Source organism: Lycium barbarum, chromosome 1, assembly GCF_019175385.1.
Source record: "Lycium barbarum isolate Lr01 chromosome 1, ASM1917538v2, whole genome shotgun sequence".
NCBI lineage: Eukaryota > Viridiplantae > Streptophyta > Magnoliopsida > Solanales > Solanaceae > Lycium > Lycium barbarum.
In genome coordinates, this window is record NC_083337.1 from 137357564 (window position 1) to 137429652 (window position 72089).

The following is a 72089-nucleotide window of genomic DNA, read 5'->3' on the forward strand; positions in this document are numbered from 1 at the left end:
CCACTCACCTACACCATTTTGTTGGGGCGAATAAGCACAAGACCTTTGATGAATAATACCTATACTCTTAAACATTGTACTACTCAAATCATTCACGAATTCTGCACCATTGTCATTTTTGCAAACTTTGACAGTTTTACTAAATTGAGTTTTTACAAAAGACAAGAAATACTATAATATGACAAACACATCATATTTCAATTTCAACAAATATATCAAAGTCGTCCTACAGTAATCATCAACTATTGTTAAGAAATACTTGAAACCATCAACAGTAGGAACTTTATAAGGACCCCAAACATCCATGTGTATGATTTCAAAGCATTTAATACTTCTTATACTACTTATAGGAAATGGATTTCTAGTTTGTTTAACACAAGGACATACAATGCATTATTGACTACATCAGTAATATTGTTCTTTGCATTAGGTAGTAATTTGCACAAAACAAATGAAGACACATGTCCAAATCCCATGCCACAGATTGATCTCCGATTGATTATATTCCAGACTTGTTTTAGCAGCTAGAATTACACCATGTGTATGATCTTCAGGTGATTGATTCAGTAAATATAGTCCCTCCTCTTGTTTACCAATCTCCTTCACCTTCCCACTTGAGATGTCAGGACCCAATTTCACAAGTCACGCGGGCACCTACCTATCCCGCTGTCACGACCCAACCAGAGGGCCATGACAGGCACCCGGAGCTAACACACGGAGCACCTCTAAACATACATCTCATTAACATTTCTGGGTGGACTATAAAGATAGCTCATGGATACCATAATCTGTAAGGACATATATCATTGAACTTTTTATAAATATTCCTCTTTTAAAGCTTTCATCTCTTCTAGTGCTATAAGTTCTTTTTAATAACCCTGATTGTCCCTTATATTTATTCCTGGTCAGCTTGCAGGCCCTTCTTACTCCTCCTGTTACCTTTTAGAGTACGTTACTGCATATTTAGTTGTAACTAAAATTTCTCCGATGTGAGTGATTCGAATCATTGCCCAGAACACAACGTATCGCGTTGAAGAAACTTATTCTCTTTGATTCGCTAAACCTTCCTCATCTTGTCATGCCTCCCTTTCCACATTTGTCTCATAATATACTTGCATTTAGTCCGTTCTCACTTTTCTTTAGCACATTCTTGATATATCGGTTCATCTCGAATTTTGGCTCCTTCAAGCCAGTACATCTCCCTCTTTTGAACTTGGGAATATTGTAGTTCATCTTAAAACTGAATTTGTTCTTTCTACTTTTTAAAGGATGTACTCATATACCATTACCATTCGAGTATTAACTGCCTTTGGTAGTCATCTGGCCGACCTTAGCGATCCTTCAACTCCTCTATTCCATATAATGTCGGAGTTCTTTTCATCGAATGGTTTAACTTATTTCCTTTTTGCTAACTGGATTTTTGTACTAAGTCAAATGTTTACACATATCGGATATAATTCAGATGCTTTCTTTATTGATCGCCTCTTCCTTTCATAATTAACAGTCCCTTAGGCTCATGAATCAATGATGACACCGGAATTCGTTAGACTCCTTATGGAGTGCCCAACCTCCAGCCCTAATCTTCCTTCATAACTATCTTTTTACTAATATCCTTGAGATTCTTCTTGCTCTTAGTTCCCAATTCCGATTTATATCTATACTATACCATTAGAAGTTGATACTCTCTACCATGCATTCCCACGACTCATCCTTTCATTAGCTTAGCTCATATTGTCCCATAGTTCTCTTAACTACTTGTTTGAATCATAGACATGCATCATAGTCTTTCTAATATTCTGCTGGTTCCTGTTCTTATCATGAAATCTCCACGAAGCACACCATTTTCCTTCTCCTTGCGTCAAGTCCTCATCTTCCCTTATGATACTACAAATTGTTTGTATTTATACATACCCCCGTACATTTATCTTATTTCCTTTATGATCAAATTTCTGTACTCATTATCAAGACTCTTATCCCATGTTACCGATGTTTTGTCTCTTGGCCAGACTTGTTAGCTTATTATCCTTCCTCTTGTCCTTGATGGCTACACAACTTCCTTTGCTAGTTCATTAATCCACTTTTCTTACTTTTTCCCTTAGGGTCTTTCTTAACTTCCCTTGCTGATAAAGTGCTCTTCCCCACTTGCCATTTTACAGCATTAGCCTTGGAATTCGTAGAATACTCTATTAGAAATACGAATCTTTTCTATTCCAAGATCGCCTTTTGTGAGAGGGGGGGGATTTTCCGCTTCCTGAGTGAATGTATCAACATGGCTTCATATTTATCCTCTCGGATGTACCTTAAGAGTCAAAAATCCCTTGACACTTTTCATAAGATCTGGTTATTCCCTCTCGGGTTATCCATGTCCATCGTTATTATACTTCAAACCTGTTTGTCAAGATCTGTTTCGGAATCTTCACATTCGTCTTTTATTCCATATTGCCACACTCTATCCTTCCTGCTTACTTACATTAGAAATTTATCCGGATGGCTCTTCGCCACTACCGTCACCTGAACCCTTTTCTTGGAAACCTTACTTGACCCTTACTAGCAACATACTTCCCTTGCTTACCCTTCTCCTCTTCTCATGACATCATAATATTCTTGCTCTTATATACACATATTCTTCTGCTCCCCAATATTATTACATCATGATTATCCTACTTTAACATTCGGAGAAAACAATATCAACCAGCCCTGTAGCATTTTCTACCTTAACTTAAATACCCAGCTCAATCAGTACCTTTAACATATCGTAAGATCGGTCATAAGGGCACGCATAATATTTAATGTGACCACTCATGAGTTATCGTTTACGTCTCTTATTAATACCTCACTTACGAAATATCCCAATATTATTTAACATTGTCCTGTTTCCTTTGTAATCGTATCTCTACTTCAAGTCCATTGTCTTATGCTATCAATGTCTACCTTTTGGCCAACCTTACTAATTAATTAGACTTCCTCTTATCATCGATGGTCACATAACTTCCTTTAACCAATTCATTAACGTATTTTCTCTTACTTTCATCCTCAAGGTCCTTCTTGATTTCCTTTGCTCTTAAAGTACTCTTTTACCTTTGCCATTTTATAGTATGTGCCTAGAAATCTGTAGAACATTCCACTATAAGTACAAACCCGTCATCAACCCATCCTGATCTTATGTATATATAAATTTCTAGAGTAAAACTTTCCCCTACTGGTTAACTTCCTTTTCCATATCAATACCTCATTACCATCTCTTACTCGTCAATCTATAAGTTGTAATACTACATTTGAGTTCTTAATGTCAACTTTTCCTATATCTTCAATAAATCTCAATTCTCGGAATCTCGAATGCAACTCATTCCAGTTCCTTTAATTACTAATCATTTTTCCACTCTAGGGCTCTTCCCTTAAATTAAAATCATTCTAAAACTTCTCTTTGAAAGCGTCTCATAATGGTTCATTCAATCATGACTTACCAAACATCCGATTGTCACATTTTCCCTTCATCCTTTCTCTATAGCCTAGATATTCAAACAATTCAATTTGTAAAATATCTTGGCAGAGTTTCCTCTATACTTCTTACTGCCTCATTCCTGCACACAGCCCAGAAAATACATCCAATGTCTCACATGGCGATCACAATACCCGTAACATTTACCTCAGGTTCTTATATCAAAGTCTATCAATATTAATAAGACAGGAACATACTTTCCGGAGTAACAACTTCAATTCTCCTCATAGCGGGATAATCACCTGTTTATCCATGATCAAAACATTGAGGGTTAGAATCAGAGACATCACATCCTATAATTTAGCTCTACGGCACGATCTAAGATGAGAAAGAAAGGTCAATCATTCCTAAATGCCCTGCAGCCTCTTGTTTATAAGTGTGGCGCGCTTCACACCCATAAACAAGGCTCTACTGGACACGGATCGTAGACACTCCCTAGGACGAACTGCTCTGATACCACTTTTGTCCTGACCCAACCAGAGGGCCATGACGGGCACCAGGAGCTAACACACCGAGCACCTCTAAACATACATCTCATAAACATTTATGGGTGGACCATAAAGATAGCTCATGCATACCATAATCTGTAAGGACATATATCACAACATAAAGACACATCTCTATATAATCTTCAACAATTATGTCCATCATAACTAGCCGACAAGGCTACGAAAATATTATACAGCAATATGAATCGGTAGGGTTATGAAACTTCTAACTGTACATACATGTCTACGAGCCTCTACATAGAATACAAGTGACCATGAAGACCGATACCCATAGACTGCAGCTCCGAAGTAAGTGGGGTGCTCATGAGAATCCGCTGATAAATCACCTACGGGTCAAATCCGTGTATCTGTCTACCTGCGGGCATGAACGCAGCATCCACAAGAAAGGACATCAGTACGAACAATGTACTGAGTATGTAAGGCATGAATAACAACATAATAAGAAATATAGAACATAACATGAGATAAAGATAACCTATACATCCGATTTCCTCATAAGGCGGATACCATGCATGCTTAGCTTTCTTTTAAGAAAAACATTCCTCATATATATATAAATAATAGTGTTGCGGAACGTGTAGCCCGATCCATATATCATATCATCATTATATATAAATAAATAAATATATATATATATATATATATATATATATATATATATATATATATATATATATATATATATATTGTCGCGGAACGAATGGCCCGATCCATTTATCTATGTATCCCGCGTCCGGAACGATATCATAATATACCAACTGATCAAGTGGTTATGCGTATATAACGCCTCACCTTTCCCCATATGCCCTATATACATATATAATATAAGTAGCATGCATGAGAGCCCAAATAAAAGCTACGACTCTATCAGAGTGACATAAGGTCGGTAACTTGCGATTTATATTATGGAACAATCATCATCGCTATATCTCACCTTGAAGGAATAATTATTATAAGGTGAGATCAACAACAATGAATACAATCGAGAAAATCATGAAATAAGCTCAATAATCTCATAACAGCATTAAAATCATAAGCTTGGAATTTCTAGAATTAGAATCATCATCATCATGTTCATCATATAAAACATCTCATCTTTAGTATCATAAGAAACTTTTAAGAATCATGAACTTCTAACTTTTGGAAGTAACAAGGTTATGGAAACACATATGGAATCATAACATAGGAATCATGCCTTTTGAAAGAAAGGGACTAGCCTTAACATAACTTTTCGGTCGCCTTAACTTTAACTATTTAACGCTTATCCTCCCAAGATCGTAAATCTACATTCAAGAGAATTCATATTATCGTTAGGCTTATCGTCATATGCTTGTCTTAAGCCCTCAAATTAATTCTTTTTAAAATCTACCGAAATTCGGGCAGTATCTCCCCTGTTTAAATCCCTAGCCCGAAATCACAATCCCAACAAAATAACAACAATAGCAATACTAATATCCACCACATCATCATCAATACCAAAATATTCCATAAAACATCCCACACGATGTTTTTCAACATATAACAATATACACTTCTCTTCCCAATCAAGGAGCATAATCTCATCAACACACCAACAACATTAGATACCATACATATACATGTAAATTAGCCCAACCACACGGCCATAACATGCTCAAAACAGTCCATAAATACAACAACTACAACACAACACTTTATGACCTTTCCTCCATAACTATTTTCAATTTTAAGACTTGCTAAACCTTCAAATCAACTCAACATAAGAGATAGGATGAAGAAAATACCTTATACTTGAAGAACTTTAGCCACACCAACTTTCTTAAAGACCAAACTCACCACAACATCAAGTAGAAGCAAGAACAATCACCTTTCATGGACTAGTTTGGTGTAATCTTGTTAAATCCTTAATTTAATGGGCTATAAAAGTTTAGGGATGTGTTAGCAGTTTTCTAGGACTCATGCGAATGTAAAATGATGAAAAAATAGGGTTGATAGGGTTTTTATACCCCTTTAAAGTCGGTTCCACCGACTTTCCCAAGTGGGACCTGCGAAAGCCATTTGGCAGTTTGAGGGCTTATCTTTACATGACCATAACTCCTTACTCCAATGGTGTTTTAACTAGCGGTTTGTTGCGTTGGATACTAGACTCGACGAACTTCATTTTAGGCTTAACACCTTAAAAACCCTAATATACCTATAGATATACCCCTCCAAAGTTGACCCAAAATTCTGTCCAAAATTCTGCCAACTTTTTTCCAAATTTTTGACAAACTTACTTTCTTCGATTTTCTTGGTCCCGGAATCTTCCAAAACTCTCCATACGTGATATTTATCATTAATCATACTTGATAATGGTCATGTCCTTTGGTTTCAAGGTTGTCCTTCCCGGTTACGACTTACGAGATCGTAAATCATCCTTTACTTCATTGTTACGAACTTCTCATGGCTTGTACCTTCTAAAACTTCATGGGATGTCTCTAATACTTCATTAATACGGTGAAGTACGTGGCCTACTCGTGCTCTAAAAATGCGAGGTGTAACACCCACCTCGGTAGGCGAAACCTTAACCCAACATTCACAAACACATTATATAATAATAAATGCGGAAGAAGATAAAGTAACGTAGTGTGACATATGAATATATAATAAATGCGGAAGTAAATCAAAAACCACCCCGGGATTTGGTTTGGTAATACAAGAGCATCTAACTAAAATCTATAAGTCTGGAAGTAATAATAATACATCAATAGTCTCAATAATGTCTCCGAATAGCAAGGTAAGACATAATAGAAGAAAAGTCTTCGGGTAGTGAAGCGTCCACATGCTCAGCCCAAAAGACTCAAAGCAGCAGCCTCAAACTCTCAGCCACGAGGGGTAGACGTCGATCCCACCTGATACTCTGCATTCATAAAATAATGCAGCAAGTGCAAGCTAGTACAAACAACACGTACGTGTAGGTATCATAGGCCGACTAAGATTAGCTAACATATACCAAGACAATAAAGTAAGACAAACAGGTAAATCAACAAGGTATAAGTCAACACGAGCCAGTAACCAAGTACTAGTCAGCACCTATGTTATAGCATCTAAACCCAACTGTGCCAAGTCTCAGTGCATTCAATCCGAACCAGTATATCACAATCGTATCACAACAATATCATAAGAAGAGAAGGTACAATGCAATGCAATAATGTATGAAGTATGGATGCTATGCATATGCACCGATACACATGTACTCCGATGATGGAACATCACATCTCAGCAGCACAACCCATGAGGGACCCACAAAGTCCATGTACCAATCCTCACGATTCTGGGAAAGACCTCGGCAATCGCTACCAGCACTCATACCTCGATTTCGGGATAAACATCGGAGATCGGTCCTCACGTCACTCTCATCCAACTGAGCCCAGCTCGTAACAGTGTTTCGTTGTATATCATCAATGTATTAACAGTATATCATGAAGGATGAGAATGTGTGCAATGTATGAGTTCAATGTTAATAACTAAATCAATCTCAACAATACCATACATGGGCACACCAACAATAATAATAAAAAGGCTACATAATAAGCCACAATAGTATCACAATCCTCGTCTCAAACAGCAACCAGTGAGGTGTTATAATATCATCATCACTATATATCACTAAACACCAATACCCACTATCTCCACGTGGCAACGATCCAACAACAAATAGAACAAGATAAGTCACAACACAACGGGGTGGATAGCCCCAAATAATATAAGGAGGCCCAACCTAAGGCAATATTTAACCCAACTTTATACCTGAAGGTTTACACGCATTCTCCAACAATATCGTCAAAATATATGCTTCGCTAATCGAAGTCTCACCATAGGGTAAACCGTAACCTATCTGGAAGGCCGAACAGCAAAGTCTCCAACAATCATACCTTAGTCTTTCCTTTCCTTTAAGAGAGATAATGGAAATCTAATCATATCTGAAATATGCAATTAGAATCAAGAAGAACATCAATCAAACCCTACTTCTATTCAAGACCCAAATCCCCAACCTATGGAGCGAGGTTTAAGAACTAGAAGGATGAAATTAGGGATCTAAAGGTCTCAACATGAGATTAAGCTCTAGGTGATCAATTCCCATCAATTACAAGATAGAAGGACCAACAATTTACTTAAATTCGGATTCTAGGCAAAACCCCCAAATTTGGATATAAACCCTAACTTCTAATTCCATAATTTAGCCACTAATTAGGAAGAAATCATGCAATAATAGATTCTAATCATCTATTCCATGCTTAATAAAGCTAACCCAATCAATAATTCAAGATTACAAAGCCTAGAAAGAAGAACTCATTGAGCCCTTTTTTAAATCTTAAACTCTTAGTGAACTAGCATGATAATGGAATCCTAACAAATGGAATAGCAAGGAAGATAGAAGGACTTACCACAAAGATATTTCCCCAAGAATCACCTTGAAATGCTCCCAAAAACTCTAAATTCAAAATAATAAAGAATAAGGGACTTAGGGCTTTACATTTAATGAATGTATCTACCCGATGCCCACTCCTGCGACAACGACACAGCTGTGACGGTCCCACTTCGATGCTCACTCAAACCGCTGTGGTGGTCAGCTACTAAATGCACTAGCCGCTTCTGCGGCATGGCAACTGCTATAGCGGTTCCGCTGCTGCGGTACTGGTGCCCCCATAGCGGGCACTAGACACCAGAATTCCCCCAAGTTTCACAATCTCAACTTGAAATCATGATTATCACCCGAGACCATCTGCTCACATACCATATATGCAGACATACAAAAAATATCTCTACAAACACGTTCATGGCCTCAAAATTTCCAATAGAGGTCTCGTTGACCGAGTAAACCCCCGATACCTCAAATCCAATTTCCTAACCAAAGTCCTAAAATGCACTCTAGTGCATGGAAACCGAACCAAATATACGAACAAGTTTTAAAAGACCATCCGGACCGCTCGGAATCGATGGATTTCTGAAAAGATCCGTTAACCCAAAAGTCAACTTCGAGTCAACTCTTTTTTGCTTTAAGCCCAAATTTCTCAAAAGTCGCCCAAATCATATCCAAACACCTCGGGAAGCATGTCAACGATTCCTTCGGGTCAAATGTGAGCTAAACAAGCTAAGACAAGGGTGAAAAGTACCGAAAAGCCTATAACGACCAAACGGGTCATTATATGAGAGATCCTGAAATATGTAGAAATTAGGATAGAATAAGGCTGCACATTTCAACTCTCTTGTAGCCTTAGACACAGACATCAAGTTATACTTAAATTGTGGTAATAGAAACACATTCTCAAGTGTACTTATAGATGATATAGAACTAGAACTAGTATGAGTGACCATAGATATGTCCTTATTTGGTAAATAAACTGGTTTTGGATTCTTATTTTAACAACAGTAGACTTATCTAACACTTCTACATTGGATAACATATGATTAGTAGCCCCAGTGTCTATAAGCCACTGTACTAATTTAGCTAAATAAGAATTTTTTATGCCTGTAACCTTACCAGTTGCTAGGCTATCAAATCCTACATTGTTTGCACTTGCTAAGAAACAACTACTCTTATTAAGCATTTGTAGGATCTGATCATATTGTTCCTTGGTGAACACACAAGCTCCAGGCTAGTTTCCATTTGACAGCTGTGGCATTTTTCCTTGATTTAATATCCCTTGGAAAAGACTAATAGCATTACCAGTAACAAGACCTTCATTGCCTTGATTAATTGAATTGTGATTCTGTGAATGGTCAGAAATTGATGCATTATATGCTGCAATATGTGTTATAGATCCTCCTTGACCATGGCCTAAGCAAAACTTCCTTTTATTGTAGCTATGTGGACATCCAACTGTCTTGTAACAGGTTTCTCTTATGTGCCCCTTTATTTTACACACATCACACCACAAGTTATAATTTCTGTTGTATTTCTAACCAGTTTGACTTCCATTTTAGAGTGCATGACGAAAGGTTCAACCTCATTCATGTTTTGATTTCCAATGCTATGGTATATGTTTGGTTGCTCGTAATGATTCATTGACTTCATTACACTTAATGGTCTTGCACCAAGCAACCCGGTAGACACAGAACTACTAGTTCTTTGACTTTCATCATTGATTATCATGTCATATGCCTGATTTACTGATGGTAAAGGACTCATTAGAAGTATTTGACTCCTAGGTTGTGTGTATGACTCATTTAGTCCCATCAAGAACTGGTACAGCTTCAATCTTTGTATGTACACCACAAAATCTCTTAATTTTTCACAGTTACATCCAGGAGAAGGCACAAAGAGCCTCAAAGTCATTCCACAACCCTTTAAGTCTAGTAAAGTAAACAGATACAGATGTTGTTCCTTGAGTTAACGTGGCTATATATTTATGCATACTAAATGTTCTTGAGCCATTAATTTCATCAAATCTTTCTTCCAATTCTTCCCAGACTGACTAAGCATTTACAGAATGCATGACGCCACTAATCAGATTACTAGCAACAGTGTTACGTCCCAAACAGACGTGAGTGGCACCCATACTAGTCTTATAGTGGGCAAACCAATCCCTTAACCCATTATCAAGTCAATTCTGATTACTTAAACCAATTAATAAACATTGCTCGCGAATAATGGAATAAAATGTCTGATAATAAAATAAACTAAATAGCAAGTGCGAAAATCTAGCTATTACATCCTCAAAATCTGAAAGTCACCGTACAAAGACCCTAACCAACAATGTCTAAAGAAGAAGTACTGTCTAAAAATAAACACAATGTCCGGATGAAAATAGAAATCTGGAATAAAGAAAGATCTTCAGGCGTCATGGCAGGGATAGGAGCTCACCCTCGGATCTTGATACGAACAACCTCAACTAGATGCGAGGTCTGGAAGACATCTCTAGCTCAAAATCTACACTCACAAAAAAAGTGCAACAAGTGTAGGTCAGTACAAACAACACGTACGGGTAGGTATCATAGGCCGACTAAGATTAGTATCAGGCATACATACATAAAATAAATGAAATAGGCAGACAGGCACAATAAACATGTATCACAAATAATATCCTCGAATAATCCACTTTCATAATAAGTCACTAATTATTAACAATGAAACACCAATGCTCAAGCCAAAAGAAGTAAAAATAAACAATGAAGTTCCTACTCTGTCACATATGTGTACACACATGTTAAATAGTAATATTTTCCCAAAATATCCATGTATGACTCATTCCGGAAAGAACCTCGTACCACGAGCTCACACTAGGCTACATCGCCACCCCCGTCAAATATGCCTTACAAGATGTATATGTTCCATCTCAATTATCATCAACATGGTCTCATAATCAACAATAAGGAATGACTCAAGAACACGTATCAAGTTAACATCAATGAAGTATAATCAAATAACATAAGTCACGATAAGACCCGCAAATAGTCTGCTCACTGATAGTATAATATGAAGCTATCTCAATCAATCATTGAAGGGTATATGTGAATGCCTTCCTTACAAAGCCTCAAGAATACAATTCAATTTTATCAACCTCAACAATGGGGAAATACTTCACACTATTTAATCATACAACTAACAACAATCACCTAATTCAATGTCCGAAGTCCCAGGCATGCTTTCTTCCATAGATTCTACGACATATACAATTAACTAATCAAAGTCTAGCTCAAGTAAACTGTAACCTACCTCAAACCCGAATTGGAAAAATACGCTCACTCCACAATAGCTTTTCCTTTCCTCAATGCTTCGGAATGTTCAAAGTCTAGAATTATAATTCTAAGTAAGTAAAGGATTATCAACTTAACAATAACAAATTAGGGATGACAATCCCACCAATTCTACCCTTAATCAAATGGGTTAATTATCCTTAGGGACATAATCATCCAAATGCTAGTCTCAAGCATCATATTGGTTCAATTAATGGGTTCTCTAATCATTTCAACCCTACAATTCTGTTTTTAGCCAAAGTTCCCATTTTTATTGGAACCCTAGGTCTCAACAACCAATTTCCATCATTGAATATCAAGTTCTCATGCTATATCTCTACTCTTAGATGATTAAACAATCAATAAACAACAATAAACAATACCCATTAATATTCTAGGGCTTCTTTGGTATTTGTGTTTTATCCTTCAATTCCCATTAACGGACCTTTGATTGAAACAACAATCAACTAAGAATCATTACGCGTAGAAAGTTTGTGATTAAGGCTTGCTTTGATAGAGAATAGTGTCCTAGCCTGAGAAAGTCACCTCTATGCTCTTGGAAACTGTTTTTTGGGATTATGTGAAGAGTGGGGTCGAAATAAGGTATTTAAATTGGGTTTCTGACATACTGAGTTCCGCTGCAGCGATTCCCGCTTCGCTGCACTAGTGAGCAACACCTTCGCTGCAGCGGGCATTTGGAAAACCAACCCTTCACTGCAGCGGGACTCTTCCTTGCTGCAGCAGTACCGTGGCAGCGAAAATCCTTCCACTGCAATGGTGGATTTTGGGACACTGCAGCGGTACCGTGGCAGAAGAAATCCTTCCACTGCAGTGGTGGATTTTGGGCAGTGAGCACGAAAATTTTCCACTTTTAATACTTAGTCTCTAAAAATCATTCTAAGGCCCTATGAACACAAGCCAGCAAACAACAAAGTTAAAAACATATCAAAGAGTCACTTATAAGTCACAAAACACAACGTAAAACGCACCCTAATTTATTTAGGCCCGCTCATTCCTAACCTCGAAAAAGTACTAGCAAGGGTAGAATGGTCAATCCACGCATAACGACTAAGCGGGTCATTATATCAGATACCAATTGAACAACCGTTCATCCCTGAACAGATGAGAAGGAAAGAAATAAGGGAAAAGGTACCTGACTCAGCGAAAAGATGGGGATACTTATTTCGCATATCTGACTCGATCTCTCAAGTGTCTTCCTCAACAAGACGATTCTTCCACTGGACATTAACTTTTGGGATTTCCTTTGATCTCAACTTACGCACCTCCCTATCTAATATAGCAATAGGCTCTTCCTCATAGAATAAATTCTCATCTAACAGAACCGAATCCCAACAAATAATATAGGACCCATCACCATGATACTCTTCAGTATAGAGATATGAAACACCGGGTGAACACCGGACAAACTTGGGGGTAAAGCTAACCCATACGCTATATCCCCCACACGATCAAGAATCTCAAACGGCCCAATGTATCTAGGACTAAGCTTACCTTTCTTTCGAAATCTCATCACACCCTTCATGGGTGAGACTTTCTGTCACGACCCAGCTAGGGGTCGTGACGGGTACTCGGGGCTGACCACCGAGCACCGCTCGTTCTACTACTCATCATACTCATTAAGCCTCCTTTTTCGTCCATAAACTCATAATCGTAAGAAAATCATTTTTATTAAAGAACATAAATACTTTTATATACATAAGCCATTTGGCTATCAAAAGATAATGTACACATATCTACATATATACAGTAGTGACCTTGTGAGACCATATAACCTACACATACGTATCTATGAGCCTCTACTAGAGTACTAGACATATGGACGGGACAAGACCCCGTCGTGCCCAAAATACTTATACATATATATATATACACAAAAGTATGAACCCGACTAGCACCTCCGGAATAATTGAGTGCTTCTACAAATCTGCTGATAGCTCCTAAAGGTCTGCGCCGTCTCCCTGTCTACCTGTGGGCATGAACACAGCGTCCAAAGAAAACGGACGTCAGTACGAATATTGTACTGAGTATGTAAGGCATGAATGAAACAAACATAATAGAGAAATCATAAGTCATAAGGTGACGGCAAAACCTGCGCGACCTTTAAGGATGAATACCTTTCATACATATATCACATATACATAATCGTCGTATATGAACCAACATAGCGTATACATCATCATGTCACATAATTCATCATCGTAGTACCGTAGCTTCTCATACACATAAAATATTATCCGCATTCGGCCACGTAGGGATAGACAATCTCCATATTCGACCATATGGTGGCTCGACAGTATCTGTATTCGGCCACGTAGTGGCTCGACAATATCACATACATATCTTCCGTATTCGGCCATGTAGTGGCTCGACCATATCACATGCATCATACAAGGATCAATATATCTCGACATTATCATTGCCATCGCATACATCTCATAAGCTTATCGTAACCTTTCATTAATGCACACATTTAAATTTAGAGACAATCTATGAAAATCACATCATATCCGTAGCACGAATTTTGTATAAGTATCGTATGATAGTCTTTATAATCTTTGGGCTTAAGCTCATCATTTCCATTATCATTTCTATAGCGTATCTCTTACCTTTATCTCACATGAAATCCTTTATGAACATAGACTCGTAGTTTCTCGAAACATTGGTCATAGGACATGCATTGAGGCTTATGAACAATTTATAACAATGTCGGGGTGACGTAAGGTCGAGAGCCCCCGCTTATATTATGAACGTTTATGAGTATCGTGCCTCGCCTTGAGGGAAATAGAGCATAAGGCGAGTGTTAACAAAGATAACACCATTAGCCTTATAGGAACATCATGCCACAATTTCTTGAATCGCTATACTCTAGCTCATTATCATCACCGTCATATTCATATGTAATTCAATATATTGAAGGACTCATAGGCTTCGTTTTGTAGAAGGATTATATAAGACTTGAAGGATTCATGCCTTTTGAAAGAAAAGATAAGCCTTACATACCTTTTCCTTTAGCTATTCTACCGCTTGATCGTTCCTCTTCAATATTCGCGTCTTTACCTTCAAGAGAATTCGCATCAACGTCAGTTAATCGACTATAAGAACGCGTGACTATTTTCTAGGGAAAATTGGGCAGCATTTCCTTTGTTTCTACTACTTTTCCCATGTTTCATTTCAACTACCAAACGTTCACAACAACACTCACAATATCGTATCAACAATCGTCATTTATCTGCATTTACCACATTCCACCATTTTTCTCCAATTTCTCCACATTATGGGTGTTAGCTCATCATCACATTTTCTCATACATCACACCTATTTTATAGTCTACACGTCATTTATAACATATTTATACTCCCAACTCATCAACATTCATAAATCCAACTATCATTCAACTATGGCACTATTCATATTTTATGGCCCATTTACTACACTCTTCTATAATCCAAGTGTTTCAACGTATAAATACTTCAATCATCATGAGAAAGTCATAAAACTTACCTTAGATGTAGTAGGAATGAGCCTTGAGTAGCAATACTCTTCTATGCCAAAAACCCTACTTCACTTCCTTTGCAATTTCTTGGTGTAGATGAACTTTGATGAGTTTCACACTCTTGATTTCATGGTTTTAGTGTTGTTGATCTTGATTTTCCTTTTCTTCTCTTGTGGATGAATATTAGAGAGTGTTCTAGATGTTTCTTGAAGTGTGGAGTGAAAATGAAATGAATGGAATGAAAAAGGGTCCCTTATACTTAACTTAAAATTTGATTTTTATGAACAGTAGTCGAAGTGCACACTGGCCGTAAACCCAGTTTACGGTCCGTATTCCAATTTACGGTCCATATTTCATGGTCGTATTTAAGCATGTCAAAACCAGAAAGGTATGCTGAGGATCATGGTGATTTACGATCGCAGTTTACGGGCCGTATTTCAATTTACGGTCCGTATTCCAAGTCGTATTTAACCATTTGAACATTTAGCAGAAAGTTAAAGTTTTGTAAGTTGGAAAACGACCTGGCAGTTTACGGGTCGTATACCACTTTACGGTCCGTATTTCATTTTACGACCGACTGGCCAAAATGCAAATCTGCAACTTTTTTTTTCACATTTTCAAAACCTATGATTAGTCATTGTGGAGCATAACCTATCTCTTATTACAATTGCCTTTGAGATCTTACTTAGGGTCGTCAAACGTCATTCCCTTCTTGTTCAAACATCATATACCCGTAGTCTTCGTTAGTCTATTCGTTATACATTCACGGGGAAATTTCCGAGGTGTAACACTTTCAACAATACTTGTTCCTCCACCATAAACTCAAGATCCCGGACCTTTGGATCCGCATACTCCTTCTGCCTACTCTGAGTTGCTAAGAGCTTTTCTTGAATCACTTTGACCATATCTAGAGATTCTCTCAACATATCAGTGCCCCAAGGTCTTACCTCGAACGCATCAAAGCACCCAATAGGTGATTTACACTTCCTCCCATAAAGTGCCTCAAATGGAGCCATATCAATGCTCGCATGATAACTATTATAATAAGCGAACTCCGCCAATGGTAAAAACTGGTCCCAATTACCACCGAAGTCAATCACATACGCACGAAGCATGTCCTCAAGAACCTGAATCATCCACTCGGACTGACCGTCTGTCTGGGGTGGAAAGTTGTATTAAGGTCCAACCTAGTACCCAATTCCAAATGCAGATGCTTCCAAAATCGAGATGTAAACGTCATGCCCCTATTGGATATGATAGAAATAGGAACCCCATGCAGTCTAACCTCATGAATGTAGATCTTGGCTAACTTCTCGGCATTATAAGTAAGCTGGACCGGAATAAAATGTGCAGACTTAGTCAACCGATCAACAATGACCCAGATCGAATCAAACTTACCCAAGGTCTTTAGAAGACCCACCACAAAATCCATGGCTATCCTCTCCCACTTCCATTCAGGAGTGGACATCCTCTGAAGAGCACCACCGGGCCTTTGGTGCTTGTACTTACCTGCTGACAATTTAAATATTTGGAAACATAGTCAGCTATATTACGCTTCATCCTAGCCCACTAGTAATGTTGCCTCAGATCACGGTACATTTTCGTAGTACCAGGATGAATAGAATATCTAAAGCTGTGGGCCTCCTCTAAAATCGTCTGAATCAAGTTATCCACTCGAGGAACGCACACACACATTTTAATTCTCAATACGCCCTCTTCATCGATCAAGGCCTCCTTAGCCTCACCACTCATTACCTTGTCCCAAATTTTGTATAAACCTCGATAATCACATTGTTTTGCCTTAATCTAATCTAGAGAGATGACCTCGCCTCAATAAAAGCCAACACTCTGCCAGAACCGGATAAATCAAGCCGCACCAAACTGTTAGCCAAAGCCTGAACTTCTATGGTCAACGGACACTCAAAAGTGACAAGACGAGCCAAGCTGCCCATACTAACTAACTTTCTGCTCAAGGTATCTGCCAACGTTCACCTTGCCAGGATAGTGTAAAATAGTAATATCATAATCCTTCAACGATTCCATCCATCGTTGTTGCTTAGAATTTAAATCCCACTGAGTAAACACGTGCTGCAGGCTATAATGATCAATGAATATTTCACAATGGACACCATAAAGATAGTGCCTCCAAATCTTCAATGCAAACACCACTGCTGCCAAGTCTACGTCATAAGTAGGATAATTCATTTCATGAATATTCAGTTGCCTAGAAGCATAGGCAATAACTCTCTTCCTGCATCAACACAGCGCCCAAACTTGAACGGGAAGCATCACAATAAATCACAAAATCCTTACCCTCCACGGGCAAGGCAAGAATCAGTGTTGTGGTCAACAAAGCTTTTGAAAGCCCTCTTCACACTCATCGGACCACTGAAAAGGTACCTCTTTCTGCGTCAAACGGGTCAAGTGTGATGCAATAGAAGCAAACCCCTTCACGAACCGGCGGTAGTAACTAGCTAACCCGAAGAAGTTGCAGATTTCTGTCACAGACGTGGGCCTAGCCCAATCTCTTACAGCCTCAATCTTTTTGGGATCAATCATAATTCCCTCCTTTGAAACCACATGCCCCAAGAAAGACATTGAATCCAGCAAAAATTCAAACTTGGGGAACTTAGCATACAGCTCTCTATCCCGCAACAATCCAAGGACAACCCTCAGATGTTTTTCATGATCTTCCCTACTCTTCGAATAAATCAATATATCATCAATAAATACAATAACAAAAGAATCTAACAATGGCTTAAAAATTCGGTCCATCAAATCCATAAAAGCAGTAGGGGCATTAGTGAGCCCGAAAGACATGACAAGAAACTCATAATGCCCGTATCTAGTCCGGAAAGCCGTCGTAGGGATATCCTCCACCCGAATCTTTAATTGATGGTAGCCCGATCTCAATTCAATTTTAGAGCAACACACATGCTCCCCGAAGCCGGTTAAATAGATCATCAATGCGAGCAATAGGATATTTATTCCGAATGGTGCCTTTATTTAACTGGCGGTAATCAATGCACATCCACATAGTCCCATCCTTCTTTTTCACAAAAAGCATAGGAGCGCCCCATGGAGAGACACTCGGGCGAATAAAACCCTTATTAAAACGTACCACTAATCCCTGTCCCTTAGAAAACGTACCACTAAAATTACCACCCTTTGGAGCCTTCTTCTCTGCATATTTATTGTAGTCATCCTGACAGACGCCCTCAACAGGCTTTACACGATTCACAACCTCCTGAACAGTACAACCCCTGGTTACCAGCTGAAGAGCCGATAACTGAAGGGCGGTATTCAACCCCTTCACAAATTATCTCACCCTCTCCTCCTCAGTAGGTAAAAGCTGGAGAGCATAACGAGCCAATAAGTGAAATCAGGATTCGTAAGCAACCATAGAAGAATGTCCCTGCTCAGTATTACTGAACTCATATTGCCTCCAGTCCCTAAAGCACGAGGAACATACTTCTCAAGAAAAATCTGGTAGAACTGAGTCCAAGTCAATGGAGGAAAATTCGTTGCCCTACACTCTACAAACGCCCTCCACTATAACTTGGCATTTCCCCTATGAGCTGAAAAGTCACAAACTCTACTCCGTACTTCTCAACTACCCCCATCTTATGGATCCTCTCGTGGCAATTAATAATGAACTCATAGGCATCCTCTGCCTCAGTACCAAAGAACTCTGGAGGCTTCAACTTAGTGAACCTCCAAAACAAATCATATTCGTCACCTGTCATCACCGGTCCTCCCACTGGCCTAGGAAATAACTCCGGTCCCGGGGCCTCATCCAAACGGGGAGCCACAACAGCGGCATGTTATACCCCTGGCGCCTGAACTGGAGCCTGAGCCAGACCACCTGCTCTCGCACCCTGATTACCTGCTACTGCTGGTAACACACCTGCCGCTGCTAAGCCATTCAATAAGTACAGCACTCAGACCATAACATCTGACAGCACTGGAGTAGCAATAATATCCGGCTGAGCTGGTTCTGCTGCGAACTCGGCTGCCTTATCCTTAGGGTCATAATCATCCTAATACTAGTCTCAAGCATCATATTGGTTCAATTAATGGGTTCTCTAATCAGTTCAACCCTACAATTCTGTTTTTAGCCAAAGTTCCCATTTTTATCGGAACCCTAGGTCTCAACAACCAATTTCCATCATTGAATATCAAGTTCTCATGCTATGAAGCGATAATCTATACTCTTAGATGATTAAAGAATCAATAAACAACAATAAACAATACCCATTAATATTCTAGGGTTTCTTTGGTATTTGTGTTCTACCATTCAATTCCCTTTAACGATCCTTTGGTTGAAACAAGAATCAACCGAGAATCATTACACGTAGAAAGTTAATGATTAAGGCTTACCTTTGATGGAGAATAGTGCCCTAGCCTTAGAAAGTCGCCTCTATGCTCTTGGAAACTGTTTTTGGGATTATGTGAGGAGTGGGGTCGAAATAAGGTATTTAAATCGGATTTCTGACTTACTGAGGTCTGCTGTAGCGGTCCCCGCTTCGCTACAGCAGCTAGCAACACCTTCGCTGCAGCGGGCATTTGGAAAACCAACCCTTCGCTGCAGCGGGACCCTTCCTCGCTGCAGCGGTGGATTTTGGGCTGTGAGCACAGATATTTTTCACTTTTTATACTTAGTCTCTAAAAATCATTCTAAGGCCCTATGAACACAAGCCAGCAAACAACCAAGTTAAAAACACATTACAGAGTCACTTATAAGTCACAAAACACAAAGTAAAACACACCCCAATTTATCTAGGCCCGCTCATTCCTAATCTTGAAAAAGTACTAGCAAGGGTAGAATGGCCAGTGCACGCATAACAACCAAGCGGGTCGTTACAAACATAATTCATTAACCAGGAAAGCACTATAGAATTTACTCTATCCCATTAATCTGAAAGTTCTTCTCTGAATTTTTCCTTTTTACAAGAACTATCTACTAGTCTAAATTTGTTTCTTCCTATTAAAGCTAGTCTCATAGATCTAACCCATTAGGCATAATTTTTTACTGCCTTTTAGTTGAAAAGAAATCAAAGAAATACCACTAACATTCAAAGCATGCAAATAGAGAGGATGATTGTGATCAATTATTTGATTAGAGCCAAGTACTGTTTGACTCCCAGAAGCCCCAGCTGATGTGGTGGTTGAATTGTTACCATCTGTAGCATTGTTACCATTTCCACTGACATCGATTGGTACTCAAATGATTGAGTATACATTCTATATATACACGGATGTAATCACTAGATTAGCTAACTGATCTAACTTCACAAAAGTAGTTATAACTAATTTACAGCTAATCAACTAATTAGTGGAAAGCAGTGAAATGACTAAACTGCCCTTATTGGGTTCTTTTCTGTTTTCTTTTCTTCAACACGAAATTTAGTCTGGTTCACATTAACATTGTCTTTAGGGGTTCTATAGTTTGGCTACTCTCACTAATAGAAACAGAGGTTTTTCTCACGGCGAATTAGGGGGAAATTTATTCTTTAAACATGATTTTTCCATCTCATTCTCACGAACTAGCTCACGGGGAAAATGAATGGTGGAAAACAAGTTCCCATTGAAACGCAAACTTTCTAATTTTTCTGTGTGAAAGCACTTACTATTTTTTCCTTTCTCGCTGATTTCTGTGGCAATAGCCACTGAATATTTGGCAATAGCCACTGAATATTTTTCAGTGGAAAAATAGTGATTTTCTAGTAGTTTCTCTTGATGTATCACTAAGTGATTTCAACAGGGCATTAGGATGACTGTTAATTTGTGAAAGTTAGTACGCAAACACTCATTGAAATTGTTAAGGCAATAATGTTTATATATATATATATATATATATATATATATATATATATTATGGTTCAGGGCAACATAGTTGGTATTATGGTTCAGGACAATAGAGTTTATATTATTTGGCTTATGCTTATAACATCACTCATGACAACAATATAACACTCCAGAAGCTATTTAGGTCCACAGAGCTTGTTTGAAAATTGATATTATATCGGCTCGTGACTGGACAATTGATTTTATATCGGTAATTGACTGCTCACAACATAATACACAAAGAGACGCTGTTTATTATGGAGTCCGGAACCAAAATGCCCCCAAAAAAATCACTTTGAATCAAAATACCCTAACAAAAAAAAAAGTTACCAAAGTACCTTTAGCGCAGTAAAATATTGCGCTATAGCACTTCACGGAGACAGAGCCGTTAAGTGCTATAGCGCAGTATTTTATTACGTTATAGATAAAAAAAATCTATAACGCAGTAAAATACTGCGTTATAGAAAAGAGTACCAAAAAAAAAAAAATTGGCCAACTTTATTTTTTGCAACACTTAGTGTTTTTTTTCATACTTTGACCAATAATTAGTCATGTCAAGACTCCGAAACGTCAATATTTTATATAGAACCTGATTTTTTTTCTGCGTACAATAATGTAGGCCCAATACATCAAGGATACGTAGAAGTTCGGATCGTCATTTTAGGGGTTGAAAAGGTGCCCGAAGTAAGTTTTGTTTGAAAAAACTTAGTGTTTTTTCCATACTTTGACCAACGATTAGTCGTGTGTCAAGACTCCGAAACATCAATATTTTATATAGAACCTGATATTTTTTTCTGCGTACAATAATGTAGGCCCAATACATCAAGGATACGTAGACGTTCGGATCGTCATTTTATGGGTTGAAAAGGTGTCCGAAGTAAGTTTTGTTTGAAAAAACTTAGTGTTTTTTTCATACTTTGACCAACGATTAGTCGTGTGTCAAGACTCTGAAACGTCAATATTTTATATAGAACATGATATTTTTTTCTGCGTACAATAATGTAGGCCCAATACATCAAGGATACGTAGACGTTCGGATAGTCATTTTAAGGGTCGAAAAGGTGCCCGAAGTAAGTTTTGTTTGGAAACTTTAGGGTGTTTTATTTTTTAAGATTTTGATTTAAGCGTGTTATTTTTTAATCAAGACATAATTTTATTTTGAATATAAATATAATTCTAAAAAATATAGGGAGAAAAACTAGTTATAAAGTCGTCAAACTTTAGATGGTCATAACTTTGCGCTCGGACGTCCGTTTTACGCGTTTTTTTTTAACTTGCGAATTTTTTCGAGATCTACGCGAACAAGCGGTTTGGCCGAGTCGATTTTTAAAAAAACACCTTTTATCCCATTCAATTTCAATTTTCCCCCAAATTGGCATGAAATTTTCAGTTTTATTTACTTATAAGATGATGATACGCAATAGATTTCAACGTAAAAATCCTGAGGTAATGTAGCTGTGAATGTCAATTTCACTTCTGCGGTTTCAATTTTTGAAAATAAAGCTGACTAATTTTCTCAACATATAAAGTTGACTAAAATAACCTTACAGTCAAACACTAAGTTTTTTCAAACAAAACTTACTTCGGGCACCTTTTCAACCCCTAAAATGACGATCCGAATGTATACGTATCCTTGATGTATTGAGCCTACATTATTGTACGCAGAAAAAAATATCAGGTTCTTTATAAAATATTAACGTTTCGGAGTCTTGACATACGACTAATCGTTGGCCAATTTTTTTTTTTTGGTACTGTTTCTATAACGCAGTATTTTACTGCGTTATAGAAAAAAAAATCTATAACGCAGTAAAATACTGCGCTATAGCACTTAACGGCTCCGTCTCCGTGAAGTGCTATAGCGTAGTATTTTACTGCGCTATAGGTACTTTGGTAACTTTTTTTTTGTTGGGTATTTTGGTTCAAAGTAATTTTTTTGGGGGCATTTTGGTTCCGGACTCTTTATTACACTAGTATATTACATTATATTAATGACCTACATTTTCATGTGAATCAATCGTTTCTAGGAATTAATGACAGAATAAAATTGAAAAATGTAACTAAAATTTAATTAGTTCATTAGATCCAATATTTCCCAAATTGTGAAAATCAAATAGAAAATATTTCCCTAATTGTGAAATTTCTTTTCGAGGCTTAGAAGAACACGAATACAAATTAAATGTCTACGTTAGTTGGAAAAAAAATGTCTATGTTGAAACATTTTATCTGAGCTGAACAAAAACTAAATGGATGTTATATTTCTGAATCTCCTTAACATGCCAATGTTCTATAGACAGAACGGGCCACTTGTTTATAGGAAAGTTAAAGAAAGCAAGAAAACTGAACTATGATTAGATGAGAATACCAATCAGAAAATTAAGATTAAAATAATATGAAAAAAAAATTAAAAACACATGATATTCGTATCATTTCAAATCTAGTTTGACTGTCACAGCCCGAAATAAAATACATCAAGAATGCAACAAACGTCGGGCATATTCTTTCTGGTGTTGGCTTCTAGACTCCAGAGTACTAAAACCATATTTATGGAGTATTTTATAAGAGAAGCTTTCGTTTACCAATATTTTATAACCGGTAAAGTTGCTGTCATGTGACCAGGAGATAATGGGTTCAAGCCGCGGAAACAGTCTGTTGCAGAAATGCAGGATAAGGCTGCGTACAATAGACCCTTGTGGTCCGGTCCTTTCCCGGACCCCCCCCCCCCCCCCCCACATAGTGGGTGCTTGGTGCACCGGGCTGCCCTTTTTTAAAAAAAAAAAGTTTTCATTTTCCTAAAATTATTTTTGAATTTAAGAAGAAAATAAAAGGAACGCATGGGTGGAATAATGTATCCTCTTATTGAAAGGATAAGCCATCAATGTATATTCAACGTATATTCACATTGGAAAAATAAGCTTTCTAAGAAAGTCATACTCTTTTATATATCCGGCCAGTGGAGCTACATATAATGTAGTACTATTTCATTACAACTCCTACAACAAAAAACAACCAGCCTATTTAGTTTAGCTACAAATCAATTAATAGAGATGATCGATTTCTGATTCACTCCAATTCTTCTTACTTTGGTCCTAATTGCAATCACGTTGAAGTACTTATATTCATCAAGAAAAGAGTTACCACTTCCTCCAGGTCCATTTCCATGGCCATGTGTAGGAAACCTTTTCCAATTGGACAAAACACGTCCTCATGCTACTCTAGCAAAGCTAGCTCAAACTCATGGTCCTGATTTAATGTCCATAAGGTTCGGTACACGACTCGTGATTGTCGTTTCAGCCCCTGCAGCTGCAGCCGAGGCTCTCAAAACACATGATCGTATTCTTTCTGTCGTTACATTTCTCGTGTCGTTCGAGTCAAAGGGTCAATAGTTCACAACTTGTCACTGCTTTTCTTGAAGAGTGTGATGATAATTGGAAAAGGATCCGAACTATATACAGGGCCGAGCTTTTCTCTACAAAGGCTCTGGAATCTCAGGTAAGCAGGGGCGGATGTAGCCTTTCAGTTTCATATGAACACATAACTATTATATGTATAAATCTACTAAAAATTAAATAAATAGTATTATATTTGAACCAATAATTTTAACATTATGATAAGTTCAATGAAAATTTTAGAAGTTGAACTCATTAAATTTAAATCTTGGATCCGCCTCTACAGGTAAGTACGAGGAAGAATAAGGTCATGGAAATGATACAACATTTGGCTACCAAACAAGGCCAAGTGATTAAAATCAGGGACGTCATTTTCGTGACGGTTTTAAACATATTGGGTAATTTGCTTCGTTCGATGGATTTAATTGATTTTGTGGGCAAGGGAGTGGGTGAAGAAATGAGGAAGAACTTGCGTAGATTCACCGAGACGGGTGCTACCCAAGAGTTAGCAGATATGTATCCTGTTTTGGGTGTAATTTGCACTTTGAGTTTCCAAGGAACGTACAAAAAAATCATGGATTTGTTCGATAAAACTTCTGTTGTTTGGGCTGGCATCGTTCAGGACCGAAGAAAAAATAGTCAACTTTCTTTGAATGCTGTAGATTTTGTAGATGCTTTGGTTAAAAATGGTTTCACTGATAAACATATTAATGGATTGCTTATGGTATGTCATCTGTCCTCTTCTCAGTCTTTTCACTTACAAAAAAAGAGTTGGAGCATAAAAAACTTAGGTCTCTCTTGGACATACGAGTTTTTTCCTTCTTTTTTTTTTTTTTTTTTTTTTTGAACTTTTATGTTTCTCAAGAAATGGTTTGGTTATATATTGTAGTGAATTTTTCACTCCAACTTGAAGATGCGTTTTTCATGTTTGAAAAACTTGTTATAAGTTCTAACCATTTTCAAAGTGGAAAAATTTATCCCTCACAAAAATTAAGACATATTTTTAAATCAAATGTATGTCCAAACACAACTTCAATTTTCAAATATCTTTTTTCAGCTTAACTTCAAATACTACTTTTTTCAATATTACTAAGTTCATGTCCAAATGCCTACTTAATCATCAAGTACTACTGTTTCATTTCCTTTTTAGAACTATTTGGAGCTGGAACAGAAACAACAATTGTTACAAGTGAATGGATGCTTGTGGAGCTCCTGAAAAATCAACAAGCCCTAACAAAACTCCGGGATGAAATTGCAAAGTTGTAGGAGATAATAAGGACGTTATAAAGGAATCTGACTTACCAAACTTGCCTTACTTAGACGCTTGTTATAAAGAGACATTAAGGTTGCATCCTTCTGGCCCATTGCTACTACCTCATCGTGCCGTGGAAACATGTGAAGTCATGGGCTACACAATTCCGAAAGACACACAAGTTATGATCAACATGTGGGCAATTGCAAGAGATCCTGAGGTTTGGGACGATCCTTTGAGCTTCAAACCTAAGAGATTTATGAACTCTAAGATGGACTATAAAGGGCGAGATTTTGAGCAGAAGCGGATCCATGATTTAAATTTTATGGGTTCAATCTTTTAAGATTTAGCTTGAATCCATTATGTTTTAAAAGATATGGGTTCATGCCTACTATTTATTGTAATTTTACTAACTTTTTACACACAAATTTATACTTTGCATCGAAAGTTAGGGATTCAATTGAACCCCCATATAGAATGCTACATCCGCCACTGATTTTGAGCATATTCCATTTGGTTCAGGAAGAAGAATGTGTGCTGGAGAACCTCTAGCTTTGAGGTTTGTTCCTTTAGTTGTTGCTTGGTGCCAACAAAATCGAGTGCTAATTCCCATTTTATTGAATTAACCGATTGACGTGCTAGCGGACATTTTTTTTTTAATTTGATAATTTTTGAAAAAATATTTCTGAAATATTTATTTATTTTATTATTATGAGAATCAATCCTACTACTTCTGGTTCTGGGGTTTCCACGCTTGGAAAAAAAAAAACCTTATGGTTCAGGAAGAAGAATGTGTGCTGGAGAACCTCTAGCTTCGAGGTTTGTTCCTTTAGTTGTTGCTTCTTTGATACATAAGTTTGATTGGTTTCTGCCAGATGATATGAATCCAGCTCAGATTAACATGGATGAGATCTTGGATCTCATTATATCTAAGAAAGATCCAATTCTTGTCATTCCTAAATTGAGTAAACGAGGAGAAGAATGAGCGGAAGAAGCAAATGATCTGTAAAAGTCCCATTACCATTACATTATGTGTGATTGTACCACATGCTTGCTCATGTTGTTTATTTAATTAATTTACTGCGTTATATTTAAGTGCACATCAGGTGAATTGTCTCTGGAAATGGACTCCATGAATTTTGAAATAATTGATCTTCTTGCAGCTATAAAAATTCCTAATGTGTTCTAGTGTGGTCCAGGATTTGAAGTTTATGAGTTTCTTCAGCTACTTCAAGTTAATACAAGTATACAATAATTGGGTTCACAATTAAATATTTATAGATACTTACCCTATGTTTGGATGGTTGTTTCCCGTGGTTCATTAATGTACAATATGGTATGGTACAGTATGGTGTTGTATTGTATTGTATTATACTGTATTAATGAACACAATGTTTGGATAGACTGTATCGTTTGTTGTGATTTAATAACATTTGTATTGTTTGGTTTGACTGTATGGTACATCGTTTGTTGTGGTTTAATAACATTTGTATTGTTTGGTTTGACTGTATGGTACATCGTTTGTTGTGGTTTAATAACATTTGTATTGTTTGGTTTGACTGTATGGTACTGTATAATAACTTGTAAGTCCATGAAAAAATTATGAGTTCATAAATAAACCTACTAGATGGGCGATGGCCCGTGCTCGTTGGGTATTTATACAATCATTTTCACAGTTGTTTTGAGTAGGGGTGCTCACGGTTCGGTTTGGATCGATTTTTATTTAAAAAATAACCAAACCAATTAAGTCGGTTATTCAAATTGTCAAACCAAACCAAACTATATTGTTTTTACTATTCGGTTTTTGTCGGTTTTTATCGGTTTTTCGATTTTTGTCGGTTTTTTAAAATACATTGTAGTCACTATCTGAAACCAAACTCATCTGAAATAGAAAATTGGATATTGCCACAAAAGCTTGCCACATCTTACTAGTTATTACCTTTCTAAAAATAAAAACTTGTCACATCTTTATTATGGAAACATGTCAAAGTAGCTAACAATACTAGTGACTCATTAGTCTATAGATATAATACTCCTTGCCAGAGCTTGCTATAAACATGAAAATGCCAAAGTAATTTTTTCAAAAGCATGGTCCAAGAGTATAAAAACCAAATATAAATTGTAATTTTTTCATAAAAAAAATTAAAATACACACATATATATATAAATATAATTTTTAAAATATGTATATATAAAGTCGGTTTGGTTCGGGTTTTTTCGGTTTTTTTAGACTTGAAACCAAAATCAAACCAAATAAATGTTGATTTTTTTTTTATTTTATTTGGTTTGATTATCGGTTTGATTCGATTTTTCAATTTTTCGTGTTTAACCCTAGAACTTTTGAGGTAGAGCTAAAACAGTTAACTACAGTTAGGCAAAACCTCCGTACCAACACAGGCCGAACATGACATTTTCCTGTAAATGTGCTACGTGGATAACCATCCCAAAAGCATTTTCATGGACATCCTTATGCATATATAATAGGATTCTTCATCTACAAAAGTGCAAAAGACAATTATATTAAATAGGCATAGAACCCAAAACTATTTATCATAAGCACACTTGAATTCGTCATTTCCTATGGGCAGCAATTAATCTTCTAACATAGCAGGCAACAGATGCAATTGCAGTTTATCAGCCACTCATAAGACCACCGAAACTTCAGACTTAGCTCTTCTTTTTTTCTTTTTTTTTCCCCCTTCAAAAGGCAAGCAAATACCAATCAACTAAAAAGATTGAAATTAAGGGGAGCTTGGAAAACATATATTAGTGAGTAATTTGTTTCGTCGGTGATTCGACTAATATAAAGTACCTATATCTATTGATTTGCCCCGACCTACACAACTATGATTTCCATCCTGCAAGATGCACAAACTAAACATCCTGCCACCAAGTGATGCAGTAGTGCATATGTTTAATTAGAACATCTATCCTCAATTGAAATTAGAACTTTTAAAGTAAAAATTTAGGCAATCAGCAAATATAAGATATTAAAACTCCAATTTAGTGCCAAACTACTCTAGCAGTGTGCTTTGCAATTGATAAAGCATCATAAGTAGGCTCCGTGTTCAGAAAAAAATACATGATTAATGGGAGTTATAGTTCACATATTGCCACCATTATTTGTTTTTTAGAAAATGTTTAAAATGGGTAAATATGATTTTCTGCGTTCATCTCCACAGTTGTCTCATGTACTCAATAACTGAACTCATTTGGTTAAGATAAAAATTGTCCGAAATAACCAGGAAAAGGACACATTACTTTAACTGTAATCTAAAATGTTGAGGCGACCTAAAACTTTCAAAATCAGCATAACTATCCTCCTTACTTCTTAATGACTGATCACCACCTCTACAACATGCCTTTGTATCGTGGCATCAAGACATTATCAGTAGATAATTCAAGCAAACGATAATGGAGAAAATTAGAATGTAGGAGTTCTTCACTGTAGGAGTTAGGCGAAAGGCATAGCGAAGAATTAAAACCATTACCAGAAGACCTGCTTGATCATTTATTTTTCGTCCCACGTAAAACCAGTACCAGAAAACCTTCGTTACCTACGAACAATAAACATGTTTTCCAGAAATCTTAGCTAACCTGATAATTATTCAAGAATACATGAAATTCTTTAGTACATGCTAACTCTATCTCAATACTCTGTTCCGATCACTAATGAGTTACAAAATTCTGCACAATATGTATCGCTGCAGCGGGTAGGGGGGAATTCACAGTCCCTTCAGACTCTTCGTTTCAAGAAAAGTTGAAGACCTGTGAAAAATAAAAAAGAGCTACTTCATTTTAACGATGAAAGATTCCTTCACGTGTGTGAAAAAGACATCAATTACTATTAACACACATCAACTTTGGGTGCTCATAATTGTCTAGCAAAATAACAGGCAGCTTACATTCCTGGGTCATTAAGCAAAAACAATATATGCCTTACCGTCAAAACACTTTTTAGAAATCTTAAAAATTAAAAAACAAGCTAATTTTGTATTATCATCTTAGTCAATGAAATTTGTAATGTAGGTTGGTTGATGTCATCTCAAATCTGATACCCACAATTTAATCTGTCATGAAAGGTTTAATATCATAATAGTCATACATACTACATGCACATTTCACAAGGTATTAGGATAAAAGGCCAGAACATGAAAGGTGAAAAGGGAGTAAGGTTTTGCTTTATCCTTACCCCTAAGAACAGAAACAGTAAGTTAAACATTGCCGTTTGAACCTATTTCAACAGCTAAATTGTTTATCGTTCCTAATCATTTCCATCTCCTAGTCACTGAAAAAGGATAAACAAACTCGATTGCAGTGGTGAAGCACATTACTGAAAATCTGAAAAGGGATAACATAAGCTAACCAGAGAAAAATGTGTAGGCATGCATAATAAGTAAAAGAGTACGTCTTTTCCTGCTATAGTGAGGCTTTGCTAGTTACTAGTAAAGAAAAGGAGAAACATTTAGAGTGCTTTAGTCAGTGGGCCGAGCACATATATTTTTAAATATAGGACTTGAACTAGAGAGGTAACATGAAGAATTACAACAACTACAATGGGTTTCCAGGATACGTAGGGTTTGTGTAAGGCGAGGACTAAATTTGCAGTCACTTACCATGTCATGTCAAAAATGCTCCAAACTCATGAATTTGACTTAACCATCCTCCTAACTTATGAATGAAGAAGTTAATTCACCATGTCTCTTGAAGAACAATGTGATTAAGTAATCATCATGCCAATATAATGCTGCCTTTTTTCTTCCTATATGGCTTAAGTCATCTGGCGCCCCTTAAAGTTGTCCACAAATTCCACTTAGACACCTCAACCAAGACTTGTACCTATTGAACACCTCTACTATTCCGTATTTGAATCATTTAGACACTTTTTGCTGACATGGCAAAATGCGTGTAATACACTTACAATAGGTGCGTGACAGGTCATTAATTTTAGCTGATTTTCTTTTAAATCTCTTCTTCATTATTTTTTGCCATTATTTCCTCCACCATACACCACCAACCTCAGCCACCTCCACCATCGTCATTGATGCTACCACCACTGTAATATCCATCTTTTCATCTTTTTTAGATCTGAAAATCACCATTACCACCATCTCCTCCTCCTTTTTCTTTGAATTTGACAATTGCCACCATTGTTACCTTGTTCGCCAGAAAAATGAAGACCACCACCACTTTTATTCTTTCTGCTTCCCTCTCAAGTTAAAAAAATTAACTAACAAAAAATAATCAGATTTACAATTTTATTTTTTTTAAAAAAGGACAAAAAATGAGGGGTTTAGAGGGTCAGCTGCGGCGAGGTTGGACAACAATGGGTTGCTGGTGTATTTATTGAGAAAGATCCATAATTTAAAAATTTAAAAATATACTTACAGAAAAGTAAAAGAAAGAATCAAATGTAATAGGAAAACAAAACAGAGAAAGAAGAAGGCGGGAGTTCAGGGGAAATCGAAGGGACAACGCCATTGGGAGTTCAGGGGAAAGCAAAAGAAAGGGGGAAGGTGGGGGTAAGGTGAATTTATTATTATTATTTTTTTGGTGAAAAGTAGTTTCTCTTTTCTTTTTCCACATAACTAATTTTTTAATTATTATTCAGAACCCAAATCCCACATGTCATCTTTTAATTAGTCAATTATGCCGTGTCATCGCGAGTGTATTGCGCACACACTATAATGTTAGCTGGTTGTCAGAAAAGTGTAAGTGGTGCTAATCCGGAGTGGTAAAGGTGTTCAATAGGTACAAGTCTGGGTTAAAGTGTCTAAGGGAAATCTGTGGACAACTTTAAGTGGTGCCAGATGACTTAAGCCTCCTTATATCAAAAACTAACATTTTTTATCAGTTTCAAGTTTATTCTGAACCTAGGACTCAATCATGACACTATAATCAGAAGCACCTTTAGCAATACACTATCAGAGGATGTGCTGCACTATTTGCTTTCGTTAGTATTCGAGTTTGAGAACATCGAAGATCGCACGATATCGAAGAAATTTCGGAAAGAAAAACAAATGAAATGGCAACACAACTTAATTTAAGTATTTGACCAATCCGTGGATAAATAAGAACTGTTATCAATGACCACCAAATGTGATGTCTAAAAAATATCTATTACGGTACACCTATAAGGCGCTTGAAAATAGACTATAAGAAATAAAGAAAAAGAGAGTGTAAGAAGCTTAAAAAGAGAGTGTAAGAAGCTTACCATGGTACCTCCACCGAAATGAACTTTAGCTCACATGTACGTCACCTGGACCTCCTGTCCCAGTAATGAAATTAACAAGAAGCGGTCAAAGCCATGTGTTCAATATTGTACTCAGTAAACGTAATAAGCCTATCCTGCCAAGTGGTGGGACAAACCGTGACGAAAACATACATAATGTATGACAACTAGACTATGTGCCACTTTCCTGTTAAGTCCAACTTGTGGATTCATCACTACCAAACAACCAACCAGCGCACCAGATAGCCATTCACAAATAAATTGTGACAACAAGTGAAGTAGGAAGATGATAATCTAATAGAATCATTTCCATTGGCCGGGAAATATCAAAGAACTGAAATTACTGAATGTGAACGTGAAAGTAAATAAAACTAAATAACCAAATAGTTGAACACAACATCAGTATGTAAAGATGAACCATTGAAATCATGTTTCAGTAAAGGTTCTATCAAAATTTGTACTGAATACCCAAAAAAGTACAAAAGCTAGGATTTGATATTTAATTTTCAAAGAAGTCTCCACTTGATGTAAACCTTTTCCAGTAGAAATTCAGAAGAGCGATAAGAAGTCCTTTAAAGCTGCTCATAAGAGACCTATTTTGGACAAATAGTCCACTCTTCAACCGGAGCCAAACTTTCAGAATACTGATACTAACAATATTAAAGCGTAGGGTATCACCTACTTCACCAGACAACTCGCGGACTACGCTAGCAGTTTTAAGCACTAAGTTGTAGGCGACCACCTTCCCGGGAATAGTTAGCAGCAGGACTGAATCTTCTTCATTCTCTCCTCGAATCACAGACAAGATGGAAAATGCATATTGTATGCCAGATGTCTGCTGAACCATCTCAGGAAATGCAGAAATTAACCGAGCAAGATGAACACGATACTTTACTGACCACTTGCGGGTATCTTTGTCTAATTCGAGCACATCGAATTTCTTGGCATATAGGCTCCGAACCTGAATAAGATGCAAATGGCCACCCCATTCCCCAAAATACCTCATCTTGTTGTAGGAAAAACCTACCTGAAGGCTTGGTGGCATTTTTATATGTGCGACTTCCTCTGAACTAGCATCAAAGGAAATGGAGAAGTAATCACCAACCCAGTGAATTGCACCATTCCAAAATATTCCACTGTCGAAACGCATGAATTAGGGTGCAGAGGAACGACAACAATATCTCCATGACTCACTCCCTGGCACATACACACTCACATCGATTTCAGAATCCCAACTCAAACGAGTAACACACAAAGCTTTGTAATAGGGTGGTTCTGAAGGATCATATATCAGATTATAAGAGACATATTCATAATACTTGTCATAGGGGTTCGGCAATGGACGATACTCCTTAATAGCAGGATTGTAAACAACACCTAGTTTGATATTACGGTTACCTACACCAGTTCTCGCGGTGAATATGCACATTAACAGGCCCTTGCAAGATTGTGTAACCTTGACTTGAGTAATCTTGACTGTATCTCCTATTTTTGGAGCCATTTTGTCAAGGAATTGAATAGGAGGGAGGCCAGTTACATTATCAATGAGTGGAAGAGATTCAATCTTTTGGAGATTGGTTAGACAATCGTAGAAGTAGATCCCCGAAGGGGGGAGAGCATTGGAAGATGCAAGAGTACGACAGTGACTAAGCCTAAATTGCATATTGGTAATGATTGAGCACCAAGGCTTGCATACTACAGTGAACCTGATGAGAGATCTTGCAGGCAAACAAAGTAGAATTTCAGATAAAAGGTCAGCATTTCCAGCAATTACATCCACTGCTGCAGTAACAGCAATTCTTTTATGCATGTGGCTCTCTTCCATCATCAGTCTAGGATTCACATAGAATAGAACAAGGAACCAGTTTCAAGCTCGAATAGACCTCATAATGACAAATAATTAGCAATTAAGTATGATAAGCTGTTGTAGACTGAAAAAGACCTGAATTAAAAACATTATTTGTAGGCTAAAGCAGCTCAAATGGTCACCACTTAAAATACCAATTAGCATGACAAGCCAGAACAAGGTAAGTGCAAAACGATGTTACTACTAAAAAAAACCTATGGTCTGTAAAATAATCAGGAGATGTCAAGGTAGGTAAAGCATACTAGGTTCAGGGTATACATATTTTTAACCTGAAGCAATATAGCAATATTGAATTTTTGTACTGCCTATGCAACCAAGTACACCTAATTCTTCACATGATAGTAATATTGTTGTGGGACTCGGTTAAAGATTTTGGTGGAGGCTCACACCAAGAGAACATATCTGGCGGTAAAAAATTTGAAGAACATCCATGATTTTAATTCTTAAGTCGAAGATCACGAAGATGATTGAAAAATCAACCAACAAATTGACTTCATTTAACTAATATCCGCTGATCTTTAAGAATGCTGCAATTCTTTAATACTATGCCTATGGTACTTCGCAACTGCTTGGTTAGAGGTCAGACGGATACTAACACACCATTTTTGTCAAATTCCTCAGCTTACAAATCTAAGAAGTTTTTCCCTACTACCTGCCCTGCCCCACTAAAATTTTTTCATAAAATGAGTTTTGCCCTACCCTGCCCTGCTCCATTAAGGTTCTGCCCTACCCTACCCCAATTGCCGTCCCTAATTGAGATTGAGAAACAATAAGTTGGTGAGGAGTCCCTAAATCAACTTCTTCCATTACTATTTTACTTCATTAGAAAAATTTCAACGTGCAGTCAAACCTTTCCATAATTGCCATTCGTTATAACAGCACAGATTTTTCATGTTATATTTTGCTTCTCTATAACAGCATTCTACCTATAACAGCAGTGACATTCATTATAGCGATACACTCTTTGTAAAATTACCTCTTTATAACAGTCATACTCAAATATCGTGTAATAATATTTTGTAAGAAATATATTATGTATAAAAATATAATAAAATATAATATTAAAATATTTATGCTAATCATCATTGATGTCATGCACATAGTAAATTTCAAATAAGAATATCTTAAAGAAAAAAACTATATTTAATCTCTCATAGTTATCTGATTTAGTCTTGCAAAATTTCAAAATCACCTATTTCCTATCTACCGATTTTGAATAAATTTGATACTTATTTCTCTAATAAAGAGCCTCAACCTACTGTTACTTGAGTGACATAACTGTTAAGCTCTTAGACAGCCTTCAAGGGAAAACTATTGAATTCCCTTTTGCTGAAAGTTTGGACAAAAATCTTCGTCAATTCAAGTGTTATATTACCACTAAGAGACTGGAATTTACGAAACAACCTACAATTGTAAAATTCTTACGTCAAACATAAAATATCTAAATTTTTAATCAATTTTAAATGCATATGTTCCTTAGATTTTAATTCTTTATCGGTATGGTACAACTAGCTATAGATTTATTAGGTCAATTTCCAATTAATGAAATATGAAAATCAATTGAGATTTTAAACTTAACAAATATTTTGTTTCCGTTTATAACATATAAATATACAGGAAAAAAATCCGGTCTTTTGTTATAATAGCTAAATGAGATCCAAACATCAAATGTCAGTATATATACATATCTTTCTTTGAAATTGGTATTGTTATGCTTATATACATACAGTCATGAAACTTCCTGATAAACACTGCAATTCTAGAGAGGTTTGACGGTACATATATTAAATTTACATGGGTAACACAACAGTAACAAAAAGAGCACATTTGGCCCGAATCAAAATCTACCCGAGAAAGGGCTAACCTTGAAAATCAAATTTTAGAGTAGGATAGAAACTTACCTTGTACTGAAGATTACACTAATTAGGACTTCTTAGTGGAGCGAAACAGAGGGTTTTAGACTCAGAAAAGAAATGCGTCTAAGGGGTAAAATGGGAACTCGAAATGTAAAGTCGTTTGATTAGTGGGCAAAATTAGGAAAATGCTGGAATTGTAACACTATAGGTCAACCCAAACAGGCTCTTAGTACACTTATAAGGAGTATTGCCACCGAATCCACTAGCCATTTCATAAGGAATTCGCAGTAATGCCCTTTTTTGGGTTGATCTCTAATTTTTTGCCATTAAAAGTATTTGACTTTTGGGCTTCGGCTAAAACCTAAATTCCGAGTTCAAACTTTCACTCAGGCGAAAAATAAAAATAATTCATTCGCTAGGCAGAGATTGCCTACAAACTCTCCTGTAAAACTCTATTCAAGATTGAGTTTGCAAGTAAATTATACCTAATCGGGCATAGTTTGCCTTAAGGTAGAGTTTTGCAGGCAAACTTTACCTTAAGCCAGAGTTTTTCCTTCAAAATTCTGCCTTATGGACAATTTTACCTTCAATCAGAATTTTACCTTAAAATTCTGTCTTAAGGCACAGCTTTGCCTGCAAAATTCTACCCTCGGGCAGAGTTAGAAGTAAAGCAGAGTTTCACAGGTAAATCTCTGTCTTGCGAATTCAAATTCTACCTGGTGATATTTTTTAAAATTTTTGATTGAGTGAAAATTCAAACCCGAAACCTAAAAAATTTAGCCAAAGGATAAAAATTAAAAATCAACAATTTGATTGATAAAAATTAAGGACCAATGAATTTGAAGGACAGTCCGCACAAAAAAAAAATGCATTTCATAACGTGGGTTCAGCTGCTTTATAAGCTCGGCCCATCACACTAGATTGGACCTGCCAGTAGGCTTTAAAGTCGTTCGGTAGATAGTCGAAATTATTCCGGGATTATAATTTCGGGATTAATTTATTTCATCTATTGAGATTATTTTATACCATCTAAAAGATGGTAAAAAATAATTTCAGTATAAGTGGGATAAGAAGGTATAAGCTGGGATATCCCAACACTAATTTTTGTACCATGTTTGGTACAAGGTATCAATTTATCCCAACACTAATTTATACCTTGTACCAAACATGGTATAAAAATTAGTGTTGGGATATCTCAGCTTATACCTTCTACCAAACGACCCCTAAAGGGATTTTTATACGGGCATTTTACATAAATAGCAAACATTTGGGGTTTAATCAAACTGCATAGCTAATGTTTCAATATTTACGTTCTGTAGCAAATCAGCCTAGCTCCCACATGTGTATTCATTTATTTTTTTTAGCTGTATTCATGAATACAACAATTTTTTTTCCACTGTATTCATGAAATAACTATCTGTATTCATAAATTGGCTTGTTGTATTCATGAATACAACGAGTAAAAACTGAATACATATACACCAATAATTACACAAATACATCATATTTTCTGGTATATATACAACAGATACAGGCGAAAAATACAATATAAAACATTCATACACCAAAAAATTAACAAAGATGTCATATTTTCCGGTATGTATACAACAAATACAAGCGAAAAACATTGTATACACGGTAAATATACAACAAAATAAAGCGAAAATCTGGACTTTTTCCAGATCTGACCGGAAAAAAATTCGGCGAATACAGCGAAAATCTGGACATTTTTTTTCCGACGTAGATCTGAGTTTTTTTCTTCTTTTCCGGCATAGATCTTAGTTTTTTTTCTTTTTTGCTTCCAACAATGCTCAGATCCGTTGGTATTCCGGCGAATCCAGATCTGACCGGAGCAGCGGGGAGAAGAGGGACGGCATATTCGCCGGAGAAGATGCACGACATTTTCGCCGGAGCAGTGGAAAAAAGGGCACGGCATTTTCGCCGAAGCTCCGGCGACGGTGGTGGCCAGCGGCGGAGTAATTGGGAGAAGAGGGAGGAGAGAAATGGGAGGGATGGGTTGGAAGTGAATAGTGGGATGAGTATTCTATTTTGTGTGTATATATATATATATATATATATATATATATATATATATATATATATATATATATATATATATATATATAGTTACTAAATGGTATTAATACACAGATGTTTGCTATGAGAAGTAATTAAGTTAAACTATAGCTACTAAATGTCAATACTCACTATATGTTTGTTATATCATATAGTTATCCCTTTTTATATTGTACTTCGGGTTATTCGCACAAATGACCTATTTCGGGAATGGTCTTTAATTTTTGGCCCTCAAATCGCTCATCTTTAATTTTTGTCCTTTGGCACTTCAAGTGGCCAAAAATATCTCTGAGATTCTGGGTTTGAATTCCAGCAGATTATAAGAAAATTACAAGGCAAGATTTCATAGCAAATTATGTTTATTCGGGCAAAAGTTATGCCTCAAGGCATAGTTTTTATGTAAAGTATGTCTTGTTCGGCATAATTCTTTAGAAATCAAGTTATCCTACAGAACTATGCCACAAGCAGGGGCGGAGCCAGTAAGGGCCAATTCGAACCCCCTTTGCGAAAAATTGCACTGTATATATAAAGTTAATTTTTTTTTTTTATGTGTATATATATAGTAGATGTTGAAACCCCTTGACTTCTTCATTTGTCTACTTAATTATGTTTTTGAACCCCCTTATTCTGGCTCTGCCACTGGGCACAAGGTATAGTTTCCATGTAGTTGCATACAAACTATGTCTTGTCTGGCATAGTTTTGAGGAAATTAAGTTATACTACAAAACTATGCCGGAAAAGGAACTATATCTTAAGGCAGAACTTTTGCCCGAATAAACATAGTTTGCTATGACACCTTGCTTTGCGAAATTGTTTTTTTTTTCCTCTGCTGGGTTCAAACCCAAATCTCTGGTTTCATAGACCAGCGAATAAGGGTACTTTGGCCCACAAATTTTCATTAAATGAGAAATAGGGGGGAAAAATTAAATACCACCAATTTGAGGGGTAAAAATTAAAGACCATTCCATATGAAGGCAAATCCACGCAATTTTTTGTTGTACTCCCTCAATAAAAAATAAATGAATATTTTTAGTATAACACCCTTAAGAAAGTTAATTAATGACATTAAAAAAAATTACCAATATTATCTTTTACATTCCCAAACTTTCTTTAAAATTAGGGATAGTGAAATTGGGAGTTGAAAAAACCATTAGATACAAGGGTAATTTTGGATCAATAGTACATCTTTGGACTTTGTAAAATTCCTTTATTTTGGACCATAAAAATGATGTTAGAAATTCATTTATTTTCGAATGGGGAAGTATCAAAATGATAGCCGATAAATATATATATTTTCTATATCAATAATAATAATAATAATAATAATAATAATAATAATAATAATAAATATACACACACATACATAATTAGTGTGTATTTTTATATATTGGCTAGCGAATGTAAATAATTTCAAACCAAATGTGTTAAAAACTCTACAATAAAAGAACAAGACTAGAATATGATCACACAATATTCTATAAATAAGTTTTTCTCTTAAATAAACACTTAATTTACCTTTCAAAATCTTGGCATAATAAGCTACTGAAACCACTCACCATTTATTACTTGCTCTATCTGCGTCCAAGGAATTGTTAGACAGTTAGAATGTTCGAATAAGTCTAAAGTTGGTCAAACGAGCTTAAATGGGATAAGATTCTTCATTTTGCAGTTTTTTCAAAATTATTTGAAAATGATACTTTACAAGTCACTGCTAGGCATATTAATAATATGCTAAAGCAACATAATTATGCTAATATTTACATGAATATTTTGGGTGAATCAATTCTTTCATTACATGATAGAATTGACAAATTATTTTCTGAAATAAGAAAATTACATGATTCTACCCTTAATAAGGGGAAAAGGCAAGAAGTTGTTACTACTCCAAGTATATAGCCTTCACCTGAAATTAAATATTTTAAATTAAAACCTTTTTCTGAATTAGAACAAATGATTGAAGAAAAATTCAAAGGTTTACAACTTCGTCCTTTAATAGCAGAGGATGATAATAATTTTCCTAATATGGATTACAAGGTCAAATTAGCAGCAGATATCAATAAAATTGATGAATATTATGCTGATAAACCTGTACAGAGGATGTACTACTATCCTTGCCCTACTCCCCAAGATGTTCTAGTTGAAGAACATGAGCATATAATTACGAACAGTTATAGTGGTAAAGAAGTCTATGAATGGAACATAGATGGTTATAGTGAAAGCCAGATTTATTGTACCGTACACAGAATACTGATGTATAGTACGATTTGAAAAAATAATGAAAATAATGAGCGCAAAATTGCTGATATGATTATTGCTGGTTTTACTAGCCAATTAAAAGGCCGGTGGGATAATTATTTAACCCCAGAACAGCTTGCTACCATCTTGAATACTATAAAACAAGAAGGAACTGAACAAGAACCAGTTTTGGTAAATACTATTGTCTATTCATTAGTGCTCATTTTTCTGGAAAATGGTCTGATAATAATGAAACCATTAGCACCATGCTTCAGAATTTAAGATGCAAAACCCTCACCTCATTAAGATGGTATAAGGATGTATTCCTTTGTCGGGTTATGGAATTACCTGAGTGTAATGACTCTCATTGAAAATCCAAATTTATAGATGGATTACCCGCCATTTTGCAGAAAGAGTTAGAAAAGCTCTTAGCAAAGGGGAAGCTAGCATCAACTATGATAGCTATACTTATGCTAAGTTAATAGGAACATGTATGCAAGAAGGTTTAGCCTTATGCAATGAAATTAAGCTAAATCAGCAGATTAAATGACATGGTCTAAATGAAAGACAACAATTAGGAGAATTCTGTGGATAATTTGGTATGAATATTCGACGGGTCAAAAAGCCTCATAGGCACGAGAAAAAGAAGAAAGATTTCCAAGCATGGAAAGAATAAAGCTTGCAAAAGAAAACAAGACGGAAAAAAGAATTCAAGAAAAGAAAGGATTATGTTAAATCCAAAAATCCAAAAGCCTGTTATAGGTGTGGTAGAGTTGGTCATTTTTACAAGAATTGTAAAGTCAAGGAGAAGATTAAGGGCCTTGATATTGATGATGACCTAAAAGAATCGTTATACAAAATTTTATTAAATTCAAAACCATAAGATTCTGATATTGAGTCTGACAAATCAGAGGACTCTTAATCAGATGAAGATCTTAGAGTTCTTGAAAATGAGAATTATACCTCTACCAGTTCAGATGAAGAATGTGCACCATGTCAAATGGGACAGCCCTGTACTAGCAAGGGTAATAGAGAAGAAAATGAGTTTTATAATCTCTTTTCTCAATTCCAAGAGACCAATATTAATGTTTTAGATGGTAATAACCTAGTGGATTTGTTAAAACTTATTAAAGATCCAGAGCTTAGGTCCCAAATTATTAATAAGGTGAATGAAGCACCTAACAAATAAGAAATTCAGACTGGTGCTCGAATACAGGAATCAACAGGTCCTTACATCATGACAAAAGTTAAAAGACTTCTTCAAGAAAGGAGAAATATTATAAGTACTCCAGCCACTACTCAAGATTTTAAAAAAAGAGATTGATAATCTCAAAAAGGAGATATCTACCCTAAAAAGGCATAATGTTATTCTAGATGAAAGAATTTCTAGAATTGATGGCAGAGGAAAACAGATTATGGAAACTCACCATAAAAGATACTTCCGTGGAAGGAGAAACAAGCAAGGAAGGACAATTCCTCAAAACCTTGGAAATTATTACTTCCCAAAAGTTTTTTTTATAAAAGTTACTCTTTTAATTGATTATAATTTCAAAAAAAAAATTTACTGCCCTAGTTGATAGTGGAGCTGATTTGAATCGTATCCAAGAAGGTTTAACCCCTTCAAAATATTTTCATAAAACTATCCATAGTTTAAGATCTGCTAATGGGCAGAAAATGGATATTGCTTTCAAATTATCAAAAGCTTATATTTGTCAAAACAAAGTTTGTATACCAGAAAGCTTTGTCTTGGTAAAAGATATTTCTAATCAAATTATTTAGGAATCCCATTTTTTCAAAAAATATTTCCTATCTAAAAATGGGACACTAAAGGTATTATAGGAACCTTTGAAGGGAAAACAATTGAATTTCAGTTTATAACTGAACCCTTTCAATCAAGAATTCTGAATGAAATCAAAGACAGGTTGATGAATAAACATAAACAAGTCAATTTTCTTAAACAGGAGATTTATACTCTTAATATTGAAGAGATTTTGCAAAATCCTAAATTACAAGCAAAAATATATTTTATAAAAAATCAGTTTTCATTACAAATTTGTAGTGACCATCCAATGTATTTTGGGACAGAAAAAAATATATTGTTACTCTTCCACATGAAGAATCTTTTTCTGAAGAAAATATTCCTACAAAAGCAAGACCATACCAGATGAATTCTGAATATTTAGAATTATGTAAAAATGAGATTTCTTCTCTTTTACAAAAAGGTCTTATAAGATCTTCTGAATCTCCATGGTCATGCACAACTTTTTATATTAATAAACATGTTGAACAGGAACATGGAGTTCCAAGATTAGTCATAAATTATATGCCCCTTAACAAGGTTTTAAAATGGATTCGATATCCAATTCCTAATAAAAAGGATTTATTGGATAATCTCCATAATGTCATTATATTTTCTAAATTTGATTTAAAATCTGGCTATTGGCAAATTCAAATTGCCGAAGCAGATAAATATAAAACTGCTTTTAATGTCCCTATTGGGCAATTTGAATGGAATGTTATGTCATTTGGACTAAAAAATGCCCCCTCAGAATTTCAAAAAATTATGAATGATATTTTTATGCCTTATAGCAATTTTATCATTGTTTATATAGGTGATATCTTAGTATTTTCAAATACTACGGAAATGCATTTTAAACATCTTGATATATTCAAGAAAATTATTATTCAAAATCGGTAAATATCCAGTCCCTTCCAGCACATTGGTCGAAGAATTCAAATGAAAAAAAGAGTTATACCCCTAGAAGAAATGATAACTGCATATATGGAAGAATTCAAAAAAGATTTAATGAAAATCTTAACATGGAAATTCCTTCAGATGCATCCATGACATCAGCTGGTCATGCTACAGATAATGAAGATGATGATGCAAATGATCATATCTTAGCAGGATAATCTCAAAGTCCAGATAATACTGAGGACTTTTTCCAATTTCTGGCCCAATTCACGAGCCAGCATGAAGAATCTTCCAGCTCAGCTAAAGACAAGGAAAAATCAATAAGTGATAAGGTGGATCCCGTCACAGAAATTTGCTTTTATAAAGCATATCTTTAATCAAGAAAAGTAGTTTATTTTATTTAATTATTATACTTTTACTTTATTAAAGTTGTAACTTTTCCTTTTTATTTGTTGGCCGTTTTTATTTTCCATTTTGTCGTCTTGTCTTTATGATCTATTATATAATGATCAGTTGTTATAAGTGGAAGGCAGGAAACCCCCTTTCTTTATTGTAAAAACTCTCTAAATAAAAGTTTGAAGTTTGGTAAACATACATCTCTACTGAGCACAACTCCAGTTTATTAGGTAATTTACTTTCTCTTATTTTGTTTTATTTTAAATCACTTGTTCATATTTAGCCTAAATGATAGGCTAAACATCTTGTGTTGAACTATATCACACTAGACTATTAGATATTATGGTGAAAATTCTTTAATTAGCAAGGATTCACCAAGGATGATACTGAGGTCAGGCAGAGAATAACCCAGACGGACTGTTCAGACTCAGGCGGTGGTCCTGTTGTTGTGCCCGCTTAGCCGAGGCGGCGTCTACGGCTATGTTTGGACTTGTTCTGAGTTGAACAACCCCATCACCAGGGTTATTAACCTAGTAAAAATCCCTCTGTAGTTTCATCCCAAAGTGCAATCCTGCCGAGTTATTTTATATATTGGCTAGCGAATGTTAATAATTTCTCACCAAATGTGTTAAAAACTCTACAATAAAAGAACAAGACTAGAATATGATCACGCAATATTCTATAAAATAAGTTTTTCTCTTAAATAAACACTTAATTTACCTTTCAAATTCTTGGCATAATAAGCTACTGAAACCAGTCACCATTTATTACTTGGTCTATCTGCGTCCAAGTAAAAGTAATTGTTAGACAGTTAGAATGTTCGAATAAGTCTAAAGTTGGTCAAACGAGCTTATTACTCTTTTTATTAGTAGTAATCAACTAAAAGTTAAGGATGTCTCTGGTATACATGAGGCTATCAAACTTTGTTTATCAATAATGTTTGAGTAATTAATAACGGGAGGAAATGAAATCTCTTGCCGTCTTACGATTTAAATAACAAAAAAATACCTTTTCAGATCTCTTATGTATTTTTTTCAGATATTTTTTATGTAAAAAAATGAAAATTTTCTTGTAAAAAGGTCAAAGTTTGTAAAGATGAAAAAGTCATTATGGAATCACCCTTATTATCTCAACTCTGATTCCTGCTTTTCCATTACCAATAATAAAACTACCATTAATGTTACTTTTACGGTCCCTGCATCAAGATTTTGCCAGCTGACAGGGATATTTTTAGGAGAAGGTTATAACTTATGTAAGCATATTTTTACAGAACTGTCCAACTGATTTGTTGCTCCATTCTTAGAAGGCTAAAAACTTTTACTAATTACTATATTTGCATACACATCTATACTTCCAGATTTCCCAACAAATAATAATGACAACAGTTTGCAACAATTGACAGCAAATATATCTGAATACCATTTGCCTCCCAAATTTGATAATCACTTCATCAAATGGAAATTTCCAAAATCAAGAAATGATCCAATTTTTATTTTTATTTTTTTTAAATGTCGAGAGATTAGCTGGAACAAAATTTCTGCAACTAGGCGATAACAAGGACGCATATTGCGACATGCTCCTCAATTTCAGCTTAAAAACAATAGAGTAGGTAATACCCACAACGTACGTTTTTAAATGTACTAAATATGTATTCGTTTGAAAGATTGGGATGCCAACTCAACGATGCAATTTGCAAAAGCTTTTGCTTTGAGATGACAAAATCTTGAAAAGAACATGAGGGCTTGGAAAGATACATTATTAACTGGATAAATCTGGAGATTGACGACTAATCTGACCAGATTAGCGTTTGAAATTAAATTGGAGTTGATGTTACCTATGTAATAGCATTGATTAAGTTGATCAGTTGGCTTAGTAAATCATTCATTTCTAATTTTCTACTACATGCAAGTTGACAGAGAAACAAATCACTAGTTGACCTCGAACTTCATCGTACACTAATTTCGTCTTGAACCACCCAATGGCTAAGTACACTAATACCATTTTCGCCAAGATAAATAAATGGTTAAGTTTCAACTAACTTCATTAAGAGGCCTTTTTAAAAATTTATTTGCTTTCTTGGAATGTATATAAACTGATCTTTCGTTAGTTCTTCAGTTTTATTTTTAAATTTGAAAAACAGATTAAAAAAGAACTGATTTCTTATAACTCCCAGTTTATGTCGTGCTTTTAGAAGGTACTTTCTTTACCTAATAAAACCATCTTATGTCATTTTCATTTTGAAGTTTGAACATTCTCGAGCGAAATGAGAAATGCAAAATAGCCAAACTCTTTGTGGGGTTAAACGTTAATTTGTGTAAATTAAAGTGGGCATGCACAATGCACATACGCAAACAAATATATACTTCCTCTATTCTAAAATATTGTGTGATCTTTTCTCCTTTTCAACATTTACGTTGATGTGAACTTTAATTTACTTTTTAAGAGGTATCTTTTGTCATTTCATATGAAAATCCTTTTTTGTAGATCTGTATGTAAATTTTTATGGAAATAATAATAAAAAATTAATTCAATTGACCTCAAAAAGTTGATTAGGTTATTGATAGATTATGTAAATATTAGAGAGAATATTTTGTAATCTCTTATTTTAGGTTAGGATATTTTGTATATTAACCAATTCAAGTAGGGATGTTCAAAACCGAACTGTTACCGATAACCCAACCGCAAAAGTTGCTTATTGGCTTATTAGTATTGGGTTATCGGATTAGCGGTTGGGGAATGGATTAAAATTTTATAATTAACGGCTTATCGGAGCGGGGGCGGATTACTCAATTTTCTTATTGGGTAAACCGTTAACCCGTTAAGAATTTATCATATTTATATTTTTAGCCCTAACATATAAAATTTGTATTGTAATTGTAATTTGTAAATCTAAAGCTAAAGCCCCAACCTAAAATATGTATCTCTGTTTCTGTTAATTGTGAAAGCTGTTTATTTTCTATCAATTAATTCATTCAGTGTTTCTTGTTTGCCTATGTTATGGTTTGCTAACTTTCTTGGAAAAATGGATTAACTTGCTGCATTCTTGATACAAATATCGAATCCACGATGTCAATCTCTTTAGTTTATATTCCTATCCATTTTTTAAAGGTAAATCAGTATCTTCTTTCACAACCTAAACAGTGTAAAATAAGATGAAACTATTACATTTTAAGTCACTTTAAAGATAGATAATTTTTCTTGACTACATGTGATTTTATCTTTCCTTTTCTCTTAGATTTAACCGATACACCGCCCGATAACTGCCCGCTAATTGTCGACCCGATACCCAACCAACCGATATCTTATAGGTTGGCTAGCGGATTAGTATTTTTAAAAATCGATAACCGTTAAGCCGAACCGTTAAGCGCAATTATCCACCCGATCCGCCCTATAAGCAGCCCTAAATTCAAGGAATGAAAGGAAACTACGGAAAATAATTCTTTCATGGTATCAGAAGTCTAGGGTTTTCTTTCTCCTCCTCTCCGCTGCGCCCTAGCTCCGTCACGACTGCCTTCTCTTTTCCGCCACCATGTCTGACTCAAAGACATCCTTCCACCCCGCGTTCGCCGTCTGCAACATTCGCAATCACATTCCTGTGATTCTTGAAATGGAGAATGCACAAAACGGTACATGGGCGGAATTTTTTAAAATCCACGCCAAATCCCATAAGGTCATACACCATATCATCGCACCAGAGAAAAGGAAGCAGGCAGCCCCTCCCTCCGATGAAGAAAAAGAGCTTTGGTCGACTCTTGATGCGACTGTGCTCCAGTGGATTTATTTCACGATTTCGAATGACCTCCTTACTACAATTCTTGAACCTGAAGCAACGGCCATGGAAGCCTAGAATCGCTTGCGTGACATCTTCCAGGACCATCAAAACTCCCGTGCCGTAATGCTCGAACAAGAGTTTTTCACTACTAGGATGGAAGACTTCCCAAACGCGTCCGCGTATTGTCAAAGGCTCAAGAGTATATCCGATCAATTAAAGAATGTGGGGGCTCCGGTTTCAAATTCCCGACTTGTTCTTCAACTTGTTTTGGGTCTCACCGAAACATTCAAGGGTGTGGGAACGCAGATTCGCCACAGTAAACCATTGCCTCCATTCACTGAGGCGCGCTCCTCACTTGTTCTGGAGGAACGAGAAAAGGCGATGCAGGCCGCCCACACTACCCCTTCGGCGATGGTGGCTGCCACAGGTGGTGAGGGTTCCACTTCCTTTTTTGATAATACTCACAATTCTGGTCATACTGTGAATAACAGGGGCAAATATAACAACAACAAAGGCCGCAATTCTGGCCGTAGGAACGGCGCTGGCCGTGGTAACGGCGGCGGTAAGGGCGGCCGTGGTGGCAGCCGCGGTAACAACGGCGGTAATTCGCAGCCACAGCAAGGCAGCTGGCCGCGTCACCCTTCTCCTCACCCTTGGCAGCTTCCGAATTATGCATGGGGTTGGATGCCACAATGGGATGTGCCTCCTTGCCCGCATCCGTCAACTTGGACCAGACCTGCGCAAGGCCCCTCGGCCAAACAGCCAGGCTTACTGGGCCCTGCTCCCCAACCTCCGCAGCAGGCCTTTGCTGCTGCCCCGTATCAGCAGATATATGCCCCACCTTATGCTCCGTCTTATGCTCCAACGGACATCGAATCAGCAATGCATACGATGACTATGAATCCTCTGGATCAGAAGTGGTACATGGACACTGGTGCCACATCTCACATGACATCCACGAATGGTAATCTCTCGTCTTATTCTAATTTGAGCAATCATCATAATGGTATTGTTGTTGGTAATGGTCATTCAATTCCAATTCGTGGTTGTGGTAATACTCATTTACCTCCCCCAAACCCTCCTTTATCGTTGAAAAATGTCCTCCACGCCCCAAAACACATTAAAAATTTAATCTCAGTTAGAAAGTTTACTACTGATAACTCTGTGACTGTTGATTTTGATCCCTATGGGTTTTCTGTGAAGGATTTTCAGACGGGGATGCCAATAATGAGATGTGAGAGCCGGGGCAATGTATATCCCATCACCACCTCCATCACAAAAATAGCCAATTCTCCATCAACCTTTGCTGCTTTGTCTTCTTCTCTTTGGCATGATCGTTTGGGTCACCCGGGAGCGTCAATTTTGAATTCTCTTAGGATCAATAAAAGCATTGAATGTAATAATTCTAGTTGCTCTAATATTTGTCGTTCTTGCGTGCTTGGTAAACATATTAAGTTGCCTTTTGTTCCGTCTAATTCGAACACTTGTATGCCATTTGATATTATTCATAGTGATTTATGGACTTCTCCTGTCTTAATGTCACACCCTCATCTTGATAGGGCATGATGGGCACCCGACTCTCTTCAGAGTCGAGCGAACCCTTAAACATTCGCTTTACCAACACCTGTCATTTCAAAAACTTTGAAAAACATGGAGTTTTTTTTTTTCCAAGTAGAGATCATTATCTTTACACAGAGTATGAAAACTTTCAATCAATTGCTTACTTTAAGCCAACTGGAGTCATCTGAAAATACATATTCTTTTAACATCTATAAATGATTCGCACTTCTCGACGCCCTATCCACAGGACACTGTCTGCAAAGTCTCTAACATATACAAAATACCATGACATAAATACTTGACCCGGCAACACTCCGAACCGAGATGGAGCTCGCCAATCCCGATGGAACACCTTTAGCAAAGTCTTTTACTCATCTGGGTGTACCTGCGCGGCATGAAACGCAGCTCCCGAAGAAAGGGGGTCAGTACGGAATATGTACTGAATATGTAAAGCGGTAACAAATCATAATCATAGCTTAATTTAGGAGAGAAGAAATCACAATCAAACTCAATACCTGCAGCCTTCGCTGGAAGAAGCATAAATGTAAACACGAGGTCTCAAAACATTCCTTAAGTAAATAATGCAGGTGAGCACCCATTCTTTAAGTAGATGATGCAATCTAACACACTTACTACTTCCGACATGCTAACAAAATAGTCCCTTCGGACGACCGCTTCCGGCATAGTAATGATGGCCCCTTAGGGCAGCCGCTTCCGGCTTAATAACAATGATAGCCCCTTCGGGCATGCCGCCGGCATAATAATGCTAGTCCTGGCCCCTTCGGGCATGCCGGTTCCGACATAATAATAATGATGGTGGCCCCTTCGGGCAGCCGCTTCCGGCTTAATAACAATAGTGGCCCCTTCGGGCATGCCGCGTCCGACATAATAATGATAATGGCCCCTTCGGGCATGCCGCTCGTGACATAATAATAGTAGTCCTAGCCCCTTCGGGCATGCCACTTGCGAAAAAATAATAATGATGGCCCCTTCGGGCATGCCTCTTCCGGCATAATAATAATGATAGCCCCTTCGGGCGTGTATGTAAATATGCACAGGCATGAAAATCTTTGAAAACCATCGAAAGACTCCCTTCGGAGCAACATTAGTTTCAAAACGGGAACTTCTTCCCTTTCTAAAAAAAATAGGGACTTCTCCCTTTTTATTTCTCAAAACTATCATGTATCACTTAGTCACGTCATGAAATCATCCAATAGCTTAGGCTCGAAAATCTTACACCCCCTTCGGAGTGGTTTTGAAAGTCCTAATAATAACATCTCGCACCCCCTTCGGAGTGGTTTTAGAAATCGACTTCATGTTTCCTTTAGTACAAAACTAATTTTCTTGAAAACATTAGTAAACCACAAACACGTTTCAAGTAAATCCGAGTTAATATAAGAAAGTTAACAACCATATGCACGAGCAGGGCAGTGAGAGCTAAATGCACATAAGTCAACTTTTAAGACTCAATGGTTAAGTATACTTACCGGTGCCTGAAGACTCAGAAACAAGTTTCGGGACAATCCGACTTAGTATGAGGAAGTTGTGAGCGTTTGAAGGACAGAACCTTCTACGAACGTTTCGGAAGATATTTTTGGAAAATTAAAGTAACAATCATACCAAGTACCTTTCAACTATCGTTATGGACATCATTCATTATAGAAGCCTCTACGAGCATTTCCAAAACAATCCAAGTTAACACATGAAAGTTATGAACGTTATTCACTATAGGAACCTGTACGAACATCTCCAAGACAATCCGAGACCATCTACGAAAGTTGGGAACAATACTGCTTACAAAACTCTTTAGATTTTTCTTGTCATTCAATCATACAATAAGCCCGGCTATACTAAGTAAACTCACATCAAGGAGTGAATAAGAGTCATTAACAAGTTCGGAATCAAGAATAGAGTTACCCCAAGATAAGTATCATAGCTTACTTAGCTCTAGGACATGCCAGAGAAAGAAAAGGTAAGCTTTACATACCTGTCTCACGTCCAATTAGCTACACTTATTTGTCCAAACTCGCTATCGCTAATCTACATCCAAGAGATCGACATAATCATTAGATTCATCGACATATGCTTGTCTTAGTCCTTCAAATGAATTCATTTATATTCTGCCGAAATTTCGACAGCATTTCCCCTATAAATACACCATCCCCGAGAATCTAACTCGGCCAATTTGTCAACAACAATATCAACAATCATATCTCCAACTTCAACAATTAATTCAAATGCATTCAAGTATTAATCCGAAATCATTCTAACATGATTCAAGAACACTTCAAACAATTCAACCAACATACCACTTCACCCGAAACCTTCCAAATTTAACAAGAACAATAACAACACATTTCCTTCTTTCAAATTCATGAACTACATCAACAATTTACATGCTAGCAACATTATTCTCCATAAATACAAGAAACTACATTCAAATCACATTAACTTCTCCAACAAGCCACAACAATTTCAATACTAATTTGAACCATTAAACCTTCATTTGCACCATAGAATCTACAACAACAACAACTAACATACTAAGTAAAATTAATTCATCACTTCTACATAAAGCAACCATCCACACGGCTTCAACCCAACACTCATATTTTCATGAATTTCATTCATTTCTACACTCTACAACACATACAAACCATCCATAACATATAAAAAGGGGATTAAACCTTACCTTTTCCACTTATCTTCTTTCTTGGCTAAAATTGCTCCTTGTAAGAATGAATGGTTTCCTTGCCCCAACAACTACTCCACGTTAAAGAGGACCTTCAAATTAGTAGGAATACTAGAAGAAAATATTTTTTGGATCAAAATTGCAGGCTTCCATTTTCCTCCACCATGGCCGAATGACCCTCATGTTTTTTTCCTTTTCTTTCTCTAAGCTTCTTGAAATTTCTAAGGTGAAAGATGAAAATTATGACTATTAAGTCTTCTAATATACCCATGTCCAATCCATTTATTTGGGCCAAGGCCCACCCCAATTTGGGACGGCCCACTTTCCCTTTTTATTCAAGACTATCTCTTTTTTTTTTTTTTTTTTTTGAATTCATGAAAAATTATTTCTCCAATTTCCAAATTTGCCCTTAACCTTTCTCCATATTTGTATGAGCCATCTTGCGAATTTCCCTTTTTGCCCCTAGCCTTTCTTGATATTTCACTTCAAAACTTTCATGAACAACTTGTGTGCTAAACAAGTCAAAAATGTAGCCTTGCCCTTAACTTCCCGCAATTATTTGAATCATCCGAATACGCAAAATACGGGATATAACACTTAAGTTCCATGGGTCATCGGTATTATGTTCTTTTCTTGGATGATTTCTCAAAATATTTGTGGACTTTTCCCTTAGCTAAGAAATCTGATGTCTATGCTAAGTTCTTAGAATTTCAGGCCCATGTCCGAACACATTTCGAACGAGAAATAAAAAATGTCCAATGTGATAATGGGAAAGAATATGATAATAATGATTTTTGGTGTTTGTGTGAATCGAATGGGATGTCTTTCCGTCTTTCTTGTCCTCATACGTCCTCACAAAATGGGAAGGCCGAAAGGAAAATTCGGTCTATCAATAATGTCATGCGGACTCTTCTTGCCCACGCTTCTCTTCCACCTTCATTTTGGCATCATGCATTGCAAATGGAAACTTACCTCCTCAATATTATACCAAGCAAATTATTAAATCAAAAGTCTCCCCTCCAAGCTCTATATCAAAAGGAACCGTTGTACTCTCATCTTCGGGTTTTTGGGTGTTTATGCTACCCCTTTTTTCGTCAACTACGATTAATAAGTTGCAAGCTCGGTCTACACCTTGTGTATTTTTGGGGTACCCATCAAACCATAGAGGCTACAAATGCTATGACTTATCATCAAATAAAATCATCATTAGTCGTCATGCTATTTTTGATGAGACTCAGTTTCCTTTTGCTAACCTTCCTACCCCTCAATCCCATACTTACGATTTTTCGGATGAAGGAATCTCACCTTATGTTTTTCATTACATCAAAAAATCCGGAGTTGCCCCTCCACCGCCCTCTGTCCAGCCGAGCAGACCTGCTCCACTACCTCCCATTACCGCTGCTGGCCCAACGTTGTAGCAGCCCCAGCCGGTCCCCCCCCCCCCCCCCCCCCCCCCCTATTTCTCCATTGTCCGCCACTCCTATTGCCGCACCGCCTATCGTGCAGGCTGCCCAACAGGCCTCTAGCCTGACCACCAGCCCCCTTCCACATGCCAATGTCCAGCCGCATATCCTCACCCCACGACCCACCATGGTCACACGCAGCCAACAGGGTATTTTCAAGCCTAAACGTCAGTTTAACTTACATACCATGGTTACGAAATGTCACACCCTAATCCCGCTAAGGTGTGATGGGCACCCGGCCCCATATCCGGAGCCGAGCGAACCCACAGACTCTTATTTTACACATAATCTCCTCGGACTCTGAAATTAAATAGTAGTGAAATACATAGTAAGCTTTCAAATCTTTCTTTCATCAACGTTTTCGAATCAGACAAAATCTGTAATCATATGGAGTTTATCACATAATACAAAATGACATATCGGCTGATGGAGCCGCTTACAAAACCGACATACTATCCCCACGACTCTGTCTGCAAAGTCTCTAACTTCGAACAAACATCACAGCCCATATACTCTGACTCGGTAACACTCCAGGAGCAAATGGAGTTGCCAATCCAACTGAAGCATCTTCTAGTGAAGTCCCGTACTCATCTGGGTGTACCTGCGTGGCATGAAGCGCAGCCCCCGAAGAACAGGGGGTCAGTACGAAATATGTACTGAGTATGTAAAGCATGGAATACAACAACCAGAATTATAATCGAAAGAAACGATACAAGAGTAAGTACACTTTCAGAATACCAAAATACTTATTCTTCAGAATGCAAATCATATATACCGATGCTATATGTGAAAAAAAGTACAGAAGGTAAGTAGGTCATCCAGAGTGCCAAAATGTGTATTTTCCAAACACAGACCGCGCGTGCCAACAGCGTATGTCATCATATACGTTTACACATAACTGATTCATATGTAACATAATAGTGCCGAGGAACGTACGACCCGATCCACATATATAACATATTAGTGCCGAGGAACGTTCGGCCCGATCCACAAATGTATTTGTTGCGGAACGTGCAGCTCGATCCATATACACATATTATATTGCTGTGGCACGTGCAGAAGGTTAGTACAGACATTAAGCACGATATACAGAATAATAAAACACTTACTGAGAACATGAATCATGCATGCCAAGAACGGTATCCGGCCCCTTACGGGACCCGGGGAAACGTGGCGCCACCCTGCCTTTGGCGCCACACACATCATACTCCAGAAGGTTTGCTCCGTAATCTCCGTCACACATCATAACATCATATTATAAGATCAGAACATACATATACACATATATGGTTCGGCGAACCATGAACACATCATAACACCGTAACACATCATACTCCGGAATACATATATGGCACCCGACCCTCAAGCAAGGGACCCGGCGTACCATGCGCACGATATATACCGGTCCGGGACTCGACGAAAGAAGTAATAATACATGCATGAGCAGAGTAGTGGGAAACTAAATGCACATAAATCAAGACTCGATATATACGTACCTATACCGACCTTTGAAGGATCATAAACATGTTTCAAGTCAATCGGAGTTACTATGTGAAAGTTACGGACATTTTTACCACAGAAACTATTACGAACGTTTCAAAGCAAATCCAATATCTTTTACAAAAGTTAGGTACATTAAAATTTACAGAACTCTTTGAACGTTTCAGAAGATTTCCTTGGAGAATCAAAACAATAGTCATATCAGGAGCTTTTTGAATCTCATTATGGATCAAACCAGATAGGTCTTTTGGAACCATACATACATATCAAACATAGCAGACTATTTCCAAAAGTCGAGCACATTGATTCTTACAGAATTCCTTTAAGAACATATCAAAAGTGCACACGAATCATAAACAAGCTCGGAATCACAGAATAGAGTAACCCCAATGTACATATCAACATCATACCTTACTTGGCTCTAGGACATGCCAAAGAAAGAAAGGGTAAGCCTTACATACCTGTCCCACGACCAACTAGCTACACTTATTTGTCCAAACTTGCTAATCTACATTCAAGAAAATTGACATAATTATTAGACTCGTCGACATACACTTGTCTTAGTCTTTCAAATGAATTCATTTATATTCTACCGAAATTTCGGCAGTATTTCCCCTGTAAATACACCATCCCCGAGAATCTAACTCGGCCAAAAATACAACAACCAATCCGAGAATTTAACCCGGCCAAAATATCAACAACAATACCAACAATCATACTAACAATTTCAACAATCAATTCAAAATATATTCTAATATTAACAACTCTTGTCGCATCATTCCACGACATTTTATATATATTCAAGTCCATCACATATATTCAAGAATACTTCAAACAATTCAACTAATATTCCAAACAACCCAACCAACATACCACTTCACCCAAAGCTTTCCAAATTCAACAAGAACACTAACTACATTTCTTTTCTTCCAATTTCACAAACTATACCAACAATTCACACACTAACAACATTATTTTTCATAAGTGCAAGAACACTATATTCAATTCACATTAGCTTCTAAAACAATTTTTCCAACAATTGCAACTTGAACTAGAATTATTAAACTTCCATTTCTCATCATAGATTCCATTACAACAACAATCAAAATACTAGATAAAATTAGCTCATCGTCCCTACACACTACAACACACATACACGGCCACACACACACTACACATCCATATTTTCACAAACGATTACAACTTCATTTTCAACCATTAAATCCTCATTTTACATCATAGAATCCACAACACAACAACAATCAAATTACTAAATAAAATAATTGGTTTACCATTCCTACACCACACACCTATTCGGCCAAGCACCAACACCCATAATTTCATGAATTTCATCCATTTTCACACTCCACAACATACATAATCACCCACAACATATCAGAAAAGGATTAAACCTTACCTTTTTCTCTTGATTTTTCACTTGGCTAGAATTTGTAACTTGTATGAATATATGTTTTTCTTGCTCCAATAACCACTTCACTTTGCTAAGGACCCTTCAATGGATTGTTTAGCTAGAAGAGAATAATTTTTTGATAAAAATTTTCCAAGGTTCTTGTTGGATTTATCATGGCCGAATGTCCTTGGTTCTTTTTCTCCTTCTCTTTTGTTCTTTAGTCTTCTTGAAATTTCTAGGAAGGGAATGAATAAGATGACTAATAAGTCATCTTTTGGACTTATAAATTTTGTCCCCAAATGGGCTTTGGTCCATCTATTATGGACGGCCCAATGGCCCCCTTTAATTTCCAAGCCCATTTTTTTTTGTTTTGTTTTGCACTTCATGAAAATTTATTTTATTTTTTTCAAATTCCAAATTTTCCCTTCGCCTTCCTCCATATTTCCACGAGTCATTTTGTGAATTTTCCCTTTTTACCCTTTGCCTTTCTTAATATTTCCACATCAAGCATTTTCATAAACAACTCATTCACTAAAATAATTTTGAAAAATAGTCTTGACTTTAATTTCTCGCAATCATCTTGAATTATCCGAATGTACGAAATGCGGGATATAACATGAAATCTCCTCTACCTCGTAACCCATTGGCCGCTCTTCGTGACCCGAATTGGAAAATGGCTATGAATGATGAATTTGATGCTCTTGTTACGAATAAGACGTGGGATTTGGTCCCCCGTCCACCTAATGTTAATGTTATTCGTTCTATGTGGATTTTTACTCATAAAGAAAAGTCTAATGGTGATTTTGAGAGGCATAAAGCCCGACTTGTAGGTGATGGCAAAACTCAGCAGGTTGACATAGATTGTGGTGAGACGTTCAGTCCGGTGGTGAAACCGGCGACTATCCGCACTAGTCTTAGTCTATCTTTGTCAAAGCATTGGCCTACACATCAACTGGATGTGAATAATGCTTTTCCTCATGGTGAGCTCAAGGAAACTGTGTATATGCATCAACCTATGGGTTTTCGGGATCGTACACATCCTGATTATGTTTGTCTATTGCGTAAGTCTCTCTATGGGCTTAAGCAGGCTCCACGTGCTTGGTATAGACGATTTGCAGATTTTGTGTATTCCATTGGATTATTAAATAGCAGGCCTGATAATTCTTTGTTCATCTACCATACGGGGACTGACATGGCATACATTTTACTATATGTTGATGATATTATTCTCACTGCATCCTCAGACACTCTCCGTCGTTCCATCATGGATCGTCTTGTTTCCGAATTTGCTATGAAGGATTTAGGTCCTTTGAGTTATTTTCTTGGCATTGCTGTGACTTGGCACAAGGGTGGGATGTTCCTCTCTCAACGTAAGTATGCTGAAGAAATCATTTATCGCGCGGGTATGTCTTCTTGCAAGCCCTCTCTCACTCCAGTTGACCCAAAACCGAAGGTCAGCGCTACTTCGGTTGCTCCTTATGAGGATCCCACTCATTATCGTAGTCTCGCAGGTGCTCTTCAGTATCTCACTTTCATGAGACCCGATATTTCATATGCTGTACAATAGGTGTGCTTACATATGCATGATCCGAGGGACGATCATATGCATGCTCTTAAGCGAATTGTGCGTTACATTTAGGGCACTCTTGACCATGGATTGCATCTCTACCCCTCCTCAGTCACTGACCTTTTCTCATACACCGATGCAGATTGGGGTGGATGTCCGGACACTCGTCGTTCTACGTCGGGGTATTGTGTATTTTTGGGAGACAACTTGATTTCTTGGTCGTCGAAGCGACAACCTACTCTTTCTCGGTCTAGCGCTGAAGCGGAGTATAGAGGTGTTGCTAATGTTGTTTCTAAGTCTTGCTGGATTCGCAATCTTTTATTGGAACTACATTGTCCGGTTCGCAAGGATACGTTGGTATATTGTGACAATGTGAGTGCCATATATCTGTCAGGAAATCCGGTGCAACATCAACGCACCAAACATATTGAGATGGACATTCATTTTGTGCGTGAGAAGGTTGCGCGGGGACAGGTTCGTGTTCTTCATGTCCCGTCCCGATATCAGATTGCAGATATTTTCACTAAAGGTCTTCCTCAGGTCCTTTTTGAAGATTTTCGAGACAGTCTAAGCGTTCGTAAACCTCCTGTTTCGACTGCGAGGGTGTGATAAATTATGTAAATATTAGAGAGAATATTTTGTAATCTCCTATTTTAGGTTAGAATATTTTGTATATTTTGTAATATCCTATTTTAGGTTAGGATATTTTGTATTAATACCAATTCAAGGAATGAAAGGAAACTACGAAAAATAATTCTTTCGGTTATTTCTCATATAGCGAAAGTGCCCAAAAAAAAAAAATTAATTTCATGGGATTGATAAGTACAAAAATAGTAAGGACAATCGTAGGAAACACTCTAATTAAACTTGAATACTAATAAATTACTTTTTGACGTGTGGAAATTCGTAGCAACACTCTAAACTTGTGAACCCTTTTTTACTCTATTTAGTTGGCGTTTGGCCATGAAAATCAAATGTTTTTCAATTTATTTGGTATTTTAGAGTTGGAGTTGAAGATGGAGTTGTGTTTGGTTATAGTTTTTGCAAAGAATATTTGATTGTTTGAATGTGTTGAATGTGAAAAAAGTGAAAACAAGCTTTTTGGTGTTTTTTAAATTTCATTTAAAATTTTCATAGCCAAACGTTGATTTTCAAATAAAGTGAAAACGTTTTCTGAAAAAAAGTGAAAAAAATTTCATGGCCAAATGGGCCCTTACTCTTTGTTGGGGTTTTGAATAACTCCGTTCTAAGCCTCCGTTGCCTTCACGTTTGATACCACGGCTCCATTATCCATTAATTCCTCTTGTTTTAAACTACATTTGAATGACTCCTACCAAAGTTCATAAGTCTATGTACGTCAAGAGGTTCTTTAGTGAATCTGAATTTTTTTATATGCTCTACAACTGGAATTATATGGAATTGTTATCCCAAAAAAAAAAAAAAATTATATGGAATTTGTGTGATTTAATATGTTATATCAAGAAAATCACCATCTATTTTAGATTATCAATTAATGTTTTTTTTTTTTTGGAATCCCAGGGAAACCCCGCAGCCACTATCTTTCGGGTGCGCACTAGGTAACCTGCTCACTGTGCAATAGCTTGCAAACCACACAGGAGATGTAAATCGCACTAGACAAACCTGGTTCAACGAACTCTAACTGAGAAGGTTGCTGAGGAGGGAAATCGATCCCAAATTTCCCATGTGGGATACCACTCACCCAACCAACCCCTTGCGGGTTTAAATAGATGCTATTAAATAGATTTACCTATACCTTTTAAATGACATAAAATATTATTTACATCATTATATTATTATTCAAGATTCCAAATTATCGATCCATACTACTACCTGGGCACAAAAGTACTAAATTGTCATTTGTCAACATATAAAAACGATTTTAGTTATATATATTGATGAGACGTATTTAGGTGCGGAAAAGGGATTAAAATGCCCTTGAACAATCGGATTGGTACAAAAATGTCATTCGTTTATCTTTTCACTCTAAAATGCTCTTGACGTCAACGTATTGACCCTAAATTGTCCTTATTCTTCTTTACTTTTTTTTACCCTCCCCCAGGAGCTTTCACCTTTTTGCTCCCTTGGTGACTCGAACTCAAAATCTTCGGGTTGGAGGTGGACGGTGCTTACCATATGAGCAACCCCTCTTATCAATTCTCCTGATTTTGCGTTTTAAATACCTTTTTAAGTTTTTCCTTTCCCATTTTAATTGGTTTAATTTACTCTTTCAAAATCCCCATATTTAACAAATTGAAATCTTTATTCTCCTTTTGTCACCATAAAATCTTTGTAGTTACATCAAATGTTTATGTAGAAACAAGTAGCACACGATATAGCATATAGTCAGCGAGTTCAACTGATCCAATATTTTCAACACAAGTATAGATAGGGCAATTTGCACGATTGCTCTGATTCGGGGATGATCTTTAATTTTTGCTCCTCAAATTGGTGGCCTTTAATTTTTTCCCTTCGCCTAAAAAATCATGGGTGCCGGGTTCAAACCCCAGCTCGATCAAAAATAATAATAATAAAAAATCACAAGGCAGAGTTTGGATTCGCAAGACAAAATTTGCCTGCAAAACTCTACCTTAAGGCAGAGTTTGCTACCTTATAACGCAGAGTTTGCCTTAAGGTAGCAAACTCTACCTTATAAGCCAGAGTTTGCCTTCAGGCATAAGAAAAACTCTACTGAATTCAAAACTCTGTCTTGTGATTTTTTTTTTGACTGAGAGGGAGTTCGAACCCGAAACCCATGAATTTTTAGGCGAAGAGCAAAAATTAAAGACCAATGCCTTTGAAGGACAATTCGCGCAAAAAAATAATATGGATATATATGTGAAAAATCATTAAAATTACAAAAGAAGTTAATTGTAAACCCATAATTTAAAAAGTGTAATGAGTTTACTGCTAGATTTATCTCTTTGTAATAGTGCACCTATCTTCTTGAAATTCTAAACCTACATCCGTTGACGGTGGAAAATTTTTTCTACACGATGAGTGACTTTTTACATGTGAGGTTTTACCTATGGAATGTAAATTCTAGATTATCTCTTCGTAATAGTGCATCCATTTTCTTGAAATTCTAAATCTACCTCTGCAGTGTGCTAACAAGTTACTTAATCATTTTTACCAAATTACAAATTGATGCTTATTGAGAGATTTTACTTAATATGGAAACTGATTATATAAATATATATGCATACAATAACTTAAACTCATATAAGAATTAAATCCAATTAGTGTTAGATAGCTGTATGTTAGTTAATATAAACCATCACATATATACAAAAGAGTAAAACTCTTTCTATTACGGCAGTATGAATACATACTTTAAAATAAACAATTACAAATAGTATAGTAGGCTTTTAAGTAATTTGAGTGTGTAAACACTAAAATTAGTCTAAAAATATAAAATTAAACTCAATAAGTGTTAGCTAGCTGTTAAGAAGTATTGAACCATATATCGTCTTAAACAAAATAGTAAAACTTTTCCTAATTGACTTCATATGCTTTTATATTCATATTTAGACTGTCAGGGAGTCACTTTAGGACAAAAATGCAGAAGCAGATCTGCCAATACTTGGAAAAAATTAAAAGAATCTCACTTTACCTAAACGATGATATATGCGACCCGATGAGTCAACACCATCCCTAAACAATTCTATATCCCCCTAACGCCTAACGGCATTGCCAAATATTTCAATTAAGTCTCATTTTATTATGTAGAACCAATTGCAACCAAATTTAGTACTAAGAAAATGTAATAAGCACTTCATCCCCTTTCTCTGTCATTGGCATTTGTTATTCAGGTACATGTTATACCCTAAAGATTTTTACGCAATTAATATAATTTAATTTGTTAATTGTTATAATAGGTTAGATAATATTTTTATCTAATTTACCAATATTAGCTTATCATAATAATTTGTTATACTCTTTTTATACAAAATCGAATTCTTGCACCGATAATAAATATACTCAATGATCTTAAAAATGAGTGATCTTGAATTTCTGACCCCTCTTGGCTTATGGACAAATCTTCTAAGATAAAAGTCAAAACTTGTTAAATTTAAAATTTTATCCATCCGCCTTCAAGATCATTCTTATAAATCACCCCTAATTAACTCTTCCTTTTTCTTTCATCCTTTCCTCGTTCTTACTTCCAACTTTGGAATCAACCAAACAAAATGCTCTGTATACATAACTACATATAACTTGCCAATTTAACATCACACTGTAGGAGTAATATATTTCTAACTATGCACCTAGTACTAAAACTAGCACCTTCTCACATGTCCAACTAGCATTAATTAAAACAACATTCTACTTACCATGCACATAGTTAACTACTCCCATCACATCCCCCTAAACCCAACTTAATAACTCTTACCTATTTTTCATCCAACCCTTCTCAAATCTCTAACAACCACAAACCCCCTCACCCCACCCTGTCCTCCTCTCTTTCTCCTATAAACACCCCCACACAAAGACAAAAACTCACTCTTCAAAACTCTACTCTAAATCATGGCGGGTTCTAAGCCAACCCCATACTATACTCCAACCTCCAAACCCCCACCACCTTCTTACCTTTCTTCTTTACACTTGAAAAAACCCAATCTTTATTCCTTAATTGCCATCACTTTTCTCTGTTCTGCATTTTACTTCACTGGTTTATGGCAAAGCACCAACCGCAACACTATCATCACAACTTCAAATATCCATACTACCCTCCCTTGTTTCCCTTCAACAAACAATAATTCCACAACTCCCAAAACTTCATCGTCAAGAACCACAAAAAAACTAGACTTCGCCACTCACCATTCCTCCATTACTGCACGTGATAACACCGTCAAGATTTACCCTTCTTGTGACATAAAATACAGTGAATACACCCCATGTGAAGACCCTGAAAGATCATTGAAATATGAAAGAAACAGGTTAATATACAGAGAAAGACATTGTCCTGAAAAGAATGAACTCTTGAAATGTCGTATACCTGCACCTTATGGTTACAAGAATCCATTTAAATGGCCTGTTAGTAGAGATCTTGCATGGTATGATAACGTGCCACATAAAGAATTGACAGTTGAAAAAGCTGTTCAAAATTGGATAAGATATGAAGGTGATAAATTTAGATTTCCTGGTGGTGGAACTATGTTCCCTAATGGTGCTGATGCGTATATTGATGATATTGGCAAGCTGATTAATCTTAAAGATGGGTCCATTAGAACCGCCATTGATACTGGCTGTGGGGTAAGTTTTACTTTCTTGCTCTTTTTTAATTAACAAATGTTGCTAATTACAGTTTTTTTTTTTTTGGCTGGTATATGTCGATCTTCTTGTTACCATAATTTCTCCCCCAAAATATTCTCTTTTTTCCTTTTATGGGTCATTTATCTTTATTGTTCCGTTTTCTTCTTGAATCTTTTTATTTTTTTATTTTTTTTATTACATAGGGGCAGGGAAAAGAAAATGGGGAAGGAGATTACAACGTAGAGATTCGAACCCTCACCAATAATCTTGATACTTCCTTTTACGGTTTTGCATTTCTTTATTTTTTTAAAAGAAACCCCACTTTTAAGGGCTTTTTCATTTTTTTTCGGTCTGGCCAAAATTAACTAAGAGCGCTTTCTAAACTATACAATAAAGTTTATACATTGATTATGTTTATTAAATGTATATTATATGTATATTTTGTGTATACAATGTGTGTGTATATATATATACACACACATATTTATACTTAATATAAAAAATCTATAAGTTTGTTCGCTATTATTATTTTGAGCTGTTCAAATATGTAATTATCCAAAAAAAAAAAATCAACTTTTAATAGAAATTTAGTCACGAGTGGGATGTCAATTAATTACTTTTAAAAATCTGCGAAAACAGACGTGTAAGTATTCATCTCAGTTTTTTCTCTCCATGTGTCATAACTGGGTAGGACAAACTTAGATTAAGCATCGATGATGAATGAAATCTAATCTAGAGGGACTGCAAGAAGTCGAATTGTCTGAAGGAATAATTAGGAAATTGATTGTCCTTGCTTAGATCGGATTAGAAATAATAGGCCAGTGAGGTATCCTCAGAATCAAGACAAAAGCTCTTTTGTCCAGGAGGAATCAAAACAGCCTTTTTTTCTTCTTCCTGAACTGAACTCCGTCATTCCACACCTGGCACTCCATGCATGATATCTTGTTTTCTTCTGTGAATCTTTCAGCAGCTAACTACAGAACTTTTACTACAATTCTATTACGAAAAGAATCTTACTTTTATATATAAAATTGAAAACTATCTCCTCTTTTTACTTTTGACAAAATGTATAAACAGACCTCAACTAGCAAGTATACTCTCCAGCTTTGGATGTGCACAAGTAGACACCTCAGTTTGTATAAAGTTGAACACGTAAACACAAATTCTGACGTTGCATTGACGTTTTGGAGGTGTCTAGATGGTCATTTTGTAAGTTGGAGTGTTCACAGTGGAGACAAGTTGAGGTGCCTACTTGTGCACATCCAAAGTTGAAGGACATTCTTGCCAGCTGGGGCCAAGTTTGAGGGTCAGTTTATTTAATATGCCTTTTTTCCATAGAAAGTTAATTTGCTGAATTAAGCAAAGGGAATCATGTTGAACAAGATAATATGTTCTCAATTAGGTCTCCAATGGACTGCTAGAAAGTAATTAAGAAGTCGTGTTAGCTAAGTCTCATAGGAAACATAAACAACAGTTAAGTCTGTAACTTTTTTTTTATTAATTACAAGAGTCCTTGGGTTTAATCTGCAAGTTCTAATTCTACTTCATCTGATAATAGAATCCATCTCAAGAACAATTTGCATTTGATGGCTAATTTACTTGAACATTTTCACTAATGACTACTCTTGTTTATAAGCTTTTTGTCTGAAGAGGCTGCTAAAATATTTGCAGGTCGCGAGTTGGGGAGCTTATCTATTGTCAAGAAATATCATAGCCATATCATTTGCACCTCGGGATTCACATGAAGCACAGGTTCAATTTGCTCTCGAGCGAGGGGTACCTGCTCTAATTGGAGTAATTGCCTCCAAAAGGCTTCCATATCCATCTAGAGCTTTTGACATGGCGCATTGCTCGCGTTGTCTCATTCCGTGGGGTGAGTATGATGGAACGTACTTGATTGAAGTTGATAGAGTCCTGAGACCTGGTGGATTTTGGATCCTCTCTGGCCCTCCGATCCGTTGGAGAAGATATTGGAAAGGCTGGGCAAGGACCAGAGAAGACCTAAATGCTGAACAAAATAAAATTGAGCAAGTAGCTAAGAGACTATGTTGGAAAAAGTTTGTTGAAAAGGATGATATTGCGATATGGCAGAAGCCATACAATCATATGAAGTGTACAGGATTTCGAAAGAGGGTAAAAAATCCACCAATGTGCCCTGCCCAAGATCCTGATATAGCCTGGTTTGTGATCCTTCAACTTATTGTCACATTTTTATTATAGTCTGATTTTTCTATCCAGTGATAACTTTGCGGCTTTTTGATGTTTTCAGGTATACAAAGATTGAGACTTGCTTAACTCCCTTACCTGAAGTTTCAAGTGAAGAAGAGGTGGCTGGTGGACAATTGAAAAATTGGCCTAAAAGATTACAAGCGATACCACCGAGGATAAGCAGGGGTACTGTAGATGGGGTCACTGAAGAAGTTTTCCAGAAGGATTCACAGCTATGGAAAAGAAGAGTTTCATATTACAAGTCCGTGAATAACCAGCTTGGCGAACCAGGGAGATACAGAAATATCTTAGATATGAATGCATTCCTAGGTGGCTTTGCTGCAAACTTGATCAATGATCCTGCTTGGGTGATGAATGTAGTTCCTGTTGAGGCTAAGGTCAATACACTTGGTGTCATTTATGAACGAGGGCTAATTGGAACGTATCAGAACTGGTAAAAAAAGTACTATGCCTCCAAACCATTATATACAAGTATATATATGTCCTGAAAACTAGTATTGATAGAGTTCAATGTACATTTATTTCAGCACACAGTCTCAATTCAGAACCTATAGCGTCTAAATTCTTGACCCGCTACTGGTGTTTTCTTTTATGATTAACGTAAACTTTTCTATAGGTGTGAGGCTATGTCAACATACCCAAGAACATACGATCTCATCCATGCTGATTCAGTATTTACTCTCTACGAAAGCAGGTAAATTCAGTCATTACATGCTTGTAATTCTATCATTTAAAAGACCTTGTTATCTTACCTTCTTGGAGATGTTAAGTCTCAAAAGTGTTTCTGATTACATATATGGTGGTGATTGTGCAACAGATGTGAAATGGAAGATATTATACTAGAAATGGATAGGATATTAAGGCCAGAAGGAAGTGTAATAATCCGAGACGATGTAGATATATTGATCAGAGTGAAGAGGATAGCGGATGGATTGAATTGGGATAGTCAAATTGTTGATCATGAAGACGGGCCATTGGAGAGGGAGAAGCTTTTGTTTGCAGTAAAGACATACTGGACAGCTCCAGCTACTCAAGGATCTAAAACTACTTAAACACTCCTTTTTGTAATTTTTTTTTTAATGTTTTTCTTCAAAGTTCCCTTCTCTGTTTTGTTCATCCTCTGTTTCTTTTATTCTTTTACTTGTTAAATTCTAGTAGTAGTAGTACTATTACTTGCAAATTGTAAACTCTAGGGTTTTAGTAATTCTTCAGCAAGTCTATTGTAGTCATGAGTTCTGTACAAATGATAAGCAGATTTGCAACTCAGTGAAGTTAGTAGTTTAGAGTTGAGATAATTTTGAAAACAAACTCAAAATGTATTGAATAAAGAGTCTACATCAGCAAGCACTGTATACTACATCAAAGAACTTTATTCGATCTCTTGGCAGGAAGTGTTTTTTTCCCTTATTGCGCTTACTCGAGATAATCTGGATTAGTCGGGCATGAAGTTTCAAAGTCCATATGCTTAAAAAAGCCAATCTTTATCAAATAATCAGTTAACCACATAAAACAGTGGATTAATGTCTCTGAATAATACTAGTAGTAATAGTTTACATTTGTATAGAAAAATCAACTTTACGGATTTGCTTGATACATGTAGGATGAGCTATTTTTTGGTTTATTCTGGTCGTGTTATAAATACTCTGGCTAAAATTACCTATTACTATCGATGACAGACGTGAAAATTCTTCTTTTGAATTTGATTTAATGGATCTCTCACTAATGTTATAATTTAGTGATCCGAGTATTAATTTTTAGTATTTGCTTTTTATATTTTGGTTGGTTAGCTTGTATCGGAGGATATGATGGAACCTCGCGGCTAGTGTGGAAAATGATTAATTATCAATATGGGGATAGTACAAATTGATGAAGTGTATGTGGATTGTGGAAGTAAACAAAATAAGCAACCTCCATTTTTATGCAACCAACATTCACGGTAGCCAAGATGAGAAAAGCCTCCAAGATGAAAATCATATTACGAACATATAAAAATAAAAAGAAAATTGGACAACATACCAAAGTTTGTCAGCAACTTTGTGAAAATTGAAAGAGTGCTGCATGTTTGGTTCTTTTTTGTTGGAATGCGGATAACAACTGGTTAAACATACTTCATATAACAATAAATATTTAAAATGTACACTGTAGTTCGTTTGAATTGATCTGTTATATATTGAGTATGAGATTGAACTGTTATATATGAGAAAATGTTCAAATTTACCCTTTAAATATTTGATTTGTCTTACATTTGCCATCTGTTTACATTTCGGTCCATGAGAGCATCACATTAGTTTCCTCCCATATTTACCCTCCCTTCATCGACTGTCCAGCATGGCTCTGACTTTTGCCATGGTGGCCCACGCACGTAGACAAGCAAAAATCAAATTTACCTCTAAACTATCAATTTGTTTTTTCCCGATGAAAAGGAACTATCAAATTAATTTATACTCAATAAATAATTTTAGCATATCTTTGAAGAATAGAAAATGTTCAAACATAATGCTGAACAATTGAAAAAGATTTAAATATACCCCCATGTGCGTGTCTTTCACCGTATCAGCCAAATCTGGATAACTTTTTCATAGTGGAAACCGGTGATAGGAGGGATATATTTGAGAGGAAAGATAATGGTGGCTCCTATGAGCCGAAAGGTACAGGAAAAACATATATAAAACAAATCACAAATATTAGAGATATATTTATACCTTTCCCCCAAATTTAATTAATTCCAGTGAAAAAGTTTAGTGATAGTACTGAGCTTGAATTCCGATGTGTAGTTCAAAATGTCAAAAATGAGTTCTCTGCATAGCCATATTGGACCATATACTTCATGGTCTAACCATCAACTCTATGCAGGCAAAAACACAATAAAGCTGAATGCCAAAACTTTGAATTAGGTTGTTCATGCAGATAGGTCGATCTACATGTACCCACATATGTTACTTCTCTACTATTCAGCAACTATAAATATATAGAACTTTGATGAACAGGAACAAATATCTCAGCTTCATATTAAAGACAAATCATTCAACCCTCAAGTCTAAATCAATGGCTGCCCTGAAATCTGTTCTTTCCCTAGTGCTCTTGGCTATCCTTATAACTGTTGTGCTGCAAAGCCAAGTCATTGAGTCTCAGGGGACAACATGCTCAGCATCACTTGGGAACCTGAGCGTGTGCGCGCCATTTGTATTGCCAGGAACGTCGAATCCAAGCCCTAGCACAGACTGTTGTGCTGCCCTACAATCGCTTGATCATGATTGCATTTGCAACACTCTTCGTGTCGCTGCTCGCCTTCCATCTCAGTGCAACCTTTCTCCCATCTCTTGTGCTGGTCAGTAGTATCACAAATACTCTCAACGCTCTCAAATACTAGTCATTTTAGCAAATTGAATTTGTTTGTTTGTTTGTTTTTTTTTTTTTTTAGAAAAGAAGTATTATTTCCTTTTTTTTTTTTTTCCAATTTGTAGAGTATTAGTTTCGACAAATACTCTTATGTTTAACACTATTAAATGTCAGTCTCAAGGGGTGTGCAAAAATCTTTAAAAACAGTAATAAGGAGCTGAGCTAGTATACACAATATAAGTTTGAGGATATAAGTTTACAAAGTTGAGGATATAAGTTTTCTTGACTACGCAAGAACTATAAAATGAAGTCTACTAATAAACGTTAACATAAAAGATGAAAGTGAAGACATTCATTATTTTGCAGCTCCAGTGACATAGTATATAAACATTCCAAGTACTGCTGACCTAAGTTATTCGGACTCTCCTAAAATGTCATCGGGTGCGTGTCCGATCCTTCAAAAGTAGTGTATTTTTGAAGGATCCGACACGGGTGCAGCAACACTTTCGAAGAGTCCGAGTAACTTAGCTGCTGACTGATTGTTCTTTTATTCTGCAGCAAACTGATTGGAGGTGAAAGCCTGGCACGCTAGCAGCTGCCATCCAATGGAAAAGTAATAATGTCGGAGTTTTACAAGCAATAATTTGAGTTTGCCCCTTGTTAATGTTGTAGTTTATTTCATGTTTGCCTTGCGCTATAGGGAGATGTCCTTAGTCCTTTGATTTCAACTGCTCATGTAATATGTTGTAAGGTCAGAGAAGAAGTTGCAATGTCCTGGAAATCAATAAACAAACATGTTCTTATTGCACTCCAATTATATAGATTTTCATACATATCACCTGCAGTGTTGTAGTTGGTTATCAGATCAGCCTTAACGCATACTGGTTCGTCCAAGTCCGGGCAACATCACACCGTTGATGTACTTTTATTTCACTTCTTTTCTTCTATTCCTCTCAAGACTCAGGAGTAATATGTAAGTTCAGAAAAACAAAAGGGAAGTCGCGAAAATGCAAGAATATTTAAATAATTTTCCATCTAATGAAAGTTGCCTATTTCCGTGGAGAGACAAAGACATTATATAGTCTCATAGCAACGAAATAAATCTAGATTTCTATTAGTAAAAGGAAAAAAAAGTGATAAAACAAACAATAAACAACTGACTGCTTTACCGGCCAAACTGGGAAATTCTTGAAACCAATTTTCTGCAATCACCTCTAAGTTCCATCACACTTCCACATAGAGGTGGGAACACACTTAAGGTAGTGACACCAATGACAGTGATCATATGCATTCACTCCTCGAAATACCATTACCAATCCTACTGTAAACCTGCACGTTCATGTACAAACGAGATTATTTGGTTAGGTCCATAAAAAAAGGGCAGCACGGTGCACTAAGCTCCCGTTATGCGCGCGTTCCGGGGAAGGGCCGGACAAGATGGGTCTATTGTACGCAGCCTTACCTTGCATTTCTGCAAGAGGCTATTTCCACGACTCGAACCCGTGACCTCCTGGTCACATGACAACAGGGCCATAATCCCAGGAAATACCAAATTAGTTCTTTTAAAGAAAAAGAAAGAAACACAAGTATGTTCACATTTTAACCACTACTTGCTGACACCAGTAGATAATATGTACTTAGACTAACCCTGTAACCAGAAGAATCAGAGCAAGCAGTCTAAGCAAATTTTGATCAGCCTTGTATTTGGAGTAGACATGAACAGCAACTGGAAGATTCAAACTTTCTAGCTGAGGAGGCGGGAGCAGAACAAACCCAAGGAGAAATCCAGTCATGAATCCACCGATATGAGCAAAATTACCAACGTGAGGCAGGATTCCAATTGCTACGTTGATGACAACTATCAGGAACATAGTGAACAGTGCACCAACCTAAGCGTAGAAAGAAAAAAGGAAAAAGAAATTCTCATCAGCACAACGCAACAGTTTTAAATCCCCTCTATATTTCTAATTCCCACAAGAAAAAGAAAAGAAAAAAAGAGCTGGAATTAGCTATGAACTTCGCAGCTGATCCGTCGCTAAATAGCTCGTAGCAAGCGAAATATTTTGATAATCTGCGCTCACCATCGGTAAAACGGATTAACGATGGATTTTGCTATTTAGCTATAGAATTTGAACTTTGCTAAATTTTTTTTTTTTTTTTAGTTGTGACCAAAATTGTCACAGCAAATTGCATCCAGAACTGTAATCCTATAAACATTTGGTTTGAAACAACTGATTGGCAGTACCTACCTTGTCGGTGTGACTTGTCCAATTTGTAATAAGCTCTGAAAGCTTAGCTCCAAGAAAGCCAAAAAGAGCCCCAGATGCACCGACGGAGATGCTCCCCCGAATAAATAAGGAGGCAAGTATGCTCCCGCCAACTCCTGACAATAGGTATATGATTCCAGTACGAACTGCCAAAGCAAAACCAGTTAATCAAATAGTTAAGAGCGTGTCAAGATGCTACGAGTGAAATCAATATCAGCATAAAGCAAAAAGGGGCAGATTCTACATATGAGAAGTACGGACATACCAAAGCCATACTGTTGCTCAACGTGTTTGCCAACAAAAATAAAACTCATTGAACGTGCAAGTAGATGAATAACACCAGAATGCAACCATATACAAGTGATAAGCCTCCATCCTTGATGATGATGGACCACTTTATTCCACTCAAGAGCACCCATCCTCTCTAACCTTCATAAATTAAAAAATGCATTATAGTTTGTTAAGGCTCATTTCCTCACTATGATACAAGCAATACATATTCTGCGAGGTAGAAATGCTTTAAACTTTAATAAGCTAGAATTGCCAGAGACTCATACATATCTGATATAAAATTTCTTAATTAGGGGGAAAGACCTTTTTCATGCACCAAGAAACTAATTATATACAACAGAAAATGGTTAAACTTCAACTTGATTCTAGCTGGATGAAACCGTATGCATCTTAAATTGCCGGATATGGAAAAGTGAACGCATGCACCAACTGAATTGAACCGAGACTTTCAAATATGAGGCATTGCTTATACAAAAATAGACAAGGCTTTCAAACAGAGTATGAAAAATAAATCTACGACACATTTATTGTAAGCACAAGACTAGGCCTCTGATAGTTGTCTTGTGCAAAGCCAGACACAGTTGCAACTTTGCAAGACTTTTAGATCTTTTAGCTGCTAAAGTTAAAATTATAAAAAAGGGCGAAAACGAAACAGAAACTATTTGAAGCAGTTATTGGATACACACAAAAGTTGAGGTAAGAATACCATGAAGGTGGGAGCTACATATTCTGGCAACAAAGAGAAAAGTTGAGCATGGGGACTGTGGTCTCCTAAATGCTAAACCAGAAGGACTAGTCACCTCAAAGGCTCAAACACAAACAGAAGGAAAGAAAATTTCCACATGCCCAAATTGATCAAAGAAAAATTTTGCACATTACATCCCCCAAAACAAGTAGTGTCCAGTGAATAGGAAGGTATAGCAAAAACTGCCTCAAAGACAGTAGGCATTCTTTCTATCTAGAGTTTACACGGAATACAAAGATAGACATAAAGTCCTAAAGCTATCTGAATTTGCCAGCTAGATACCTAAACTAGAGGCCCGGCCTATTAAGCATCTGCCTTATGTTCAGATTGCGCATATCTTTTTTGATAAGGTAGCGTAAAATTTTATTAATAAAGTACCCACTTCCAAGTTGGTACAACAATTCCATCATAACAGAAGGCAAAGTCTAACATTCAAATTGTGCATATCAAGCTCATATTTCAGAATTTTAACGTGCATGAATTGATTTCTTCGCTGACACTTATTCTTTTACGGCAATTTCGCGCTGAAGCTCAAATGAGAGACACTCAACTTGCCATGTCATCAAGGTATGTTGAATAGAGCAACTTTTGTTTTCACCATCTGATTAAGGTCACAATAGGTAACTGTTTACAGTTAGCCTAATTCGATAACATAAAAATTAAAGTAAATAACCTGCTATAACTAAAGGTAACAGTGGCTTAAGGGTAAAAGTTGTGTTGTGTAACCAAGAGGTTAGGATTTCAAACCGCGGAAACAACCTATTGCACAACTACAAGGTAAGGTTGTGTACATACACTGGTGGGCCAGGACTTTTTGTAAGTGATTCAAAATATAAAGAAATAAATACATGAAGAAGCTAAGAGATTTCAACATCTATTATATATATATAAGAAATAATGTTGATCTTGTATGTATA

The 72089-nt window shown here is 36.5% G+C and overlaps 5 protein-coding genes and 1 non-coding gene across 10 annotated transcripts; 3 read left to right on the forward strand and 3 right to left on the reverse strand.

Moving 5' to 3' along the window:
- Positions 1 to 22816: 22816 nt before the first annotated feature.
- On the reverse strand, positions 22817 to 22922 carry LOC132619410 (small nucleolar RNA SNORA8). Its single transcript, XR_009574714.1, has one exon. It is a non-coding gene; the product is annotated as a small nucleolar RNA SNORA8 (small nucleolar RNA).
- A 1828-nt stretch (positions 22923 to 24750) lies between these two features.
- Positions 24751 to 26202, forward strand: LOC132606569 (probable (S)-N-methylcoclaurine 3'-hydroxylase isozyme 2). The gene is made up of 2 exons (XM_060320175.1): positions 24751 to 25177; positions 25604 to 26202. Exons 1-2 carry the CDS (start codon positions 24764 to 24766, stop codon positions 25667 to 25669), a joined length of 480 nt encoding a protein of 159 aa, XP_060176158.1. The 5' UTR covers positions 24751 to 24763; the 3' UTR covers positions 25670 to 26202.
- Positions 26203 to 29195: 2993 nt separating this feature from the next.
- Positions 29196 to 36426, reverse strand: LOC132639197 (F-box protein At5g07610-like). 3 transcript variants are annotated; one of them, XR_009582092.1, is made up of 3 exons: positions 35706 to 36426; positions 31920 to 31973; positions 29196 to 29473 (listed from the first exon to the last, which is right to left on the reverse strand). XR_009582092.1 is itself a non-coding variant. In XM_060355670.1 (2 exons), exon 2 carries the CDS (start codon positions 33763 to 33765, stop codon positions 33091 to 33093), a length of 675 nt encoding a protein of 224 aa, XP_060211653.1. In that variant the 5' UTR covers positions 33766 to 33769; positions 35706 to 36126; the 3' UTR covers positions 32337 to 33090. The 3 variants fall into 3 exon arrangements, 1 of the variants encoding a protein (XP_060211653.1); XR_009582091.1 differs by having other exon boundaries at positions 31920 to 32053; positions 35706 to 36417; XM_060355670.1 differs by lacking the exons at positions 29196 to 29473; positions 31920 to 31973 and adding an exon at positions 32337 to 33769 and having other exon boundaries at positions 35706 to 36126.
- Positions 36427 to 61304: 24878 nt separating this feature from the next.
- LOC132639206 (probable methyltransferase PMT15) lies at positions 61305 to 65900 on the forward strand. Its single transcript, XM_060355675.1, has 5 exons — positions 61305 to 62301; positions 63973 to 64481; positions 64571 to 64963; positions 65147 to 65224; positions 65348 to 65900. Exons 1-5 carry the CDS (start codon positions 61573 to 61575, stop codon positions 65580 to 65582), a joined length of 1944 nt encoding a protein of 647 aa, XP_060211658.1. The 5' UTR covers positions 61305 to 61572; the 3' UTR covers positions 65583 to 65900.
- Positions 65901 to 67521: 1621 nt separating this feature from the next.
- On the forward strand, positions 67522 to 68683 carry LOC132639225 (stamen-specific protein FIL1). Its single transcript, XM_060355694.1, has 2 exons — positions 67522 to 67858; positions 68428 to 68683. The coding sequence occupies exons 1-2, from the start codon at positions 67576 to 67578 to the stop codon at positions 68433 to 68435; spliced, it is 291 nt and encodes a 96-aa protein (XP_060211677.1). The 5' UTR covers positions 67522 to 67575; the 3' UTR covers positions 68436 to 68683.
- On the reverse strand, positions 68202 to 71459 carry LOC132639210 (RHOMBOID-like protein 3). Of its 3 annotated transcripts, none has more exons than XM_060355678.1 (7): positions 71134 to 71459; positions 70402 to 70565; positions 70119 to 70282; positions 69517 to 69758; positions 69332 to 69379; positions 68709 to 69198; positions 68202 to 68597 (listed from the first exon to the last, which is right to left on the reverse strand). In XM_060355678.1, the coding sequence occupies exons 2-6, from the start codon at positions 70553 to 70555 to the stop codon at positions 69084 to 69086; spliced, it is 723 nt and encodes a 240-aa protein (XP_060211661.1). In that variant the 5' UTR covers positions 70556 to 70565; positions 71134 to 71459; the 3' UTR covers positions 68202 to 68597; positions 68709 to 69083. The 3 variants fall into 3 exon arrangements, with proteins under 3 accessions (XP_060211661.1, XP_060211666.1, XP_060211671.1); XM_060355683.1 differs by having other exon boundaries at positions 68702 to 69198; XM_060355688.1 differs by lacking the exon at positions 69332 to 69379 and having other exon boundaries at positions 71134 to 71455.
- Positions 71460 to 72089: the final 630 nt, after the last annotated feature.

Excerpts from the sequence above, each read along its gene's own strand:
- LOC132639210 (XM_060355678.1), bottom strand. The coding sequence starts at position 70,555 with ATGGGTGCTCTTGAGTGGAATAAAGTGGTCCATCATCATCAAGGATGG. Across the intron at positions 69,759-70,118 it reads GGACAAGTCACACCGACAAG|GTTGGTGCACTGTTCACTAT; the intron begins GTAGGTACTGCC and ends TTCTACGCTTAG. Across the intron at positions 69,199-69,331 it reads GCCTCTTGCAGAAATGCAAG|GTTTACAGTAGGATTGGTAA; the intron begins GTAAGGCTGCGT and ends ATGAACGTGCAG.
- LOC132639225 (XM_060355694.1), top strand. The coding sequence starts at position 67,576 with ATGGCTGCCCTGAAATCTGTTCTTTCCCTAGTGCTCTTGGCTATCCTT.
- LOC132639197 (XM_060355670.1), bottom strand. The coding sequence starts at position 33,765 with ATGATGGAAGAGAGCCACATGCATAAAAGAATTGCTGTTACTGCAGCA.
- LOC132606569 (XM_060320175.1), top strand. The coding sequence starts at position 24,764 with ATGGAAATGATACAACATTTGGCTACCAAACAAGGCCAAGTGATTAAA. Across the intron at positions 25,178-25,603 it reads ATATTAATGGATTGCTTATG|AACTATTTGGAGCTGGAACA; the intron begins GTATGTCATCTG and ends TTTCCTTTTTAG.
- LOC132639206 (XM_060355675.1), top strand. The coding sequence starts at position 61,573 with ATGGCGGGTTCTAAGCCAACCCCATACTATACTCCAACCTCCAAACCC. Across the intron at positions 64,482-64,570 it reads CAAGATCCTGATATAGCCTG|GTATACAAAGATTGAGACTT; the intron begins GTTTGTGATCCT and ends TGATGTTTTCAG. Across the intron at positions 65,225-65,347 it reads TTTACTCTCTACGAAAGCAG|ATGTGAAATGGAAGATATTA; the intron begins GTAAATTCAGTC and ends ATTGTGCAACAG.